At 49.3% G+C, this 69952-nt stretch overlaps 3 protein-coding genes across 5 annotated transcripts in view; 2 read left to right on the forward strand and 1 right to left on the reverse strand.

Annotated features, from left to right (window-relative positions):
• The window catches only part of LSM4 (LSM4 homolog, U6 small nuclear RNA and mRNA degradation associated), a 12720-nt gene extending 11611 nt beyond the window's left edge, over positions 1–1109 (reverse strand). The window contains exon 1 of the mRNA XM_032867685.1: positions 1008–1109. Coding sequence (XP_032723576.1) covers positions 1008–1010 — 3 coding nt within the window. The 5' untranslated portion in view covers positions 1011–1109. The remainder of the gene's footprint in view (positions 1–1007) is intronic.
• A 10521-nt stretch (positions 1110–11630) lies between these two features.
• Positions 11631–39722, forward strand: PGPEP1 (pyroglutamyl-peptidase I). 3 transcript variants are annotated; one of them, XM_032867688.1, is made up of 6 exons: positions 11631–11860; positions 14971–15023; positions 17541–17667; positions 30782–30941; positions 34778–35010; positions 38859–39722. In XM_032867688.1, exons 5-6 carry the CDS (start codon positions 34805–34807, stop codon positions 39049–39051), a joined length of 399 nt encoding a protein of 132 aa, XP_032723579.1. In that variant the 5' UTR covers positions 11631–11860; positions 14971–15023; positions 17541–17667; positions 30782–30941; positions 34778–34804; the 3' UTR covers positions 39052–39722. The 3 variants fall into 3 exon arrangements, with proteins under 3 accessions (XP_032723579.1, XP_032723578.1, XP_032723577.1); XM_032867687.1 differs by having other exon boundaries at positions 11638–11860; positions 30782–30898; XM_032867686.1 differs by lacking the exons at positions 11631–11860; positions 17541–17667 and adding an exon at positions 12611–12717 and having other exon boundaries at positions 30782–30898.
• A 27618-nt stretch (positions 39723–67340) lies between these two features.
• The window catches only part of GDF15 (growth differentiation factor 15), a 2996-nt gene continuing 384 nt past the window's right edge, over positions 67341–69952 (forward strand). Inside the window, exons 1-2 of the mRNA XM_032868513.1 lie at positions 67341–67899; positions 69403–69952. The exon at positions 69403–69952 is cut by the window's right edge and continues 384 nt beyond it. Coding sequence (XP_032724404.1) covers positions 67656–67899; positions 69403–69952 — 794 coding nt within the window. The 5' untranslated portion in view covers positions 67341–67655. The remainder of the gene's footprint in view (positions 67900–69402) is intronic.

The raw sequence follows: 69952 nt of genomic DNA on the forward strand, positions 1-69952 counted from the left end.
CCCACTCCCTCTCTCATTTCCTGTGCTAGCCAGCAGTATTTAGGGCGAATCTCCACTAATCTTCAGCTCTGAAAAACATGTTAGTGACCTTCAGAGTGACTCTGGAGCTGATGGGCCAGGCACTCTCCTGCACCTCTCTTATGAGGCCTGGCTCTGAATTTGTGTGGTCCTGTTTCCCTTCCATACATTTTTTTTTTTCTTACCTAAGCTCCAGGCCCAACGTGGGGCTTGAACTCACTACGTTGAGATCAAGAGTTCCAGGCTCTACCGGCTGAGTCAGCCAGTCGCAACTCCCTGTCTAAACGCTGAAGGCAGAGGCACTCTCTGACCTAAACCTAGAACTTTCAAGATTGGAGAGCAGCATGGTCCTGGAAAGGGCTCCCGTCAGGGCCTCAATTTCTCCTTCACTGAACTGGAAGGATGCAGTTAGTCCACTCCTGGCTCAAAATGCTACCCCTTCTCCTGAAACTCCATCCAGTGTGATCCAGGGAGAAGCCAAACACCCTCTCTAGGTCTGCTTTTTCAGCCTCAGAATGAGAGGCAGAGAAGATTGTGCTAACATTCTAAAGTGCCTTGCAAGGCTTGAAATTCTCAAACTGGTTTGAGAACTCAGATCGGCCCCTTTCCAATAATATGAAGTTAGACTGCTACGGATACACTCGGAGCCACTCCCCTGTCCGAACTCTGCGGCATCCACCGGACGCTTTGGCAGGTCCCCTCTCTCAGGCCTCAGTTCCCCATCTGCAAAGTGGAAAGAGAGCAGCTAGGCTAACACATGATTACACGTTCGTCCAATTCTAAGTCCTCCGGGACTGAAAGGCTGGATGCTCTGGGAGACCTCCATGCCCTCTCCGGCCTCAATACGCCCGTCTCATGCCAGGGGGCAGAACCGAGGCCCTGACTGCATGCTAGCTCCGCGTCGCCCCTGCCTCAGCGCCCGCCGCGAGGGTTCCCGGCGGCCGCGTTCCCCGCCTCCCGGAGAGACCTCGCCGCCTCCCCGCCCTCACCATGTTGTCGGCGGGGAGCGGGCTCACCGACCACTTCCGCCGCCGCCGCTCACGCGTCCGCCGGTAGCCACCCTGCCGCGCGCCACTTAGGCTGAAATAAAGTGGCAGCGACACGAGCCAGCCAGAGGAGGGCTCGAGGGAAGAGCAGCCAATCCACGCGGAGTAGGGAGGGATCCACTAGACACTACGGGCAGGGTTGGCTGTGTTCTCGCTGGAGGGATAAGAGAAAGGGCCGTAAAGTGTCGACGTGAATGCTGAAAAGCGGGGGCGGAGCCAGTGGGCCTGCCCTAGAGGCCTTGTGGGTAAAGACGCATGCGCAGGTGAAAATCTCGCAGATCTCCTGGGCTCCACGCTGTGGGCAAAGCCGGATATTGCTACAATTTGCAAAGGAAGGAATTGAGGCTCCGTGGTTATTGCGTTGTGTCTAATGCCTCCCTTAGGGCTCCTGCACTTCTGATTTTCATTATCGTAGTTGATCCTTATCCAGGGCATGCCTCTTGGTAGGTTGAAATCCTGACTGTGCCCCTCTGAGCCTCGGTTTGCCCTTCTGTAAAATTGGTTTAATGATAGTGTCTGTCCTAGGGTGTAGTGAGGATGAAATGAGTTAAGCCAGGTAAAATCATTTAGAATAGCGTCAAGCACAAACGGAGCACTTAGAACCCAGGCGTGCAGTAGTTATTGAGGACCTGGTATGTACTTGTTCCTGGAAACTGAGTAAACCAGACAAAACGGGCCCTCCAGGAATTTAGGAGCGCAGTGGGGAGACAGATGGTAAGCAAACTAAATAGGCAAATGTATTCATTTCCCTGGGCTGCCATAACAAATTACCACAAACTGGGTGGCTTAAAACAATATAACTTGATTCATGAGTCTGAAATCAAGGTATCACCAGGGTTGGTTCCTTCTGAGGGTTCTGAGGGACAATGTGTCCCCTACATCTCTCCTAGCTTCTGGTGGCTGTCAGCAGTCCTCACAGTTCTTTGGCTCCTAGAAACATAAGTCTCCGCCACTGTCTTCACATGGTTTTCTTTGTGTGTCTCCCTATCTCAAGTCTTTGTTTCACTTTGTTATAAGGACAGTATCTTATTATGTCCACCCTAAATCCAGGATAGAATCATCTTGAGATCCTTAATTACATTTGCAAAGATTTTATTTCAAAAAAGGTCCTATTCACAGATATGGGGGTTAGAGCTTACCTATGTTATGTTAGAACATATCTTTTTAGGGGACATTACTCAACCCATTACATCAAGTAATTAACAACTGGATGACCACCAAGGGTTCCTTCTTTTGCCTTGACCTTCAAGCCCCTAAATAAGCAATAGGTGCCCTCCACCACTGGCTATCCTCCGGGTCTCCCAAGTGTCAGCATTGGCTTGAGAGCCTTTCTTTCTTTCCCTCCCTCTTTCTTCCTCCTTCCCTTTTTTTTTTTTTTTAATATTTTATTTATTTAAGAGAGAGAGAGAGAGCGTGCACAAGCAGGGAAGGTAGAGAAGAAGACTCTCCACTGCTTAGGGAGCCTGTTGTGAGGCTCGATTCCAGGATCCTGGGATCATGACCTGAGCCAACAGCAGACGGTTAACTGACTGAGCCATCCAGGCACCCAGAGAGCCTTCCTTACCAAGACCAGGGCCAAGTTCTTCCAGCTGAAAAAACCCTGTGCTTCTTGGAGCCGGCTTGGGGAGGCCCTCATGCTTACCTTCTCAATAAAAGATTCCCCTGCATCAGGCCTCAGAGACCTGAGCAAAAGAAGATGGGAATCCACATGCCACAGCTCCCTCCCACCAGAAAGGTTTTCAGCACTGATATTTCCCCTCCAGGATCTAGTGAAGAGAGGGCGGTCTGGATGCCCAGCTCTGCTATAAATGAGCTGAGTGACTCAGGCATGTTTCTCCCTTTCCTCCTCCCTAAAAACAGGAAGAATCATCTCTACCAACCAGGGTTACTGAGTGAATTGATCAAATGTGGAACCCACATTAAAAAAAAAAAAAAGTGGCACCCACATAAAGTGCCAAGCACCCAGTAGCCCTGAACAGGCCGTTGTCCTTCATATCTTAGTTTGGGGTCTTCCTGCCCCCAGAAACCAACCCCGAAATGAAGACTCAAGGGCACAGAGTATTCAGAGGGTGACCTCAAGAAGCCCCCACTGGAGACGGAGACCTGAGAAAGGGAGGGAAGGATTCCTGCAGGAGGAACCAATGAGTAGGCAACACAGTAGGCAACTGGAGACCTCACGGAGACAGCATAAAAGCTGGTCAGGGCAGCTGGCGTATTTATTCAAGTTCCATCTATCATTGGCTTCTGGTTGCTCTTTACGGGTGCTGGTGAGATCTGGGATGTGTGCAGGACCCTGGTAGATGGCTAAATAGTGATGCCAGCTGGGTTAGAAGGATTGGAAGGACCAGCGAAGCTTAATTTATAAACAACAGAAACTGGGGTACAGCGAACTGTCTCAGCATCCACATGGTGGTGGAAGTAGGAAGAACATCATGTGCTGGTACACTCCTTTATGACTTTTCTTGACTTCTCTAGGTGCTGTCTTTCTCCTTTTTCTGAGCTAGCAAACTCCTATTCATCCTTGAAAACTCTGCTTGGGTGACCCCATGTGGCAGACTGCAGTCACTGCAGTTTTTGTCAGTCCTTTCAAGATAGGGGTGGCCAATCAGAGTTCTCCATCCCCCTGGCCATAGTGATTGGTTAAAGGGGAAGCCTGTGACTAACCAAGGGCAGTTAGGTCTCCCTTGGGAGGGACACTGAGGCAGTAGAAGAGGGTTCTCTGAGGAGGTTGTTAGAACTGAAGCGGTGAAAGCCTCCGATTGATTTTCTGGATGAAGCTTTCTTCAGGGTAAATCCAGCGTACATTACAGCTGCTTTGTGGAAAGGAGGCATGGTGTGAGCCCCCGGATCCAGCTATACCTGAAGCTGTAGGCGTGCCTTTCCACTTACATGAGCCCAGGAAGTTGTCCTTGATTAATTCTTTTGGAGTCTGGACTCTGTCCCTGGCAATCGGCATAATGTGCACTAATGCGTAGCTGCTCTGACAACACTTCAATGACTGCCCCCAAAATCTAATCATCCCTTCTCTTATCCGTCGAACCTGAGTAGCTTGCACTGATTTTCATCACTACCTGGTTTGTGCCACATTGTCATTGCTTGCTTGCACAATTAAGCCTTCTCAACTCTGACTTGTAGCAACAGTGCTACAAATATGAGAGTTTGCATGGGCCAGTTTGTGGCTGTCAGCCTAGTTCCTTCCCCTCTCTCATTATGGACACACGACCCAGACTCAACCAGTCAGAGAGGTTCCCTGGGCCGGTTCTGAAACTGTAGAGCTGGAGTAATGTGAGTCAGATACAGATACTGTCTCTTCAGAATCTTGGCCCTGTTTAATCCTGGATCCAGCCGTACCTGATGTTTCATAAATCCACATCTTACCTTATCCCTTGAACCAGTAGTGCTATTTTTTTTAATCCACTTTAAAATGTATTTCTGACAGCAGAAACCTCAAGAGTGAAGGTCAATGTACCTATCAAATTAACAAAAACACCCTACCCTCCACTAAAAAGGGTGTGTGTGTGTGTGTGTGTGTGTGTGTAAGACCCAATGTTGTCAAATTGTGGTGAAACTGGTAGACGTATATATCTCTTTTTAAGTTGGGGAAAACATTGGCATGATCTGCCAATTACGTCCCAAAGTCCATAAAAGTGCCATGCCCTTCAACTCAATAAGCCATTTCTGAAATTTTATACTACGGAGGTCTTGGAAATGAAGGGAAACATTCTATGCCAAGGCCTTACAGCAATGTTGCCAATTGTAAAAGAACAGAAGGAACAGCAGTGGACTTGTTGAGTAAGCTATGGTTCACCCACTAGACAGAATATTTTCCATTCATTAAAAATTATATGTAACCTCACCACCATCACCAAGGGTGGGCTGGGCTCAGTGACTCACTTTCAAAGAATAGAGTAGAGAAAGGGGGTAAATAGTGACTTGATAGTGGAGACTTGTGATAGTTACCACACGCAGTGGGCTGAGTGGCAGGTCCTTAAAGACATGCCCATGTCCTAGCTCCAGAACCTGTGAATGGGACTTTATTTGGAGAAAGAGTCTTTTCAGATTTAGTTAAGGATCCTGCGATGAGGTTGTCTGGGGTTTAGGCTGGAAATAAAACTAAATGACTGATGTCCTTGTAAGAGAAACACAGAAGGAGATTTGAGACCCAGAGAAAACAGAGGCAAGGGGTTGGAGCCATGCAAACATAAGCTAAGGATCCCGCAGAACCTGGAAGATATAAAGAAGGTTCCTCCCTGGAGCCTCCAGAGGGAATATGGCCCTGATGACATGTTGATGTTGTACTTCTGGCCTCCTGAATTCTGAGAGAATGAATTTGTGTTGTTTTAAGCCACCAAGTCTGTGGTCATTTGTTACAGAATCCACAGGAAACTCATATACCACCTGCACCAAGGGATCCAGATTACGCCACTATGATAAATTGGGAGGATGTCAGGAACCCCTCATATGGTGAGATAAAAGGGGCATCTCACCTCTATGGTCTTCCCCAAGCACCCACAGCCCCATTCCAATCACAACAAGAACATCAAACAGACCCAGATCGGGCATCCCACAGGACACCTGGCCAGGCTTCCTCAAGACTGCTAAAGTCATGGGGTTCCTGGGTGGCTCACTCAGTTAAGCAGCTGACTCTTGATCTTAGCTCAGGCTTGATCTTGGGGTTTTGAGTTCAAGCCTCCAAGCCCAGCATGGAGTCTAGTTAAAAAAAGCAGGGGACACCTGGGTGGCTCAGTCAGTTAAGTGTCTGCCTTTGGCTTAGGTCATGAACTCAGGGTCCTGGGTTCGAGCCCTGTGTTAGGCTCCCTGCTCTGTTGGGAGTCTCCTTCCTCCCTCCCCCCGCCCCGTTTGGGACCTCTTTCTCTCTCTCCCAAATAAATAAAATCTTAAAAAAAAAACCAACTGCTAAGGTTATGAACAGCAAGGAAAGATACAAATTTCATTCTATTAAAAAAAATGCTCTATTCTGTATGACCACATTGCTATCCATGCTAATATTCCTATTTTAGATTTTACCTTCCCTCCCAGTACTCTCTGGGTAACCCCCCCGCCGCAATCTGTAATCCCCATTTTACAGAAGAGGAAACTGAGGCTTGGAATGGGAAAGTAGCTCATCTGAGGGCATGCATTTGAACTCAAGCCAACTGGCTCTAACCACCACACTTGCTGTCTTCCATTCTCTCCCTAAGAAAATCACATAAACACTTACTTTATTTATTTATTTATTTATTTATTTTAAAGATTTTATTTACTTATTTGTCAGAGAGAGAGAGAGAGAGCACAGCAGGCGGAGTGGCAGGCAGAGAGAGAAGTAGGTTCCCTGCTGAGCAAGGAGCTCAATGTGGAATGCGATCCCAGGAGCCTCATGACCTGAGCTGAAGGCAGACCCTTAACCGACTGAGCCACTCAGGCGTCCCTTATTTATTTATTTGACAGAGAGAGAGACATCGAGAGAGGTAATACAAGCAGGGGAATGGGACAGGGAGAAGCAGGCTCACTGCCAAGCAGGGAGCCCAGTGTGGGGCTTGATCCCAGAGCCAAAGGCAGATGGTTATGGACTGAGCCACCCAGGCGCCCCTTCTATTTAATTTTTAAAATATTTTATTTATTTATTCAAGAGAGAGCAAGAGAGGGCATTAGTGGGGGAGGGGGAGAGGGAGAAGCAGGTTCCCTGCTAAGCAGGGAGCCTGACATGATGCTCAACCCCAGTACCCTGCCATCACCACCTGAGCTAAAGGCCATGTCTAACTAACTGACTGAGCCACCCAGGCACCCCTTGCATAAACTTTTTTTTTTTTTTAGTTTTTTTAAAGATTTAATTAATTTATTTGACAGAGAGATCACAAGTAGGCAAAGAGGCAGGCAGAGAGAGTGGGGGAAGCAGGTTCCCTGCTGAGCAGAGGGCCAGATGCAGGGCTCTATCCCAGCACCCTGAGACCATGACCTGAGCCAAAGGCAGAGGCTTAAACCACTGAGCCACCCAGGCACCCCCTTGCATAAACATTTTAAAAGAAACGATTATTTACAAATGAAATTGTTTTTATCTTCCAGCAACTCTGGGAAATTAGGTGTGGTTCCTGAGCAAGTTACATTGTACCAATGTCAATTTCTGGTTTGACAAAAGTTTAGTAAGCTGAGTTAAGGGTTCTTTGAAGTGCTATTTTTCCAACTTTGTATTAGTCTTATTAAGCTATTTCATAATAAGAAGTTATAAAAGCTAGGTGACCAAAAAAATTGAAAGCAGGGTCTTGAAGAGATATTTGTACACCCATGTTCTTAGAAGCTCTATTCATAATGGCCAAAAGGGGGAAGATACCCAAGTGTCCAAGAGTGGATGAGTGGGTAAACTAAATGTGGTATATTCGTGCAAGGGTTTATTATCAGCCTTAAATAGGAAGGAAATTCTGACTCATGCAAAAACGTAGATGAACCTTAACACGTCCTTAAGCTGCTAACTGAAATAAGCCAGTCACAAAAAGACAAAGACTGCATGATTCTACTTACATGAGGTCCCTAAGGTAGTCAGGTAGAATGGTGGGTGCCTGGGCTGGGGGAGAGGGAATGGGGAATTACTGTTTAACAGGGACAGAGTTTTCATTTTACAAGATGAAAAGAGTTCTGAAGATTAGTTGCATGACAACGTGAATGTACTTTTCACACTACTGAATGGTACACTTAAAAATGACAAATTTTATGTGTATTTTACCACAATTAAAGAAAAAACACTGGGGCACCTGGGTGTCTCAGTCAGTTAAGCTTCTGACTCTTGATTTTTGGCTCCGATCATGATCTCAGGGTTGTGAGATCAAGCCTGGCATCAGGGTCTGCGCTGGGCATGGAATCTGCTTAAGTTTCTCTTTCTCCATTTGCCCCTAAAAATAACAATATCACTAAAAGTCTACTGGCATTTTAAAAAAAAAAATATTTTATTTACTTATTTGACAGAGAGAGCGAGAGAGCACAACCAAGGGAAGAAGCAGAGGGAGAGGGAGAAGCAGGCTCTCCGTGGAGCAGGGAGCCTGACGCAGGGCTGGATCCCAGGACCCTGGGATCATGACCTGAGCTGAAGGCAGAGGCTTAACCTACTGAGCCACCCAGGCTTCCCTAGTGGCATTTTTTAAAAGCAAAAGTTTCTGAATTGTATTTATTTCTGAGCACAGGTATACCCAAATTTTTGAAAGTTCACGTTAAGCCACTTGCTTTTACAAAATACCTACACATTAGTACCTGTTTTCCCTAACTGGAAAACATCGGAAGGGACTTTGGCTCTAAGGAAAAGGGTGAAGGGCGAAGATAGCCTTCAGAGTTCATTCTTCAGCAAGTCCTGATAGAGGCAGCCTAGGTCCTTCTCTGAGAACTGTACTCAACATCCCGGCATCAAGCCACCAGAGCACTGAACTGTGGCTGTGACCGTCTGCGTTTTAACTGATTTTGTGTATCTGTTAACAGGATGTGTCTTCAGGTACCAGAAAAGCCTGAGAAAGGTTATTTTGGCGGGGGGTGTCTGGGAATGTTCAAAATGTTTCCCATATAAACGAGTGGCGATTGCTTCCTCGCCATCTCTGCTTACTATAAGGGTTCACAGAAACGCTCTACTTTCAGACAGCAGCAGACACCTGTAGTGGGTGTATGTACCGCGTGCAAGAAGCGTTGGCAGGGCTCCTCTGCTGCCCCCACTGTCACACCTCCCCCATCCTGGTTCTCTCCCAGAAAGTCTTATCAAATTTCTTGCTTTTCCTTCCTGAGATATTTTCTGCCTTCACAAACAAATTTGTGTGTGTCTTTCTAACTTTACATTTGCTTTTCATTCCATACATGCTTCTACGCTGGCTTTCCTTTTTCTTTTTAAACATTTTATTTATTTATTTATTTATTTATTTATTTATTTATTTATTTTTAAAGTAAAACTACACCAACCTGGGGCTTGAGCTTAGGACCCCAAGATCAAGAGTTCCACACTCTACTCACTGAGCCAGCCAGGAGCCCATCTTTCCCTTTCCTTCTGTTTTCTTCCCTTCTCTTCCCTCCCCTCCCCTTCCCTTTCCTTTCTATTCTTTTTCTTTCCTTTCTTTCTCTGTCTCTCTCTTTCTTTCCCTTTCTTTCCTTCCTTCCTTTCCTCTTTCTTTCTATAAAATTCACATAACATAAAACTTAACACTTAACTAATTTTCTCTTTTTAAATTTATTTTTATTTATTTATTTTTAAATATTTTATTTATTTATTTGACAGACAGAGATCACAAGTAGGCAGAGAGGCAGGCAGAGAGGAGGAAGCAGGCTCCCTGCCAAGCAGAGAGTCCGATGGGGGGCTCGATCCCAGGACTCTGGGATCATGACCTGAGCCGAAGGCAGGGGCTTTAACCCACTGAGCCACCCAGGTGCCCCATCCAATTTTCTTTTTTAAAGATTTTATTTATTTATTTGACAAGGAGAGAGATCACAAGTAGGCAGAGAGAGAGGAGGAAGCAGGCCCCCTGCCAAGCAGAGAGCCCAATGTGTGGCTTGATCCAGGACCCTGAGATCATGACCGGAGCTGAACACAGAGGCTTAACCCACTGAGCCACCCAGACACCCCACACTGAAACCATTTTAAAGTGTACAATTCATCGGCATTAAATACATCCACCGTGTTGTGCAACCATTACCTCTATCTAGTTCTGGAACATTTTCATCACTTAAAAGCAAACACCATCCCCGTGAATGGTCACTCCCTGCCCTCCTCCCCCAGCCCCTGGTGACCATTAACCTCCCTTCTTTGTCTACGGACTTCCATGTTCTGGAGGATTCATGTAAGTGGAATCTTACACCCCGTGGCCTGTTGTAACTGGCTTCCTTCACTAGGCATGATGTTTTCAAGGTTCATCCATGCGTGTATCAAAAAAATAAAACTCCCTTTGTATAACTGAGTAATATTCCATTCCTGGATAGACCAATTTTTTCCCCCATTCACCTGTTGATGGACGTTTGTTTGTTTGTACTGACCTTTTTTTTCCCTAAAGATTTTATTTATTTATTTATTTATTTATTGGACAGAGAGAGAGATCACAAGTAGGCAGAGAGGCAGGCAGAGAGAGAGGGAGAAGCAGGCTCCCCGCTGAGCAAAGAGCCTGATGCAGGGCTCGATCCCAGGACTCTGGGATCATGACCTGAGCTGAAGGCAAAGGCTTAACCTACTGAGCCACCCAGATGCCCCTGTACTGACCTTTCAACAATTAAGTGTTGTCATGACCACTCACGCACAAGTATTTGTTTGAAAACCTCTTTGCAATTATTTGGGGTTTATGCCTAGGAGTGGAATTGCTGGTCCTCCGGTAAGTATGTTGAACTTGAGGAACGGCCAAGCTTTTCCATGTAGCAGAAGCCCTTTATTGTACTTGGCTTTCCAATATAACCATCTTGTGTTTTTTCAAGACTTACTTATCTGAGAAAGACAGAGAGTGCACGTGAGCAGGGGGCTGGACAAAGAAAGAGGAAGAGAGAGAACCCTCAAGCAGATTTCCCGCTGAACACAGAGTTCTAAGTGGGGCTCGATCCTGGGCCCATGTGATCATGACCTGAACTGAAATCAAGGGTCGGGCACTTAACCAACTGAGCCACCCAGGTGCCCCCCTACCCCCACCTTGTTTTTTTTTTTTTAATTTTTAAGGTGCGCTCTATCTCTCCCTGTCCCTTCATCTATCCTGCCTCTGTTGCAAAGCAGATCCTGGAGTGCAGACCTCAGAAGCACCAGCCAGGATATTTTGGGGGCTGCTTGTCCTCCCTAAGGACAGGCCTATTTACTCCTGCTCCAAATCCCTGTCCCTCCCATATGTGATCCTGGGACAAATGACTGAGCTGCTCTGGGCCTCAGTTTCCATACTTGAAAAATGGGGTCAGAACAGTCCTCCCTTGAAGGGGTTTGTGAGATGAAGAAAGAAAACCCGAGTGGTGTGCTCAGACAGAGCCCGAGTGTGGTGTGGGCACCCCTGTATCTGAGCCTTTCTCCCATCCAGTCTCAGCGGTAATGTACGACTCAGTTTCTCCCCATCAGCACTCACTCTGGATGTTATATAGGTTTCCTCCCTTTTGTATGGTGGGATGAGGGAAAATGATGTGGCTTCCCTCCCTCCACAATCCTGGCTTCAGGAACATGTGCAGACACTTATTACATGTTGGAGTTATGAAACCTGATCCTTGCTGAGATTTTTGCTCTGTTCTCTTCTCCCACTTGGCTTGGGTCTTGCTCTCACAGCTGGTTCAGGCCGGCTCTCAGATTTTCTGAATTCTACCTGAAGCTGCCAGAGACCAAAATAGCCACTGAGTATGTGAGCTCTGTTCTGTGCTGGCAGACCAGGGCTCCAGGCCAGCCCAGTGAACTCTGCCCTGGGTATTCCGAGACCAGGGCCAGAGGCAGATGGTTCTTGAGTTGGCATCCTAGCTAATCCGGGGCCAAGGCTGCTTGGAATGAGATGTCAGTGACCCAAGTCCAAGGTCTAGCCCTGTTTTCTGATGATGTGGCCAGAAACTCAGCCTTATTTTTCTGGCTGTTTTGGAGAAATCTGATCAAAGTTAGTGGGTGACTTACTGTATGCCAGGCACATATTGGGTGCACTGACATGGCTGTAATGGAGACACATCCTTGCTCTGGAAGTCCTAATCTCTATGTCAGAAGAAATGGGAAACAAACCAGAAAAGCAGTGTCTATAATGGAGTGTGATCACTGCGACAAACAGGATGAAATAAGGAAAGGAGATGATCTGTTCACAGAGGATGAGAAGTATGGTGGGAGATCTCAGCCAGGTAGGGTAAGTAGAAACCCTAGGAAGAAGTGAAGTTCCGCTGACCTTTGAAGGAAGAGAAGCAGCTAGATAACCCGCAGGGCAAGCTCCGGGCATAAGCAACAGGAAGTGCAAAGGCCCTGGTGTGGGATCTCGCTAGGCCTTTGAAGTACTGTTGGGGCTAGAAGTGAATTGAGTGTTGGGGAGATGGAGAGAGGGGAGGCCGAGGTCTGTGGAGCCACATCAGCCTCCTTCTTTACAATATGGGAGCCTGCAGAGGACCTCCGGCAACATCTTACTGTGGTGTTGGGTTTTCACTTTATTCCGTTCCCCTCTAAACCTCCAGGTCCACATGCATTGCCACTTCTCTGACTCCAGGAGGCTCTAAGCAGCCCTTAGAACCATGCTTCAGGTTCTTCCTCTGCAAAACGAAGTGAATAACCGAGTTTTACGGGAGGTGGCGGAGGAGGGAGCCAGATAATCCCCAGGAGTGGGCGGACAGCGGCCTCAGTGAACACGCGGAATAAAATGACGCGCTCGTCGCAGCGCCTGACTCAAGTGAGTTCAAGCGGTCACATCGTACGAAACGAACTGTCCCCATCTTACAAGGCGGAAACCGAACTTGGGGAAGGTTCGGGGTCCGGAGCCCCTAGGGCGCGTGTCGGAGTCGGGGCGCGCACGCTGCGCCTCGGGCCGCGGGGCGCGCACGCCGAGCGGCCCGGCCGGGGGCGGGTCCAGGGCCGGGACTGGGGGCGGGCCCGGGGGCGGGGCGGCGCGGGGTCCCGGCGGCTGCGGCGGCCGACTTGCCAGTCCCGGCAGGAGCGGGTCAGAGGCGGCGCCCGAGCCCGCTATGGAGCAGCCCAGGAAGGCGGTGGTGGTGACGGGTACGCTGATGGCGGCCGCGGCGACAGCGACCGCGGGCAGGGGCGGGTTGGGCGGCTCCAGAGCCGGCGGGGTTGGTAGGGGCGCGGTGGCCCGGGAGGGGCAGGTGCTAGAAGTCGTTCCAGGTTTGGAAGGTGTCATCGCCCAGCTCGGTCCGCGCAACACGTAGGAAGTGGAGAAGGGGCGCCCCTCTGGCCCCACTGTCAGGGGTCCGGGCAAGCAGGGGTGTGAGGGTCCAGCCTAGTGCACCGCGCAGAACAGGCCCCTCTGGCGTCCTTCCTTCCCCGGGTGAGGACAGTGGTCCTCTGGGCACCTGTCTGTTCCGTCTGACCAGCCGGTGGGCAGGGCAGGACTTCACCCTGCCCCTCCCGAGGTCGGTTCTGTCCCCACCCACTGCCCCAGGGGACAAAGGCCGATTTGCGGGCAGGAAGTGCCCCAGTGACAAATGAACCTCCTGCCAGCCACTGCTCCCCCAGCCCTGTGCTAATGAGGGGGCTGTTTTCCCGAGGCAAGAACAGGTGGAGGTCGGGGAACCTCAGGTGGCCAGCTGCTCTCCCTGTTGTCCCCAGGACCGTGTGGGTCAAAAATCTCCACCCCCCCCCCACAACACCCCGTCCCGAGCTGTTTATGGGTGAGCCCGTGCCTGCTGTCACTAACTCCCCGAAACTAACTGTTCCTCCTGGGGAAGACTCCGCCTCAGGGCCACGTGAACGTCAACTTCCGCTGGCCTCTGGCTGGAGGGGGTGCGGGGGTCATTTTGACCTGCTGTCTAGAGGGGTCAGAGTGGGAGATCCAGCTAAGCTTCCCACAAGTGTTTTCTGGCCTGGGGAGGGTGAGGCTGATCCTGGAATTCCCAGGAAGGTGGAAGAAGGCACTCACTTAACAGGTGTGTGTAATTGCAGGGAGAATTGCTGCCATCCCCCCACCCCCCACCCAGCGAGCCCTCCTGTATCTGGTTATCTGTTCCTCTAGTGCTGGGCTCTGTAGGTAGCCACCGCACTGGGCATTTTCCTTGCATGGATTCATTACATCTGTACCATCTCCATTTTGCACAGAGGAAACTGAGGCTTACAGAGGTCACCCTGTTTGTAGGTGGCGGAGCTGGGACTCATACTTAGTCTATGCAGGAGAAGATAAGGGGTGGAGAGGTCCTGCCCCCACTTCGGGGGAGGCTCTGCTGTCCCAAGGCACAGCATCCCTCCCAAGGCCATGACACCACCTGGGACCTTCAGTACAGCTGGAGTGACCCCCAGTTCCAGGGCATCCTCTCTTGGAGATGTTCCTTTCTAGGCAGGGGGACAGGGTGATTAGAAGAGAAGAGTTGTGAACTCTCATGGGCTTGGTTTCGAATCCCAGCTCTTCTGCCTTCTTGGTCTGTGACCCTGGGCAGTGGTTTTCACCTATCTGTGCCTTAGTCCTGCTCCTGTAAAAGGGGTCCAGGAAACAGCCTTGCCTGAAAGGGGACTCAGGGAGGTTGAAGGCCACAGTGCAGGCAGAACCCTTAGCGCATTCTCTGACCACTCCCTCAGTTTGTAAGTGGGACTTGGAGTTCGAGCAAGCAGGGAAGAGGGTGGCAGGAGGTTGTCTGGACAGCCTGGCCTGGGAGACACCCACTTGTATCCCTTAAGGGCCATTCCTCACTTGGTGGTGATTCATGGAGTACAGAGGCCCTGCACAAAGACGGCGGTAAAATAATTATAGATGGGGATCAGGGATAGTGGAAAAAATCGAGAGGGGGAAAAAGGCCAGCCCTTTTGGGGGCAACAGGAGGCCACTGGCCCCTTGGAAGGCACGAGGGCTGGGCAAAGGGGAAGATAAGAAAGGACAGTTAAAAGCAGTTAAGAGGGGCTCCTGGGTGGCTCAGTGGGTTAAGCCTCTGCCTTTGGCTCAGGTCGTGATCTCAGGGTCCTGAGATCAAGCCCCACTTCGGGCTCTTTGCTTGGCAGGGAGCCTGCTTTTCCCTCTCTCTGCTTGCTTCTCTGCCTACTTGTGATCTCTCCCTCTCTGTCAAATAAATAAATAAAATCTTAAAAAAAAATAAAAGCAGTTAAGAGTGAGAAATGGGGGGACTCTCTGAAGGGCCCTGGGTGTGCCCCAGATAGCAGGACCAGGCCCCTGACATTGGCCCTGGTGGCAGCTGCTGCCCAAGTTCCCCCCATTCCTTTCCGCCAGGTGGAGGCAGCAATGCAACCCTGGGCAGGCTACAAGAGGTCACTGGGGTGGTGATACGTGGCTTCTCCTGTTTGCTCTTCCAGGATTTGGCCCTTTCGGAGAACACACCGTGAACGCCAGCTGGATTGCAGTCCAGGTAACTCGGATCTGGAGTGTAGGAATCAGACTCAGGGCTGGGCTCCCCGTGGAAATATATGGCACCAAAGAGAGGAAGGAACCTACGAAGGAGAACGGGTCCCTTGAAGCTTCCTGCAAAACATTTAAGTCTGATATCCACACCTTTCCAGATGGTGACCAGTATAACCACATTTGTTGGCTTGCTGTGTACGAAGCACTCTGAATTTCCCTCACAACCTTTGCATGGTTGGGTGTACTCATTCTTGTGCCCACGTTCCTGACTGGGCAACCGGGGCCTCCCGGGGAGTTATCTGAGGTCACACAGTCAGGAAACTGGAGTGGCAGTGACTCAAAAGTGTCCCCTGCCCCAGCCAGGTTGGGGGGGACCAGGCAGGGATGTTGGGGGGTTGTATTAGCCTTGTAGAGAAGGTATAGCGACCCTCACTGTTGCCTCCCAGCAGTTGTGGGAGGAGAAGGCTGATGATTGCGGGGTAGGGGTATCTTTCCCACTGTCCTGAGCAGGTTGTCAGCCTGTAAGCCTTCCACTTTCTTTGTCAGATGGGGCATTTGGAGAGACAAGCGGGAACAATGGGGAGAGAGAAAGAGAGAACCGTTTTCTTCTTATATAAATCAGGTCTGCAGAGACCGGAGCCAAACTCATGTTAATCCTAGCCCATTAGCTGCTTGATTTAAAGCATCCCCTGCTTTTCACGCCAGAGCCCTGAATTTGGAGAAAAATCCAAGTTGAAACCTCCATGTGTCCACCCCTAGTTTTGCACCCCCCCACTTTTTTACATCACCCCAAGTAGAGACCTCAAAATCTTGGCCGCTTTTCTTTTTTTTTATTAAAAAACATTTCACCCCACTTTGTGAGCAGGACAGAGGGACAGGGTCCCCAGGACCCTGCAGATGGGAGCATGTCCCAGGCTCTGCTCGTTGTACCCTCTCCTTGGAGCCCCAGACAAAAAGGAAACAGCGTGTTTCTGAAGACGTTGTGTGTCTGGCTTTGTGCGAGTTTCAGACAGGAGCCTTCACGGGGCTGAGTGGACACAAAGCCGTGTGTCTGAATTCCTGGGCCCCAGACACTATGATCTGCATCTAAATAGGAGAAAAATCAATTAAACAATCTTTGGAAATCCCTCTGAGCTTTGGGATGCGGATGGTGGAGGATGGCAGCTTTTTCATTCTGCTGCTGGAGGGGAAATGCCCCTGATACTTTGGTTGCCCATCTTGCCAGACCTTGCCTCTGGAAGACTTTCCATTTTCTACCTCAAACCTGTGAAACAATAAGAGAGGATTCTCTACCATTCCATGGATAAAAAAAAAAAAAAGACACCAACTTTCCCAAGATGTGATTGTTCCCCTTAAAACCAAAACCAAAACCAAAAGCTGGAGTTGCGCATACATGCGCTGAGTGATTGCCTCATGTAACTCCATGAAATTTCACGCATGTGCACCTCCGTGCTACGGGCATCTGGATCAAGATCTAGAACATTCCTAGCCCCTTTCTCATCACAGAAGCGCCTTGTGGCCCTTCTTAGCTATTTCCCCCCGGGTGTAAACATCTCTGCTGACTTTCTCTCTCTCTTTTTTTTTTCTGCCACGTGGGTGTCACCTGTTCTAGAACTTGACGTCAACGGAGTTGTGCTTGGGTCTGTCGCCTTCCGCAAAGCACAGTGTGTGCGGGATCTGTCTGTGGGGTTGCTGGGAGCTGCCCTTGGTGTGTTTTAGTTGACCTGGATGAAACAGACTTGCGCATGAAAAGGCATCCAGTTGGATGGGTCCAATCTGTCCCTCAGGAAAATATGGCTTGGAGTGTTCTTGGTGAGATCCAGACGTGAGATCAGGTGGCAGTTCACGGTGATCGCCTCAAGCTAAAGATGGGAGTTTTGTTTCCCAGAGTGAGCAGCAGTTAACTTCCTGTCCCCATGGATTTTTCAGAAGCCCAAGCTGTCCCCTGTAGAAGGAACGCCTCCTCTCTCAGGGACCCACTAATTTCTCTTTTTTTCTCCCCTTCTCTATCTGTCTTTCTGTCTCTGTCTCTCTGAGCCTCCCTCCGGTCTCTCCCTCTCTCCCCTTGTGTCTCCGTAGCACTCTCCATCTCTCTGTCTCTCTCCCCTTGTATCCCCCTCTTTCAGTTTTGTTTGGTCTTTCTGTGGGTCTCTGTTTCTCTCTTTTCGTGTCTTTCTCCCCTTATGTCTCCATCTCTCTCTCCTTCCATCTCTCTGTGTCTCTGTCTGTCACTGTCTCCTCTCTCCCCTGGCCCTCCCGCCTCCTTGGTCCCTCTCTCATCTAACCTTCCTTCTTCACACCTTGCGTGAACTTGTGCTCTAGTGCAGAATGAACTGTCTCCCACCAGCTACATTGGGGAGGTGGGAGTGTGGAGACAGAGGGCACCCCCTTTTCCTCGTTCCCCAGCATGGCACTGCCCCTAAGCACCTCACACAGGACGGACTTCGTTTTTGGAGCGTCCTCTCTTCCTCTAGGTCTAGGGTGGTGGATATGGGACGCTGGCTGCAGGTCTCTCTTTTCCTAGGAGGCTCAGGTGGGTGTCAAGGGCCGGGACCCCCATGTTTGGCCGTCCGGAGTGTTCCCTGCCCAAGCACAGCGAGGAGGAGCTGGGTCACAGGTCCTGGTGACATCACGGGACAATTACTGCCACAGTGAGTCTAGACAGACCTGCTAAGGATATTAACCAGAGAACAAAGGGGGTCTTTGTTGTGGGGTCAAGGGAATCGGTCAGATGCGGCCTTGTGGCGGGGTCTTGTCAGGTAGACTGGGGTGTAGACAATGGGCCGTCTGGGGGCGTGTGAGCCCTGTTCCTTTCATGGTGTGTGTGCGGGGAGGCTGTGCTTGCCGTGGTGCGCTCTCTGCGGTGTCATGGGGGATGCTGCCACCCGCCTCCTCCCACAGGAGAACCGCCCAGCTCTCTTGGATCAGAAAGTGTCCAGAGGCAAGAGTTCAGCTAGATTACAGACCACCCGTTTCTGATAACTCCCCCTGAACTTTTATAGCTTGCTCCTTCCCCTCCGTTGCCTGGTTTAAAATTGGGAAGCAATTTGCATAAAGTGATACTGACAGGTCTCCGTACCCCTGTCACTGCGGGGAAGAGTATTTGTATCCGTGTCCCTTCTGCTTCAATGAAGATAGTGAACGATTCCATCAACCTGGAATGTTCCCTCCCACCCCCGCTTCTCCAGCATTCCCCACCCTGCCTGGGAGGCAGCTGCTCTCCTGACCTCGGTCATCTTAGAGGAGTTTGACTGGTCTCAAGCTGCCAGTGAACAGGCGGGCATGGAGTCTGTGTCCCCCCAGGTGCCGGCTGCTACTTGCTTAGCCTGAATTGGGGTGGGAGGGGCAGCTGGCTCTTTTCCCTTCTGACCCCCTACTCCCGCTCCCATTGGCACTGGGGGTGGGGGGCTTCCATAATGAACAGAGACGCTCGTCTCCGGGTGTTTGATGAACAGGTGGTTTGCCTCACTGTGGGGATGCTGTGGGCGGGAGGTAGCGCGGGGTGGGTGGTGCTGGTGTATATTTTTGGAGGCTGTTTCATTTTGTTTTTTTCCTTAAGATTTTAATTTATTTATTTGAGAGAGAGAGCGAGAGAGAGTAACAGAGAAAGCGAGAAAGAGAGGGGGAAGGAAACACGCTGCCCGCTGAGCAGGTAGCCCCTGGGATCATGACCTGAGCGGAAGGCAGATGCTTAACTCATGGAACCACCCAGGCGCCCCTATGGTGGCAGTTTTCTTAGTTTAGATTTTTTTCTCCTGGTTAGGGGAGCATAGCTGAGGGCCCAGAGGATGTGAGGAGCAAAGTTTAGGATGAGGTGACTCACAGGGCACCTGGCTGGCCTTGTCAGTAGGACACGTGACTCTTGATCTCAGAGTCGGGAATTCAAGCCCCAAATGAAGCGTGGAGCCTACGTTTTAAAAAAAAAAAAAAAAAAAAAAAAAAAAAAAGTTGGAAAAAGAAGGTGACTCAGTCTGTGATCTCCTGGTGATGTCAGCTCATTTCCTACTACTGAGAACTGATGTGGGCGTGTGGCCATCCCACTAATGCTCAAAGAAATATCACCCAGTGGGGACAGCTGTTAAGTCACTCCGGGCAAGTGAGGTGGCTCAGCGCCATTGGACTGCCCATCCTGCCAGGCAGAGAGGATCCATGGGAGGGTTTGCTGTTCCAAGCCAGGCATCCAGCCTTGGCATATCACATGTCTTTTGTTGTTGTTGTTGCTGTTGTTTTTTAAGATTTTATTTATTTATTGACAGAGAGAGAGAGTGAGCACAAGCAGGGGGAGCAGCAGACAAAGGGAGAAGCAGGCTCCCCGCTGAGCAGAGAGCCCGATGCGGGGCTCCATCCCAGGACCCTGGGATCATGACCTGAGCCGAAGGCAGATGCTTAACAACTGAGCCACCCAGGGACCCCAGCACATCACGTGTCATAAAGACCTGGGGTGGGGGCATGTGTGGTTACCGTGCCCCAGAGGTGTCTTGGGTTGGTCACTGATTGAGTTGGCATCCTGAGTCCCCCTGTGCACGGAGATGGTTTCACGAAGTACAGTGCCTGGGCTTGTGGGTGGCCTGGTCCGTGGACTGCAGGCTTAACTGGGGACAGCTCCCCAGCTGGACCCAAACAAGTAAAGGTGATCTATTGAAGTCCTCAGTGTAAGTCCAGGAGATGGATTCTTTTAATTCCTGGCTTTTTAACATATTTTCACTTGCCAGAAAGGTCTGCCAGGGCCACAGTAAAATAAAAGGGTGGCAGTGGGGAGAGACAGAAAGAGTGGAATCATGGTGAGAGCAGGTCAAGATAGACAGATTATCAACCTCATACCAAGATAACAGTCTTTGCTGGAGGCTCTCCCAGCCCTGGGGGCAGAAGAAGCAACTGTCTTTCTTCTCATTCCACTGAAAGAACAATTTTGACCAATTACAAGAAGAGGACAGAGAAGTAGTCCTTCCGTAACCAGATTTCCTCAAATATTAGCATTGTATTACATTTGCTCTTTCTCTAAGGATAAATGAGGTAAATAGATAAGGATAAAGTAAAAAAAAAAATTTTTTTTTTACTTCCAAGTCATCTTATTTTATTGTGGTAAAATATATATAGCATAACATTTACCATCTTAATCATCTTTAAGTGTACAGTCCGGCAGCATTAAACACATCCACACTGGTGTGCCACTGTCACCACGATCCCTCTCCAGAACTTTCATGTCTTCCCACACTGAAGCTCGGTCCCCATTAAACGCTGACTTCCCCGTTGCCCTCCCTCAGCCCCAGGCCCTCCCTTCTGTGTTCTGTCGGTAATGAATTTGGCAACTCTCGGTTCTCCTATCAGTGGAACCATACAGTGTTTGTCCTCTTGCGACTGGCTGATTTCAGGCAGCATACTGTCCTCAAGGTTCATCCACGATGTACCCTCAGTCAGAATTTTTTTCCTTTTTTAAGACTGAATAATATGCCACCGCGTGGCTATACCACCTTTTGCTTATCCCCGTGCATCTACTGATAGACACCTGCGTGGCTTCCATATCGTAGCTATAGTGACGAGCACTGCTGCAAACATGGGCATACAAATATTTCTTTAAGAGGCTGCTCTCTCTTTTTTTTTTTTAAGATTTTATTTATTTATTTGACAGAGATCACAAGTAGGCAGAGAGAGAGGAGGAAGCAGGCTCCCTGCTGAGCAGAGAGCCCCATACGATATGGGCTCCATCCCAGGACCTTGAGATCATGACCTGAGCTGAAGGCAGAGGCTTTAACCCCCTGAGCCACCCAGGCGCCCCAAGAGGCTGCTTTCAATTCTTGGGAATATACACATAGAAATGGAATTGCTGGATCATATTATAATAATGTTTAATTGTTTGAGGAATTGCCCTGTTCTGAGTCATTTATTCATTCATTTATCTATCTATTTAGGTTTATTTATTTATGCAGTCTCTACACCCAGTGTGGGGCTCGAACTCATGACCCTAAGATCAAGACCCACGTGCTCCACCCACCAAGCCAGTCAGGCACCCCTGTTCTGAGTCATTTATTTCTTTTTTCTTTAAAAAAAAAAAAAAAGTTTTTATATTTGATAGTGAGAGAGAGAAAGAGAGAGCACAAGCAAGTGGAGCTGCAGGCAGAGAGTGAGGAAGAAGCAGGCTTCCTGCTGAGCAAAGAGCCAGATGTGGGGCTCGATCCTAGAACCCTGGGATCATGACCTGAGCTGAAGGCAGAGGCTTAACCATCTGAGCCAGCCAGGTGCCCCTGTTTTGAATCACTTAAAGGTCAATTGCAGACATGATACCCTCCCTTTTTTTTAATTAAAGATTTTATTTATTTATTTGACAGAGATACAGTGAGAGAGGGAACACAGGCAGGGGCAGAGGGAGAGGGAGAAGCAGGCTCCCCACTGAGCAGGCAGTCAACATGGGGCTCAGTCCAAGGACGCTGGGATCAGGACCTGAGTCGAAGGCAGACGCCCAACGACTGAGCCAACCAGACTCCCCACAGACATGATACCCCTTGTCTCCCTAAATAATTCATTGTGTTTTTCCTAAAACACAGGCTCAGCACAGTGATTAAAATCAGACTCATTTAACATAGATACAATTCTAGAATCTACAGGTCTTCTTCAGATTTTACCAACACCTATTTAATATTTATTACTAAATCATTAATACTTAATTAATTATTAATAAATGATTAATTACTAATGCATCATTTGATCATTAATTTATTAATGATAAAATTCTATCATATGTTGTGTTCAGTTGTTTATCTCTTTAATCCACTGTAATCTGGAAGTTTCCTCAGTCTGTCTTTGTGTCAAACATGACGAGGTTTGCTGGGAACTGCTCACTCCTTGGTGGTGTCTTTCAGGATGGATGGTTTGATGTTTCCTCGTGATTACATTGAGGCTGTTGGTTTTGGCAGGAATCCCACAGAAGTGTTGTGTCTTTCTTGGTGCATTGTATCAGGAGGCATCAGAGTTTGAAGTATTGCGGTGTTGTTGCCCTTGATCACTTTCTACAAAAGATGAGATATGGTAGTTTTCTCTTCTTGTGCTTTGTAATTGAAAAGTATCCTGTGTGATACTTTGTACCATACAAATACTTCTTTAGACTTCCCCACACTCCTTTTAGCATCTCTTGCTGAGTCTTGCCTGAATCTGAGATATATATATATATATATATATATATATATTTAAGATTTTATTTATTTATTTGACAGACAGAGATCAGAAGTAGGCAGAGAAGCAGGCAGAGAGAGAGGAGGAAGCAGGCTCCCTGCTGAGCAGAGAGCCCGATGTGGGGCTCAATTCCAAGACCCTGAGATCATGACCTGAGCCAAAGGCAGAGGCTTTAACCCACTGAGCCACTCAGGCACCCCTGAATCTGTTATATTTTAGTTGATGATTACCAAATGGTGGTTTTCTAATCCCATCTTTCTTTTTTTTCTTTTCTTTTCTTTTCTTTTCTTTTCTTTATTTATTTGACAGATCACAAGTAGGCAGAGAGGCAGGCAGAGAGAGAGAGGGGGAAGCAGGCTCCCTCCTGAGCAGAGAGCCCGATGAGGGGCTCGATCCCAGGACCCTGAGATCATGACCTAAGCCAAAGGCAGAGGCTTTAACCCACTGAGCCACCCAGACGCCTCTAATTCCATCTTTCCTTTGACACTTTTTAATGGCCTTTGCTGTAGGAGTCTATTTGTATCCGTGTAGACTCATGGATACTTACTGTCCTCAATATGTGACAATTGCTTACTGTCCTTATTTTGATGTTCAAATTGTCCCAGACTTGGCTCATGGCAGCCCCTTCCAGCTGGCTCCCGTGTCCTTTTGCTGTGTTCCCATCTTCTTCTGTGCACATCTTTCTTTCTTTGGTCCTAGGCTCACTTTTTGTAAATCAGCTTTACTTCAGAATAATTTTAGAGATGAATTTAAGAATTTAGAAAGATTACAAAGAGAATACAAAGAGTTCTTGTCTGTGCCTCACTCGATCTCCCCTAGTGTTAACATCTCTCGTAACTACTACATTTCGCAAAATGAAGAACCCGACGCTGCTCCATTACTAAAACTAAAGTCTAGACTTTATTCAGGTTTCATGGATTTTTCCCCTCAATGTCCTTCTTCTGTTCCATGATCCCATCTAGGCTCTTCACTCCATTTATCAGGCATCCTTTTCTTTTTTCCTTTCTGGTTTCTACCTAAGTGTTGGATATCAGGTGCTTCATGTCATTAAAAAAAAAAAAGAGGGGGCGCCTGCGTGGCTCAGTGGATTAAGCCATTGACCCTTGGTTTCGGCTGAGGACGTGATCTCAAGGTTGTGACATCAAGCCCCACACCAGGCTCGCTGCTCAGCATGGAGTCTGCTTGAGAATCTGTCTCATCTTCTCTCTTGAATGAATAAAATCTTTAAAAAATTAAATAAAAACCAAAATATAATCTAATTGAAATATAATCATATACCATAAAATTCACCATTTTGGAATAAATAATTTTGTGGATTTTTTAAAAAAGTATATTCACAGAATTGTACAACCCTCACCACTAATCTAATTCTAGAACATTTTCATCACTCCAGAAAGAAACCCCATGCCATTAACTGTAACTCCCCATTCCTCCTTTCCACCCCGTGCCTGGTAATGACTAATTTACATTCTGTCTCTATGGATTTGCCAGTTCTGGACATTTTCTGTGGAATCATACAACATGCAGCCTTTTATGTCTGGCTTCTTTCACTCAGTGTCATGTTTTCAAGCCTTGTCCACGCTGTAGTGTGTATGTGTCCAAGTTTCATTCCTTTTTATGGCCGAGTAATATTCCATTGTATGGACGTACCACATTTTGACTAGTCATTCATTCCCTGATGGATATTTGGGCTCTTTCCACCTTCCGGTTGTTGTGAACGGTGATGCTGTGGACATTCACATACACGTTTTTGTGTGGACATAGGCTTTCATTTCTCTTGGGTATACATATGCCTCGGAAGAGAACAGACAGGTCCTATGGAAACTCCAGGTTCACCCATGTTCTTTCCCAGCTGCGGCCTTGAAATTAGCAATTTTGACATAAAGCCTTCATTTTTGTCTTCGGTAATAACTTTTAAAAACCAGGAGCTGGGAGCTGGGTGTGCTCACTGGGTATGCTACTGGGGTGTCATTACCTCTTGAGTTCTGTCAGGAGGCAGAGGTGGAAAACACTCACACACACTCACACTCACACACACACTCTCTCTCTCACACACACACACACACACCCCCTTACCTGTACCCATTTCTGTGTCAAAACCCTGGAGTTTACACACATAACCTCCAATTTTTTTTTTACCCAAAAGATTATTTATTTATTTATTCAAGAGAGACAGAGAGAGAGGGAGAGGGGCAGAAGCAGAGGGAGAAGCAGGCCCCATAGAGCAGGGAGCCTGACATGGGACTCGATCCCAGGATGCTGGGATCATGATGTGAGCCAAAGGCAGACGCTTAACCGACTGAGCCACCCAGGCATCCCCAGGCCACTTCTTATTAGCATTGATGCCTCACACACAGATGCAAGAAATGTACACAGGATGTTCGCGGTGGCATGGCTTGTAATTGCGTAAACTTGGAAGCCACTTAAATATTCCAGTGTAGCAAAATACTTAAATCCACGGCAGCTCATATCTGAGATGGAGTACTGGGCTCCAGGGAAAAGGGAAGGAAAGAGATCTACATGTAACAATCTAGCTAGACCTTTTCAACGGATGACTGAGTAGAGAAAACAAGCTGAAGGATACAGTTGATGTACAAAGAATACTGTGTTTTCTCAGGTCTGACAGGTGTGTATGCTGTTTACAGTGCTTACCCATGAAGTCTGGGGGTGAGATCTAGACTAGGGGAGCTTCAGACTTGATCTGTATGGATTTTTAAAATATGCTGTGTTTTGTTTTTTTTTAAAGATTTTATTTATTTATTTAACAGACAGAGATCACAAGTAGGCAGAGAGGCAGGCAGAGAGAGAAGAGGAAGCCGGCTCCCCGCTGAGCAGAGAGCCCGATGTGGGGCTTGATCCCAGGACCCTGAGATCATGACCTGAGCGGAAGGCAGAGGCTTTAACCCACTGAGCCACCCAGGCACCCCTGCTTTAATGTCTTTAAATATTAATTAATTCTAGCGTCTCTGTTGTTTCTGGGCGTGTTTCTAGTAATTGATTTTCTCCTCATTATGGGTCATAATTTTCTGCTTCTTTGCTTGTCTGGTGAGTTTCGGTTTAATGCCAGACCTAGTGGATTTTACCTTGTGGCCTGCCAGATACTTTTTAATTTCCTCTGCATGTTCTTGAGCTTTGTTCTGGGATACAATTAAGTTGCTGGAAATAGTTTGATCCTTTCCAGCCTTGCTGTTAAGTTTTGCGAGGCAGGACCAGAATAGTCCTTTCTTTATTCTGGGGCTAAATTTCCCCCCCTTTCCTTAGGAAGTTTTTCCACTCTGGCTGGGAGGAATACGAAGTATTTACACCCTGTGTGAACTTGAGGGTTTTTCCCTCTGCTGCTGTCAAGTGGCTCTGTCCCTGGTCTCGCACCTATACATGCCCATTAGTTCTCAGACCCTCAACAGATCTCCGCATTACTGAGCTCTTCCCTCCCCTTCCCCTCAGCTGTCTTCTTTCCAGAGCTCCACTCTGCAAACTGTAGCCTTCTTACCCTTTCTAGAACCCCAGCTTTAACTCCTCAAGGTCAGAAAAGTGTTATTTTACACACTTTGTCTATTTTTTTTCCCAGTTGTTCTAGATCGGGGGCGAGGGGCATGAAAATCTGATTCCTGAGGTTCCATTTTAGCCAGAAGAAATTTCTTTGATTTTTTTCTTTTTAAAGGAAGCACATGCATGTCCTAAAATATAGTTTAAGTTAACATCTTTGGAGCCATTTTTAGGCATTATGCCTTTTATGTATATTGTTTTATTTTTCCTCCCTGTGACATGGGTACTGCTGTTAATCCCATTTACAGATGAGAAAACTGAGGCACAGAGTAGGTGAATGACTTGCCCAAGGTCACCCAGCCAGTGAGTGGTAGGAAGAAAGAACAAATGTGGTCACCTGGCTCTGGAGGCTATGACTCCTACCTTCCACCATCCGTGCAGTTAAGAGCTACTTTTTTCTCTCTTTTCTTTGTTGATTGAGATGAAATTTACATACCATAAAAGTAACTATTTTAAAATGAACAATTCAGTGGCATTTAGTACTTTCACAATGTTATCCAACCACCACCTCTATCCAGTTCCAGAACACTTCTGTCACCCCAAAGGAAATCCCATATCCATCAGCAGCCACTCCCTATCCTGTCTTCTCCAGCCCCTGACAACCACTAGTTTACTTTCTGTGTCTATGGATTTGGCTGTTCTGGAAATTTCATGTACATGAAATCATACACTGTGTGGCCTTTTGTATCTGGCTTCTTTCACTCAGTACACTGTTTTCATGGTTCATCCACATCATAGCATGAATCAGGGCTCCATTCCTTTTCATGGCTGAATAATATTCAATCATGTGGCTAGATTGCATTTTATTTATTTATGCTTTTATCCACTGATGGGCGCTTGAGCTGTCTCTGTCTCTTCATTATTGTGCATAGTGAGGAGTTACTTTTTAAATTTATTTTAAAAGGTTGTTCAAGTAATATCTACACCCGGCGTGGGGGGCTCAAACTCATGACCTTGAGATCGAGAGTCACATGCCCTTCTGACTGAGCCAGCCTGGCAACCCAGGAACTACTTTTGAATGTAAGAATGGATGAAAAGAAAAGAGAGGGTCCAATGTAGCAGCTAGTCTAAAACCCACATTTATAGTTGAGGAAAGTGGGCACTTAGGTCTACATTTTGCCGGGTCTACGCTTGAGCTGGTCAATTGTTCAGCCAATATCCACGAGCACCTGCTGTGTGCATGTCTTGTCCTGGGGCAAGGACACCACCTTGTGGGGCTAGAAGTGCTTCTCAGGAGGCTGAGACATGAAGGCTAAGGAGAGAGTCCACTGACCAGAAAGTGAGGGGAAGACTGTTCCACGCAGCGAGAACAGCCAGTGCAAAGATCCTGAGGCAGGTGTGAGTCTGGTGTGTGGGAGGCTATGTGGGGAGGCTGGAGGAGGTGAACCAGGGAGTGGGGATAAAGGGAGAGTAGGGCAAGGAAACTGGCAATGTCCTGCTCCCACAGGGCCTCATGGACCATGGTGGGGAGTTAGGATTTTTATTCTGAATGTGGCAGGAGGCAAAAACAGAGTGGGAGCTGAGGAAGGGTGGAATGTGGTTTTTGATTCTGCCTTGGGAGGCAAGAGGTTGGGGCAGTGTCGGGTGGGAGACCATGGGGCTTGGGTCTCCAAAACAATTTGCCAAACAAAACTTAGGGTACCCCAAACCCTCCTACACTGTTGGTGGGAATGCAAGCTGGTGCAGCCACTCTGGAAAACAGTATGGAGGTTCCTCAAAAAGTTGAAAATAGAGCTACCCTACAACCCAGCAATCGCACTACTGGGTATTTACCCTAAAGATACAAACGTAGTGATCCTAAGGGGCTCGTGCACCCGAATGTTTATAGCAGCAATGTCCACACTAGCCAAACTATGGAAAGAACCTAGATGTCCATCAACAGATGAACGGATAAAGAAGATTGGAGATATATATAAATATATATACATACACACGTGGAATACTATGCAGCCATCAAAAACAAAATCTTGCCATTTGCAACAACGTGGATGGAACTAGAGGGTATTACGCTGAGCAAAATAAGTCAATCAGAGAAAGACAATTACTATATGATCTCTGATATGACGAATTTGAGAGGCAGAGCAGGGGACTGTGGGGGGCAGGGAAGGACAAACTGAAACAAGATGGGATCAGGAGGGAGACAAACCATAAGAGACTCTTAATCTCATAAAACAAACTCAGGGTTGCTGGGGGATCATGGGGGGAGGGACAGGGTGGCTGGCTGATGGACATTGGGGAGGGTATGTGCTATGGTGAGTGCTGTGAAATGTGTAAACCTGATGATTCACAGACCTGTACCCCTGGGGCAAATAATACATTATATGTTCATTAAAAAAAAACTTGGGGTACCCCATAAATCCCACCTGAGGATCTCTCTGATAGCCACCGGGGTAGCATTTTCAAATTACTGAGTGAGATCTGGGAGTTCTATGAAACAGCCCTACTGATAATTATTACTCGGAGCATTCACTTTACTATGAAGAATGCTCAAGCAGAAGAGGGTCTTTCCCTGCTTGTGTGGTCATTTGAAACCATCACTCCAGGCCCATGGCACGCAGCAAGCCAGTGTGCGTTTATGAATTGGTGGAAATGGAAACAGAGATCCCAGATGTAAAGCCTTCTCGGGGGTTTCACTGACAAGCCCCCTTGCCCGCTTCATCTCCAGGTGCCCACACCCTTTAAAGAATGTCCACCCTGATCCCACTGCACAGTCCAGGAAGGTGAGGCTTAGATGAGAAGGGAACATGAAGAGTAAAAATACTGATGACAGAGAAGTCATTGTAAGAGAAATGAAACCATTTACAAAGTTTCTCTTAACGTGTGTTTTAAATGTCTTGAAATTGACTTCACAGAAAATGTCACCCCCCTCGCTTCCCAGCCACGTGCCTCAGCAGCGGTCTGCAGCCCACCCGGGCACCAGTGTTTGGGGGCGGGCAGGTCTGCCCCCTGCTCTCATCTGTCTGGCCATGAGATTTCCTGGGGGGCTGGGCTCTTTCTGATCATGCACATCATTGGGCTTTGTGAAAAGAATGGGGTCCCAGTTCCCTGTGTTGGCGTTTGAGACTCCCCCTACACATACACCTCATCCCACCTACCCTCCAGGTGTCCTTGTCTCCAAGTGACCTTGACGCACTGTCTTGGGGGAGCAATTTGGAATGATCTGTCCATAAGGAGGTGCCTGCCTTGCCAAGTGTTGGCTACTCTCCAGCCACTGCGGTCAAATGAGCATAGTGTTGGGACAGCGTGGATAGCAAGGTCAAGGCAACCAGATAAGGAAATCCTGAAGCCACTTAAGGAGATGCGGGAACTCACCTGCAGTTAATTAATTCAGTGAGGCCAAGTGCATGCAAAAAAGCCTTCACCTGGGACCCATCCATAGAACCTTCCCGTGACATCCACCAGCAGTAGCATTTTCAAGCCAGTACATGAGACTGGAGAATGAAAGGAGACAATCCTGCCAATAATCGTTATTCAGAGTATTAATTTTACTGTGAAAAATACTCAGCGTTTCATGTTGAGCCAAAACCTTCATCGCCAAAAACCTTCATCTCCCTGCCCCTGGGACCTGGGAATGGAGGGATCACTGTTCCTACTGTGCCTTGGGCCGTCTGGGGAAAGAGACCTGGTCCTAGGCTCTACACGCAGGGAGTTAAGAGGAGGACACTTGCTGGACCACATGGAGAATCCAAGGAAAGAAAGCATCAGTATTTCCCCCAGAAAGGGGCACATGTAACCCAGTTTTGTGCACAATTTGTGGTGTTTCTAAGCCACCTCATGCTCAAGGTCCTTAGGGTCCCTAAGGAGGTGGATCCCTCTGTAAACACATGCTGAGACCCTGCTATGTAGCAAGTACCAGATCTATAAGTAATTCTTTTTTTTTTAAAGAATAATTTAATAATCCTATTAAATATAAGGAGGTTATTTTTCTTTTTTTTAAATAAAGATTTTATTTATTTATTTGACACAGAGAGAGAGAGATCACAAGTAGGCAGAGAAGCAGGCAGAGAGAGAGGGGGAAGCAGGCTCCCTGCCGAGCAGAGAGCCCAATGCAGGGCTCGATCCCAGGACCCTGAGATCATGACCTGAGCCGATGGCAGAGGCTTAACCCACTGAGCCACCCAGGGGCCCCAATAATTCTCTTTTTAAAAAAAGCTTTTTATTTATTTATTTGACAGAGATCACAAGTAGGCAGAGAAGCAGGCAGAGAGAGAGGAGGAAGCAGGCTCCCCGCTGAGCAGAGAGCTCGATGCGGGGCTCGATCTTAGGACCCTGAGAACATGACCTGAGCCGAAGACAGAGGATTTAACCCACTGAGCCACCCAGGCACCCCTATAAATAATTCTATTTTTTTTTAAAGATTTTATTTATTTATTTGACAGACAGAGCTCACAAGTAGGCAGAGGCAGGCAGAGAGAGGAAGGGAAGCAGGCTCCCTGCTGAGCAGAGAGCCTGATGCGGGGCTCGATCCCATGACCCCAGGATCATGACCTGAGCCGAAGGCAGAGGCTTTAACCCACTGAGCCACCCAGGCGCCCCTATAAATAATTCTTAACAGGTGTAACAAAGAGGAAATGTAATGACAACAGCAAAAACAAATGTGGTAATGGTAGCCAATATTAGTTGAACACTTGCTATGTGCCGGGCATGGCTTAGAATTCTTCATGTGAACTTGCTCATTTAATTCTTATAGCTACCTTGTGAATTAAGTACTTTTTTGTCCTGATTTTATGGATGAGGAAGCTGACGCTCAGAGAGGCTAAGTAACTTGCCCAAAGTCACACAGCGTTCAAACTGGGCTGCTTAGCTCTGAAGACTGCAGAGTTATGCTGCTGCCCGTAGAGATGTGGAGAGAGTTTGAGATTGGGGGGAGGGGAAGTGGGGGGAGGGAGGAGCTTTGGGGCAGACCAGTGCTTGCACCTTCCCTTCTACTCTGCACACTGAGTCAGGAGCCCCACCTGGTTTCTGTGGATGCGTCACTGTATCCCCTGGTAGCTCATTCACCTTGCAGCCCTTGCCTAATGCCACAACACTCTTATCTCCTCTCCCTTCCAGGAGCTGGAGAAGCTCGGGCTTGGTGACAGTGTGGACCTACACGTGTATGAGATTCCCGTCGAGTACCAGACAGTCCAGAGGCTCATCCCTGCCCTGTGGGAGAAGCACAGCCCACAGGTGAGTGGGGCGAAGGCAGGTGCTCCCTCATCAGGACCCGCAGGTGGGCACCCCACACATGGATGATTTGTTAGTGGCTTTGTTCCTGCTTCATTCACCTGCCTGATGACCTGGCCTTGTCCCCCAAAAGGGCCGTACTTTCCTGGGTTACCCGTGGATGTCAGGGAGGAGAGCAAACATTTGGGACCTCCCAGAGCCTAGCTCTGTCCCACTGGACAGTCAGTTTCAGTCATGACATGTTTGGTTATATGTGACAGTCAGAACACACCTTAGCCCAGCTTAAACGCCAGCGTTTGTATGCTTCAGGTATAGCTTGATCCAGGCACTCTCCCAGTGCTATCACCATTCCCTCCTGGCCTTTCAGCTTTGCTTTGCTCTTCATTTTTGCTTTGGCAAAGACAGATGGCTGCTGGGTGATACCCTCCCAACTGAGCCCCTCAGCTGAAGGAGAACAACCTTCCTTTTGGTAATTTCCCAGAGTCCATGGTTGATTCTCACTGGTGCACCTGGGTCCCACACCAGTCCCTGAGCCAAGCACTACGGCTGGGGGGTTGGAGGAAGGAAGAAATGCTCTCATTTGTGAGGCCTGGTCACATGCCTACTTCGGTGGCCAGGAAGTGGCATCACCTCCCTCCAAACCTCATGGAAGGAGAAGGGGGATTTTGGGGTTCCTCAAAGGGAGCATGAGAATGGCAGGGAACTGGCTATTGCCAGATGTGGTGGAATGGAAACAAGACAGGAGCTACAACCTCCCACCACAGATACATGTGGCCCCGCCCAGACAATGGACTTGGAGAGCCCCAGGGGGTCAGGAGTGAAAGCTGCCAGGGAAGTTGCGGGGGTGCTGGCCTCTCTGATGGGTGAGGTACTGGTGGCCTGTGGGGGCCCTGCCCAGCTTCCCAGCTAGCCTGCCCTTGTGGATTTTCCAGGGTCAACCCCTGGAAATCTCCTTCCTCAGTAGCTCTTCTGTCAGGTCTCAAATGGAATCCGTCCCTTTGTAGAAGGCGACCTGGAGGCTTAGTGAGATGTCCCTGAAGCCTCTGTGAGTGGGCATTTTCCTCTCTGTATGTGCCGTCTGGCCTCTTTCTAGTTAAACAAACAAACAAACAAAATTACCCTAAAGGATGAACCTGATGTTTCTTTTTAAAGATTTTGTTTATTTATTTGACAGAGATCACAGGTGAGCAGAGAGAGAGGGGGGAAGCAGGCTCCCTGCTGAGCAGAGAGCCCAATGCAGGGCCAGATCCCAGGACCCCGAGACCATGACCTGAGCCAAAGGCAGAGACTTTAACCCACTGAGCCCCCCAGGCGCCCCTGAACGTGTTTTTTTTTTTTAATTTCCACGCATAGAGAGTCAGCCCTGGGGAGTCACCGGGCACCGCGGTTACGGCTGTCACTCACACGCGCGGGTGCCCATATGCCCGCGGGGTTGAAAGCAGTCTGCGTGGATGCGGTTCCTGGGTCTGCTGTAGCAGACGCTGTAGACACTTAGAACAGCAGAAATGGGTTCTCCCATTCCCGGAGGCCAGAAGTCCACGATCCGGGCCTCAGCAGCGGCACCCCTGCTCGCCTGGTCTCCTCCAGCTTCTGGGGGTTCCACGTTCCTTGGCTTGTAGCGGGGTCTCTCCCGTGTCTGCGTCTGCGGTCACACGGACTTCCCCACGTGTCTCTGCCTTTCCTTCCTGCGTCTCTGAAGGACACGTGTCAGTGGATTTGGGGCCCCACCCACACAATGCAGGGGGGTCTCCTCCCGTGATCCTTTTCTTTTTTGCGTCTGTGAAAAACCCTTTTTCCAAATAAGGTCTCTGTCAGGGTTTCCTGGCAGTGGAACAGGGACGTTTTTTTGGGGGGGGGAGGGAGGGTTGGTATGAGGGGAGTATCAGCGTTCAGCTCATTATACTACAGCTGCTGCTTTGTTTTCACGCTCCCCGATTCTGTTTATGGAGCGCCAGGTGTGGGCCGTCCAGTCAGTGAATGAACTTTGTAACTCCAGAGAATTCCATCCTGCGCCAGCGTGGCCCCCTAGACGTTATCACGCCATTCCCTAGGACCCTTTAAATGTCCCACTAGGAACCTTTTTAAAATGTCAGAATAGGGGCGCCTGGGTGGCTCAGTGGGTTAAAGCCTCTGCTTTCGGCTCAGGTCATGATCCCAGGGTCCTGGGATCGAGCCCCGTATCGGGCTCTCTGCTCAGCAGGGAGCCTCCTTCTTCCTCTCTCTCTGCCTGCCTCTCTGCCTGCTTGTGATCTCTCTGTCAAATAAATAAATAAAATCTTTAAAAAAAAATAAAAATAAAATGTCAGAATAAATGGGTGAAATAAATTTTAATAATATTTTCAGTCGGGGCGCCTGGGTGGCTCAGTTGTTAAGTGACTGCCTTCGGCTCAGGTCATGTTCTCAGGGTCCTAAGATCGAGCCCCGCATCGGGCTCTCTGCTCAGTGGGGAGCCTGCTTCCCCCTCTCTCTCTGCCTCTCTCTCTGCCTACTTGTGATCTCTGTCTGTCTGTCAAATAAATAAATAAAATCTTTTTTTAAAAATATAAATAAAAAAATTATCTCGACCATAATCAACTTTAAAAGAGTTATTATGGAGATATCTTATGTTCCCTTGTGTATATAGGTGCCCAGCCTCCAAAATCTGGTGTGTGATCCACACTGATGTCACATCTCAGTTCATACCAGCCACATTTTCAGTGCCCACTAGCCATGTGCCCCGCCAACCACAGCCACCTGGAATGTTCCTCAGCCCCTACTTTAAATGTCTACATATATAAATGTTTACGCTTGTATTGCCCTTTCTGTGTGTAAGCATATACACAATTAATAGTTGAAATTCAACTGTATTCTTTGAGGTCTTCTGCCTTTTATAAATATTTTATCATGAGCATCTTATTACCTAGGTCATGAAAAAGTCTCCCTTAACGTTATTTCTTTTTGTTTTGTTTTGTTTTGTTTTGTTTTCCAAATTAAATTCAATTAACCAACGTACAGTACTTCATTAGTTTCAGATGTAGTGCTCAATAACTTATCTCCCTGACGTCATTGTAACAGCTGGGCAACTTTTAATAATGAATATACCTGTTTTTCCATTATTGAGCCTGCCAGTGTTTTCGTGGGTTTTTTTCTCATTTTTAGAAAAAACACTGAAGTGACAACTGACAGATTATTACCTCTTTGCAGTCAAATGCTCTGCCACTTAGCTATATCCCCAGATTATGACCTCTTGGAACATAGGTTAGATTCCTGGAGGTTACACCTTGTCTCTGGTATTTGGCAATATGTCTTGAAGATCCTTCCTTATAGAACTGCTTTTGGGGGGCACCTGGGAGGCTCAGTCGGTTAAGCATCTGCCTTCAGCTCAGGTCATAATCTCAGGGTCTTGGGTTCGAGCCCCACTTTGGGCTCCCTGCTCAGTGGGGAGTCTGTTTCTCCTTCTTCTCCCCCTCCCACCACTCATGCTCGCTCGCCCTCTCTCTCGCTCTCTCTCTCTCCCTCCCTCCCTCTCTGTCTCAAATAAATAAATAAAATCTTAAAAAGAAAAAAAAAAAAGAACTGCTTTTGGCACATTAACAGCTACCTGGTAGCTCCTAATTTATAAGCCAGCCCCCTGGTAATGGCCAATGAGGTGGTTTCTGGTAACAGCTCGGGTAACACAGCTGCAATGAACATCCTGGCATGTTGCACATCCGGGCATGTTTCCTGGGCAGACCTTTCAGTGGGATGACCGTATGGTCTCTTCCTGCAGCCGGGGGCCAGAAACAATGTGACCCTGGGCAGAGCCCCAGGGAGGATGCTGTCATCATCTTGGTCCGGGGTAGGGGGGATGGGACCCACAGTCTCATGGCCAAACCCGGTTAAGCCCTGCCCGTCTGTCTGCAGCTCGTGGTGCATGTGGGGGTGTCGGGCATGGCGACCACGGTCACACTGGAGAAGTGTGGGCATAACAAGGGCTACAAGGGGCTGGACAACTGTCGCTTCTGCCCCGGCTCCCAGTGCTGCGTGGAAGATGGCCCGGAAAGCATTGACTCCATCATCGACATGGACGCTGTCTGTAAGAGGGTCACTACGCTGGGCCTGGACGTGTCCGTGACCATCTCACAGGATGCTGGCAGGTAGGGCTCCTGGGGGTGAGTGTGAGTGGTGGTTTCCCTCGTCTACTGGCCCAGGCTAGCAACGGGCAAGCCAAGTGTGTTGACTTTGGCCTCTGTGGGCTGAGCACACACCAGTCATGAGCCTCAGAGCTAAGTATATGCTCCCAGAGGTCCCACTCATTCTGCTTCCAAGACTCATGACGTGTGGGTCTGCCCATGTGTCCTCACCCAAGCCCTGGCATCTGCTGCGTGGGCACTACCCCAGCCACCTCTCTGGTGGTCCTCCTGCCCTTCTGCCCGGGCCCGACAGTCCTCCCCCTCTAAGCATTTGTTTTTTGGGGTAGTTTTCTGGGGCTGTCATGACAAAGCCCATCAACTTGGTTGCTTAGGACAACCAAGATTCATGCTCTTCTAGTTCTGGAGGCTGGAAGTCCAAAGCCAAGTCCAAAGTCCAGATCCTTCTGTTGGCAACATTCACTCCTTCTGGAGGCTCTGAGGGAGACTGTTCCCAGCTTTTGGTGGCTGCTGGTAACACTGGGGATTCCTTGGCTTGGGGCTGTGTCACCCAATCTCTGCCTCCATCTTCCCATGGCCTTCTTCCCCGCGTGCATGTGTTTGCATGGCCTGCTTACGAGGACCCCCGTTGCTGGATTTCGGACCCACCCAAGTCTGGCAGGATGTCATCTTGACTAATTATATCTGCAAGACCCCCGTATCCAAATAAGGTCGCTTCTTGAGGTTCAGGGTAAACATCAGTTTGAGGAAGAAATAGCCTCTTACAAGTCTTTTACACATTTAAATCAGATGGTGTCCTAGAATAAAATCCCAGCCTATCTCCAACATCCACAGGACATGTGTGGTTTGGCCCTTTCCACCTCTCCCCCCTCATCTACCTTCGCTCTCCCTGACCCTACTGCACACCAGTCCCACCAACCACCCTCCTCTGGTTGCTCCAACACAGCATGCTCATTCGAGCCTCAGGGCCTTTGCTCATGCTGTGGCCACTGCTCAGAACTCATCCTCCCTTTGATAAGGCATCTTTCAGGCCTTAGCTCCAACAGGTGGCCTTCTTGGTGGCAGGGGGGGAGGTCTCCTCAACCCCCTAGACCAAGTTGAGTCCTCTCTGTTCTGTGTCCTGTCAGCACCAGTGTCTCTGTTTCTCAGCACTCTGTATACTTCTCCAGCCCAAAGGCAGCAGGTGGCAGATTCAGTAGACTGAATGGAGTAACCAAATTCGCCACCATTCTGTTTTTAAAACTAATTCTGAATTGCACAGATAATTCTAGAATATCTTCTCATATGTTCCCATCATGAAAAATTCTCTCGCCTTCTCTCCTTCTCCCTAGCAATCCCTCTATTAGATCTGAGACTTAATTGTAAAACCTCCTACACCTTTCCATAAACAACTAACCCTTGGACAATGTGGGGGGGAAGGCTGCTGACCATCCCCCTATATAATTGAAAATTGTGTAACATTTGACTCCCCACGCCCCAAATTTAGCTACTAATAGCCCGCTGTTGACCAGAAACTTACTGGTCACATAAACAGTGGAGTAATACACATTGTGTTGGTTGTATGTGTTCTGTACTGTATTCTTAAAATAAAGTCAGCCTGAGAAAAGAAAATGTTATTAAGAAAATCATGAGGAGGGGCACCTGGCCGGCTTAGTCAGTAGAGTGTGCAACTCTTTTTTTTTTTTTTTAAGATTTTATTTATTTATTTGACAGACAGAGATTACAAGTAGGCAGAGAGGCAAACAGAGAGAGAGGAGGAAGCAGACTCCCTGCTGAGCAGAGAGCCCGATGTGGGGCTCGATCCCAGGACCCTGGGATCATGACCTGAGCCGAAGGCAGAGGCTTTAACCCACTGAGCCACCTAGGCGCCCCGAGTGTGCAACTCTTGATCTCTGTGAGTTTGAGCCCAGTGCTGGGCATAGTGCTTACATTAAAAAACAAAAATCATAAGGAGATGAAAGCAGCCCACGTATGCATCAGCTGATGAATGGATAAGATGTGAGATATATCTGTATAGAGATACAGATACAGACACACACATAGGAATATTACTCAGCAACCAAAAAGAATGAAATCCAGCTGTTTGCAACAACACGGACAGAGCTAGAGACTATTATGCTAAGTGAAATAAACCAGAGAAAGATAAAGACCATGTGATTTAGTCATGCGTGGAATTTAAGAAACAGAATAAACAAGCAAAGGAGAAAAGAGAGAGAGAAACCAAAAAACATTTTCTTTCTTTATTTGACGCACAGAGCACAAGTAGACAGAGTGGCAGGCAGAGGGAAAGGGAGAAGACGACTCCCCGCGGAGCAGGGATTCCCCAGGACCCTGGGATCATGACCTGAGCGCCCCATCAAGAAATAGATTGTTAGCTGTAGAGAACAAGCTGCGGTTTACCAGCGGGGAGTGAGGGAAATAGGTGGTGGCCGTGAAGGAGGGGACTTCTCATGCTGAGAGGCCGGTGATGGATGGACGTGTTGAATCACTATATCACACACTGAAACTAATAGAACACTGTAGGGGCGCCTGGGCGGCTCAGTGGGTTAAGTGTCTGCCTTCGGTTCAGGTCATGATCCCGGGGTCCTGGGATGGAGTCCCACATCGGACTCCCAGCTCAGCGGGGAGTTTGGTTCTCCCTCTCCCCCCTGCTCATGCTCTCTCTCTCAAATAAATAAATAAAATCTTTTAAAAAATAATAGAACAGTATATATGAACTGGAATTAAAAACTTAAAGGAGAAAATCATGAGAAGATATATTTACAGTACTGTCTTCTATTTCTTGAAAACAGTCCTTGAAGACGTGGGTCCTTGCAGTTCGAACCCATGTTAAGGGTCAGCTGCCTAGGGAACGCTTGGAGTGCTGCTTTAGGATTCTGTCCTAGTTTGCTCTGCTTTTCTGTGGATAAAGTGACAGGAGGTGCCTTTTCCTGAGAGTCCCCTTCCTCGGTTTCACTCGCGGGCACCCAACACGGGTCTTGGCAGAATCTCCGCTCCCCTCCAGGGCCTAGTGCATGCTTTGCAAACGGCTACATGGTACTCATTCCTCGGTGTGGCTATGTGTGAAGCCACGCCTCTCTCCGTAGATAGTCATGTTGTGCCCCAGCCCCTTCATTATGCTCTAACAAAACACCACCGACTGGGCAGCTTATAAGCACCCAAGAGCGATGGCTTACAGTTTCGGAGTCTGGGAAGTTCAAGATCATGGCACCAGCCTGGTCACGTTCTGATGAAGGCCTCCTTCCAGGTTGCAGACTGCTGACTTCTTGCTGCATCCGCACATGGCAGGAGGAGGAGAGCCCTCTGGGATGTCCTTTATAAGGGCACTCATGCCATTCGTAAGGGCTCTCGATTCCCAAGGGCCTTGCCTCTTAATTCCATCCCATGGGGAGCTGGGATTTCAACACTGAATTTGAGGAGGGACATGCAGACCCCAGCGTGTTCTTCTTATTGTGCCGTTATACTTAGCCGTGCAGCGAACACCTTCTTCATCTGTCTTGTGCCCTCCTGCAGACGGCTTCTGAAGGTAGAGTCTCCAAAACCAGCAAGAACCTGTCATCCAGCTCAGGCCTTTGCCATATTCCTAGCCTGCCCAATCCTCCCCCTGGGGCAACTAGCTGTATCCCACTCCCTCCTTCGTCCCGTACACACCAGCACTCCGAGTTACCAGATTTGTTCATTTTCGCCAACCTGGGGAGCCAGGGTGGGGAGGATAGGGGGGACAAGCATATTCCATCTTGGAGATTTCTGGCGAGGTTGGGGATCTTACAACCGATTTGGATGGAGGCTGTCCCACTACTGACTCTCTGACCCCGTTTTGGTCTTCCTCCTGCCCCCGATGCCCTGAAACTTAGGTACCTCTGTGACTTCACCTACTACACCTCGCTGTACCAGAGTCATGGCCGCTCAGCCTTTGTTCACGTGCCTCCCCTGGGCAAGCCCTACAACGCAGACCAGCTGGGCAGGGCGCTTCGGGCCATCATCGAGGAGATGCTGGATGTCCTGGAGCAGTCAGAAGGCAAAATCAGCTGTCGCCACAAACACTGAGAGCCTCTTGGGCCTCCCAAGATCTCGTCCTACTAGAGACCCCAGGAGGGATGTCCGCCCTCCCAGGACCTGGCCAAGGAGGATCAGCGCATCAGCTGGGGATCTGATTTGGATCAATATTCCGACTTACACACTTCCTCTCCCTTCTTCCTCTGAGAAAGGGCTGATCGCCTGGAAGGAGGTGGCTGAAATTTTTTTTCTCTATTTCCCTTTGCATCTGGGGACACAGCCCCAGTGACTGGAAGCTGGTGGCTTCTGATCTCCGCAGGGAATCCCGGTCAGGTGGGTCTTTGCTCTTGAGCCCTCAGCTGGGGCCACCTGCTCACCTGCTTTTCTAAGTCTCTGATGAAGGGATTCTGGAGTTCCCTCCATCCATGACTGGTTTTTCCCAAACTTAAAGCCTCCTTGAAGAGTCTTTGCCCTGAACCACGTCGCAACAGTCGGGATGGCCCCAGAAAGGGCTGCCTTGGGATATGGCTGGGGCTTTTTTTCCTTCTCTTTCTTATTCTCTTTTTTAAAAACAATAGTGCTAGTTTGGGCACAGAGGAATTTATATTCCCTTTGGTTAAAAGGCAGGATTTCGTGGACAGCAACATGTCTTTTCTTTTTCCTGGGATGCAGCCCTGTCTTGCCTCTTTCTCTGAAAACAGGACCCACGTCTTTGTATTGGAGCTGACATCGAGTTCCCTTTCCTCAGGGCCAGCGGGGCCTTTAGCCAGGCCATGGGAGGGAGGTGGGGGAGAGGGGGGTGGAAGCTGCTGCCCCAGGTGGTTAAAAAGGTGAGCTGACCCTTTTGACACCAGAGCCAGAGCCGTGAGCTGTACCCTTGGGGACTCTGGAGCAGGGGTGGGAAAACAGCCCTTGTCATTTTGACCTTGCACATGACTTTTTTTTTTTTAATATGTAAAAATCTGTAGCAGCTGCAAACCCACCTCACATGTGACCCAGAGTTTTGCAGGCTTGGTGCTGGGGACCAGCTTCTTTTTCTCCTTAAGTGGGGGTGGGGGGTGAGGAGGCACAGAATGGGGCCTGGGGGCTGGAGTTTGCTGGTCTCCATGTGTGCTGGCGTGTTTGAGCAGGAGGGGGGTGGAGCGGCCAGTGGGCTTCTGTATAGATGGTTCTGGAGATGGGCCCAGGACTCAGGAGTAAATTTTGATCTCACTCCCTGGCAACTTTGAACTTAGCAACCAGGGATGAGAGGAACGTCCCCCGGGAGGCCACCGAACTCGGCAGGACCTTGATATCCATCAGAGGAAAAGAATGACAACAGCAGCGGTGACACCAACTGAGGAAAACACACATTTTGGAAGTGTTCTCCTATCTGGGGGGTGAGGTGGGAGGAAGACGGGGTTTTTATAATTTCCCGAATTTTCCCGAAGTGCGAGGCGTGCTGGAGTCTGATGCGGGTTGGATCAGGTCAGTGTTACCCAGCATGCAGTTCTTCCTAAAACAGATGAGATGCTTGTTTTGTTTCATTTTCTTAAACACTCACCTTCTTGGCCTCTTGTTCTCATGGCCAGGGGAGTTCCTGCCTCGGCTGAGCGGCTCTGCCGCTTGGGAACCAGGTGGACGGGTTTCTGAGTTAAATGCATTTTCTGGATCCTGGGTTTTCTCTGGAGGGGAAAGTGGCTCCAGGTGGGTGACGCGGGGCCTGCACTTGGCAGTGAGCGTGGCCTATGGCTGGCAGGTTGAACTGGGACTCTGCACTTCCCTCCACGCCAGCCTGCCGTCTGCCAGAAATGCCCTGTTTAAATCCCCCGTCTGAGATTGTCGTCTCCTGAGAAATCTGCTGTGCAGGGTTCTGTGAGCAGAAATTGTGTCTGTTCTGGATGTGGGGAGCTTAGGAGGATACCCCCAGAGGTCTTAAGGAGAACATTAGGCTTCCTCTAGCTCTGTTCCCCAAAGGTCTGATCTGCAGGGGTGTGAAGGAGGAAACGAATTCAGGCAAGATAAGGAGGGAAAAGAGGGGGACCCTGGAGATGAGCCAGGCCTCAGCTTAGCTGGGTACCCACTAGAACCCGGACACACCCTCCCCAAACTCCACATTTTCGTCTTTCCTTTGTCTTCATTTTGCCTCTCTGTTTAAAGCACCATGTGATTCAGAAATTTAGAAGTATAACTTATTGTCTGATCATTGTTGAGTGTATGTGTGTCATTTTTGTGTTTCTGCAACAGTTTTAGGTTTTCTCATCAAGTCAAGCTCGAATCCTGTCCTCGTCCACGACGCAGAGCATTTTGCTCATTCTCATTTAATCAGACAGACATTAAACACTTCACTCACTTACTGCCAGCTTTTTTTTACTTTGATTTTCCACTTTAAACATTGGAAAAATGTTTCTTCTTTTGGGCAAACTCATCTGTTCTCTCCATGGTGTGTCTGTCTGCATTCGTTGGGTCTCGGACTGAAATGTCCCCCCGTGAGAAGGGAGAATGTAGGACCATTCTTGCTCCCTTGTTCTTTACAGAGTCTCAGGCGGAGGTGGGCACACAGAATGGGGCGGAGGGATGGGTCTGTGAAGTGGGATGCGAATGGTTGGGCGGCAGGTGTTCCAGGTAGAAGAATGGGCAGAGAGATGTGGTGGGAAGGCTGCTGGGGAATTTCTTGTAAGAAAGCAGAGTGGGGGCCTCTCTCTGGCCCCCCGTGGGGGTTGCCGAGGCTGGGGGAGAGGGGCAGCAATGGTCATCTGGGTGTCTGGTGGTAATGTCTCCTTTATGATGTCAGACCCTCTACACCTGATACCTTTCTTCCTCTCTCGGCCCCTTCGGCTCCCCCTTGCTCACCGAAAAAAGGCCAGTGGTATGGACGTGATCTCGTAGCTTGAAAAAGAAGTAAGGAGACGTTAGTAAGAAGGAAAAAAAGGGAAGAAGCAGGAATTGGAGTTGGTGGACTGGGTTTGTGCCACCTGGGCCACATGGTCCAATCAAGGAACAGCCAAGGTCCCTTGGCCATGGGGAGAGACAAGAGCAGGTTGGGGGACAGAAATCATGGCTTCCCGAGAGGCGCCAGGCCTTTGCGGAATTGTCCGATTGCAGTGGTTTTGGCAAGGAAAGTCGTTTTCAGCCACCTTGCTCTTGGCTGGCATGGTGACTTCTAGAACAGAAAGGGCCTGACCAGGGGGATGGCTGGAAAAGGAGATTCAGGATGCCTTTTTTTGTCTTAGAAGTTTCTGCCAGGAAGCCAGGCCAGCTGGTGTGTGTGTGTGTGTGTGTGTGTGTGTGTGTGTGTGTGCTCCCATGCCTGTGTGCCCTGGGGTGGGGGTGGAGGGGCGACTGGGCCAGGGAGGGGAGCTGCTCCTGGAAATCCGCCCACTGCCCTGGCCTCTTTTCTGCTGCCACTGTCTAGACTGTTGACCTTTGACCTCTCCACCCCTTGGAGTGTTTAAACCCAAAAGTCCCCTTTGCAGGGACAAAGCCCCATTCTTCTCCTTGGGCTCCAGCCTCCGTGGCAGCCTGCAGCCGGTGTGGGGCGCTGGTGGTCCCTGTGGGCAGAGCCTGGACACTCATTCCCAGGTGGCTCCCCGAGGCCACAAATCCCACCGTATCCAGCAGACCGAAGAGGGCTTTTGGTTTTATATCCCAGATGAAATTTCCCTTCCCCAGGCACAAGTGCCTCATAAGGGCCTGGGGCTGCTGGCCAGGAGGGAGAGCATCTCTATTTTTGCAGCAGGGAAGTGAGGTCCAGCCCTGAGCTCCCCTGGCCATTTTTCTCTCTTCCTACTCCCCTGCCCCGCCCCAGGCCTTATTTTCAGCTGCCCTGAGACCCACAGAAGTGCCTGCCTCTCCAGTAAGCATGGGGCACAGAGAAAGGGGATGAGCTGGGAAAGAGAGAAAAAACCCCAGGCTCTGCGGGGGGGTGGGGGGGTCCCTGGCCCCCTCAGGGCCCAGCCCAGGGTCACCAGAGCCATTTACAGAGCTGGGGGTCTTGGGTGAGCGACTTCTGAGGCTGGCACAGTTTGTCTCTAGCGAATCCCAGAGAAAGCCAGTTTGGAATTGGGCTCTCTGCTCCCAAGGCCTGTGGCATCCCCAGGGACCAGGGAAGCCACATCTGGGTCTTGGGAAGCAGAGCTGGCTTTCTGCCCACCCTGTGGGGACCTGGCGTGTTTCTCGGGCTCCCTTAACATCTCAGGTTTCTAGCTCATCCTAAATGCCTCTTTAGGAAAAGCCTTTCCTACCTAAGGTAACTGGGTTTTCTGTCCCCACAGGTGGGCCTGTCCCCTGAGCCCCGGGGCGGCCTCTCCCTGACCCCCAGAGTTCCCTATGAGTGCCTTGTCTGAAACTGTCCTGTCTGGGAGCCCAGGCTGGGAAAGGGTCTGCCATGACTTTGCTGGGGGCTGGGCTCTGGAAGGTCCCAAACTTGACACCCCAGGAAGCAAATAAAACAGTTGAAATATGTGATTTCTTGTGTGTCTTTCTGAGAGGTTAGTGTCCACTGGGGTCCCCCTCCGCCCGAGGGCCTGAGTGGGCGGAATGGGGGCCCTGATTCACTGGGATTTCTGTCGCTGGTATATGACCTGGGGCTCAGTCTGTGGCCGATGTTATGATTGCACTGAGTTAAGAATGATAAGATTTCTGTATGAATGAGGAGAGGATTTCTGGACTGAACAGTCTCCCTTCCACAACCCAGTGCCTTTGTTCTGAAGCACAGAGAGGCTGAGTAACTTGCCTGCAGTCACACAGCAAGCTGGTGGGGTGCTGGGATTTAAATCACAATTGTTTAGACGTCCAGCTTGTGCCAAGTTCCCACTCACAACCCTGGGGTGGCAGGGGCAGGTTCCGTTACCCCCTTTTACAGACAGGAAAACTGAGGCTCTGCCAGGTAAAGACTCTTGTCCCACGTGTCATGGCCAGGTTGCGGAGAGGCAGGGAACCCGCCAGCTTCTCTGGAGCTAAGTAGTTTGAACCAGAAACAGGATTTGGTCATTCCCCTATGTATGTCCTAAGGATGAAGACATTTTAAGAGTCAGTGGCTTTCAAAGAATAGATCTCTGAAACCAAAAGGACTTGTCTTGGAGAACGTGGGTTCCAAGGGAGGGGAGACACTGGGTCTTTGCCCCCTCAGAGCAAGTGTCCTTTGCACCCGGCGCAGCCCCAGTTATATCACTGGTGTTTTATAAACCATGGGAGGACTAGGAAACGGGGTGAGTGCCCGGTGTTCCGTCCTGAGGCCAGCAGGGGGCGCAGAGAGCCGGTGGAGCCTCTCGAGAGCGGAAGACCTGCCCCAGAAGGCCAGCTTCCTTCTCCAGTCGACCTGCCTACGCTGCGTTTTCCTTGCCTTATCCTGTGGCTGCCTTGGTCACTTATGAAGTGCCTACTGGGCATTGGTTCCTGGGGCTGGGGACACATCAGGGATCCAGCAGTTTCCAGGCTGGGAGTACAGCGCAGGGGACCCAGTAATAATGAGGGTCACACAGGCAGCTGAACAGTCCAAGGCAGATGGAGGCAGGTTCATTGGAGGGTAAGACTTAGAAAGGCCTTGCTTGGCCCCATTTTAGAGAGGCCTTGCTTGGCCCCATTCACCAGTTTCCCTCAGCTCTTGCCTGGGCATTCTTAGTCTTACTTGGGGATGAGAGTCTTGGACACCAGTCTCACCTATTGGTCCACCCCATCCTGGGGATCTAATGGGGGTCCCTCCCCACCTCTCATACCCTCCATGACTCCCTTTCGCTTACAGGAGAAAGCTAAACTCCTGGGCATTTGAACCTCCACTTTCTTCTTACCGCTGACCCCAATCAGGCCCCTCTGCCTGGAAGACCCCCTGCCCCCATTTATACCTGGAGAACTCCTATGCATACCTCAAAACTCAACATCTTGGAACACCTTGAGTGTGAAGTCCTGGGTAGGTATGGGGGGGTGAAGTACTGAACCGGAAATCCCAAAGTCCTTCCCCCACACCCTCTTTCACTATCCCCTCCTTTCCGCACTGGCAATTTGCCACCAGGCGTTCAGCAGTTTCTACAAGGAGTGTCTCAGACCTGCCCGGACATGTCCAGGTCCCCTGGAAAGGGTGAGGGGCAGGCTCAGGTGGCACTCCTCCCCCAGCCCACACACACACACACACACACACACACACACACTGTGTGGTGCTGACGGGAGAGGAGGGGAGGCTAAGACAAAAAGACTATGAGAGACTGAAAAGCAGAAATGCGGAGAGAGCAGGGGAGAGACTGAAAAAGGGGCAGAGAGACAATGTGGAAACTCCCTAGATATTTTCTCTTCCCAAGTCCCGTGTTTAGAGTGAGAACAATGAGGGGCAGAGAGGGCCCTAGCCAGCCAAGGAAAAGGATTTGAGACCTTGGGTGAGACAGGGGTGGGGTGTGCCCTGCTGCGGGCCTCAGTTCTCCCTGCGAGAAGGCGATGAGAAGGCGATGACACCCACCTCCACCCCCACCCCCACTCCGGGCAGGCTTGTACGTCCCCGCTCCCCCCCACCCCGCGTCCTTTCTGCACCCTCCCCACCCCCCACCGGGCCGGCCACCAAACAGGTGCTTCATAAGCGCACACTGCAGTTGGCAGGGCCAATAGAGGAGCGCACGTGTGCAAACCTCACGCGTGCAAACCGGGGTGCTGGAGCCCGGTGGGGGAGGGAGCGCAGGCTCTCGGGGTTACCCCTGCCTAACATTCCGGTCAGAGAACACGTGGGGTCCAGAAGCCTGCTGCCTCAGCTGACCCACTTCCTGCCCCGCTCATTCTGCCCATAGCCCCCCTCGGCCGGGAACCCACACAGCCGGTCCCAGGGGCTGAGCCAACCACTTCCGCTCCAGGCAGCTTGGCTCCGGGTGACTCACACTCCGCTCTCCGCACCCCTCCCCCACGGAGCCTCAGTCGGGGGAAAGGGGGGGTTGGGGAGCTGGCGGTGGCCCAAGCCCGGAATGTGGAGAGGTCAGGCTGGAAGCATCAGGGAGGAGAACCATGCACCAGTCTTACTGGCATGTGAAAACCCACCCTTGCCAAGGGGGGAAAAAATAATAATAATTGGGCGGTTTGGGATACACTAAACTCGATCACAGATGTCCTACTTTTGGACACCAAAAAAAAAAAAAAACAAAACCCATAAAGAAATTGAGAGGACAAGCCAGGGACTGAGAGATGTCTGCCCTGCATTTAACTGATCAAGGAGTAGCTTCCAGAACATATGAAGACACACTAGATGGGAGAAAAAAAAACCCACCAGATATTAAGATGGGCAGATGACATTGTTTCATGGGGCGGCCGTAAGAGTTACTCAGAACTGGTGGCTTAAAGGAGCAGAAATGTATTCTCTTACGGTGTGGAGGCCATAAGTCCCAGATCTGAGTGTGGTTAGGGCTGGAGGCTGAGACGGAGAATTGGTCCCAGACCCCTCTTGTGGCTTCTGCGGGCTTCGGGCACTCCTGGATGGCCTCTGGCTTCTGGATCCATCATTCGCATCTCTGCCGTTTTCTCACAGCCTTCTTGGAAGGAGCCCAGTCACTGGACTGAGAGCCCAGGCTCCTCCAGGGTGACCTCATTTTGATGTAAGTAATTATATCTCAAAGACCCTAAAAGTCATCATCTGAGGTTCCAGGTGGACGAGAATCTGGGGACACAGTAGTCAATGAAGTACTGGCAGGAACAGGTGATTCAGGGAAGGTGAATCAGGACAACGCAAACCAGAAGATCAGGGAATGAAAATCACCCTGAGGCCTCTCCTCCGCCCTAGGGAGGCTCCCAGGCAGGCCCTAGAGACAATGGGCAAGGGTCGGTGGGAGTGCACCTGTGACCGGCAAGGGAATCCATCTGACCGTGTTAAAGAGTAATTTGCCCACACTAGGGCTGCTGAGGATGGTGGGACCCTCCAACCTGGCCCTTCTGCTGCTGGTGTGAATCCCAGAAAAACTCAACATGTCTGTCTTCCCCGCCACCTGGTTTACAATAATGAGGAGTTGGAGCCCAGAAAACGACCAGGGGATGCTTAAACTGTGGAATACTATACAGCCCAGAAAAAGAATGAGGCAGACTTCCAGGCCATAATTTCCAAACCAGAACGTTGGGTGAAAATAGAAGCAGGTTGCAAAAAGGAACAAACAGTGTGATACCAATGTTGTAAAGGTGTTCTTTTTAATTTGCATTTTTGTATTGTGGTAAAATATACAGAAATCGACATTTGTGGTGTTAACTATTTCTAAGTGTACTGTTTGGTGGCCCCAGTACCTTTACAAGGTTGAATATACACAATACCAGACCTCTATTTAGTTCCAAAACTATTCCATCACCCCCAGATGGAAACTCTTTAACTGTTAAGCAGTAATTCCTCATTCCTGTACCTCCTCCTCCAGCCCCAGGTAACCTCTAATCCACTTTCTTCTGTCTCTATGAATTTGCATATGCTAGATATTTCATATTAGTGTAGTCATATAATGCTTGCCTGTCTCTGACTTATTTCACTCAGCATATTTTTATTTTTATCTATTTTATATTTTATTTTATTTCATATTTATTTTATTTATCTCTCTCAGCAAGAGAGGGAACACAAGCAGAGAGAGGGAGAAGCAGAGGGAGAAGCAGGCTTCCCTCGGAGCAGAGACCCCAATGCAGGGTTCCATCCCAGATCCCTGGGATCATGACCTGAGCTGAAGGCAGATGCTTAACAATTGAGCCACCCAGATACCCCTAACGCAGATGAACGCATCGGGCTCCCTGCTCAGCGGGAAGTCTGCTTCTCCCTCTCCCACTGCCCCTCCCCCTGCTTGTGTGCGTGCTCTCTCTTTCTCTCTCAAATAAATAAATAAAATCTTTAAAAAAAATGTTCATCATTGTATCATGGATCTGTACTTCATTCTTTTTTATGGCTAAGTAATCCTCCATTACCTAGACATACCACATTTTGTTTATCCATTCAGCCTGTGATGGATCCTTCAGCGATCTCCACCTTTGGGCTGTAGTGAATAGTGCTACAATGAACATCGGTGTACATGCTCAGTTCCGGTCCCTGCTTTCAGTTCTTTTGGATATACACACAGAAGTAGAATTGCTGGATCATATGATAATTCTATGTTTATGGTTTTGAAGAACCACCAAAATGCACAGTAGCTGTGCCATTTCACATCCCCACCAGTGGTATAAGAAGGTTCCAATTTCTCAACATCAACACATTATTATTTTTAAAGATTTTATTTATTTATTTGACAGATCACAAGCAGACAGAGAGGCAGGCAGAGAGAGGAGGAAGCAGGCTCCCTGCTGAGCAGAGAGCCCAATGGGGGGCTCGATCCCAGGATCCTGGGATCATGACCTGAGCTGAAGACAGAGGCTTAACCCACTGAGCCACCCAGGTGCCCCCAACACATTATTTTTGATAATAACCACGTTACTGAGTGTGAAGTGGTATCTCATTGTGGTTTCCGTTTGCATTTTCCTAATGTCCGGTGTTGTTGAGTGTCTTGTTATGTGTTAATTGCCCATTTATATAGTTTTCTTGGGGAAATATGTATTTAAGACCTTTGCCCATTTTTAAATTGGGTCGTTTGTCTTTTTGTTGTTGAGTTGTAAGAGTTCTTTGTATATTCTGGATATTAAACCTTCACGAGATACGTGATTTGCAAATATGTTCTAGCTCTCTCATGGATTCCTTAGGATTTTCTATAAATAGGGTCATGTAACCTGTGAATAGTAGTTTTACCTTTTCCTTTCAAATTTAGATGTTTTTGATTTTTTAAAAGATTTTATTTATTTATTTGACAGAGAGAGAGAGAGCGCGCACAAGCAGGGAGAGCGGCAGGCAGAGGGCGAGGGAGAAGCAGTTTCCCCAAGGAGCAGGGAGCCCAACATGGGGCTTGATCCCATGATCTCTGGGATCATGACCTGAGTGGAAAGCAGACGCTTAACTGACAAAGCCACCCAGGCACCTCTAGATGACTTTTATTTATTTTTCTTGTCTAATTGCTTTGGTTAGAACTTCCAGTGTGATGCTGAGTGACAATGGTGATGGTAGACAGTCTTGTCTTGTTCCTTATCTTAGGGGGAAGGTTTTCAGTCTCTCACCATTAAGTATAAAGTTAGCTGTGGGTTTTTCATAAATGTCCTTTATGATGTGCAAGAAGTTCTTTCTGTCCCTAGTTTTTGGAGAGTTTTTTATCATAAAAGGATATTAGATTTTACCAAATGTCTTTAATGCAACAATTAAGATAATGATGTGATTTTTTCTGTTTGTGCCATTAACATGGGTATTTCATTGATCAATTTTCTTTTTCTTTTTTTTTTTTTAAGATTTTATTTATTTGTCAGAGAGAGAGGGAAAGAGAGCAAGCACAGGCAGACAGAATGGCAGGCAGAGGCAGAGGGAGAAGCAGGCTCTCTGCCGAGCAAGGAGCCCGATGCGGGACTCGATCCCAGGACGCTGGGATCATGACCTGAGCCAAAGGCAGCTGCTTAACCAACTGAGCCACCCAGGCGTCCCTCATTGATCAATTTTCTTATGTTGAACCATCCTTGCATTCCTGAGCTCCTGTTTGGTTATGGTGTGTAATCCTTTTGATACAGTTTTGGATTTAGTTTGCCAGCTTTTGGTTTAGAAATTTTGCAACTGTATCCTTAAGGGCTATTGATCTGTGTTTAAGGAAAAACCTCAGTGCTCCATATGTGTTTTTCCTTCACTCATACCCAACTACCACAATCACAACCCTCTGTACCACCACCACAAGAAATTCTCTGCAACACCAGTTGGGGTTCTGACAACTTAACTCAGTTCTGACACTATATATCTGGAGATAGTGTCAGATCCTTCAGGTTAAGGGTTCGGTCCTACAATACTGCCCAGGCACGTCCTGATGCCCAGGCACGTCCGGATGCCCAGGCACGTCTGGGTTGTTAGCTGTCGTCCTGATGGACTGGCTATAAATCAGAGGTTTCCATGACCCCTTCTTTGGATTCAGTTGATTTCCTAGAGTGGCCCACAGAACTCAGGACAACAGTTTCCTTATTGTTTACCTGTTTATTATGAAAGGACACGATAAAGGTACAGATGAACATCCAGATAGAGGAGATCTGTAGGGCAGGGTGTGTGGGAAGAGGCCTGGAGCTTCCATCCTCTGCATGCACGATTGTCCCAGCACCTCCACGTGCTCACTGACCCGGAAGCTCTCTGAACCCCGTACTTTTGGGATTTTTATGGAGGCTTCATCACGTAGGCATAATAAATCATTAACTCCATTTATAGCCCCTCTCCCCTCTCTGAAGAATGGGGGGTGTGGCTGAAAATTCCAAACTTCTAATCATGCCTTGGCCTTTCTGGTGACCAGCCCCCCTCCAGGAGCCCACCCAGAGTTGCCTCATTACAACAAAAGACACTCCTATCAGGAAATTCCAAGGGTTTTAGGAGCCCTGTGCCAGGAACTGGGGTCAAAGACCAAATAGTATAACAAAAGATGCTCCTCATGCTTTTATCACTTAGGATATTACAAAGGCTTCAGGAGTTCTATGCTGGAAATCAGGGGCATGCAAAAAAATATATATACATTTTTTCTTTTCTCACTGGCTGTAATTTTCATTTCTCTTTATTTTTAAAATATTTTATTTATTAATTTGAGAGAAAGAGAGATCACAAGCAGGGGAAGCGGCAGGCAGAGGGAAAGAGAGAAGCAGGCTCTAGGGACCCTGATGTGAGATTCAGTTCCAGGACCCTGGCATCGCGATCCGAGCCCAAGGCAGACACTCAACCGACTGAGCCACCCATGTGCCCCTGTAATTTTCCTTTCTTATATTTATCTGTCTTTATTATCAGGGTAGTGCTGGGTTCATTGTAAGTGCTGCTTCCTCTTCTATTTATTGGAAGAATTAGAAAGAGTTGGTATTATGGTTGAGTTAGAACAAGATGTACTTGAACTGCATGGGGCTGTACATGGATTTTTTTCCTGATAAATATGGTACAGGCCTGTAAATGTATTTTCTCCTCCTTATGATTTTCTTCTCTTTCTTTTTCTTTCTCTCTCTTTTTTCTTTCTTTCTTTTCTTTCTTTCTTTCTTTCTTTCTTTCTTTCTTTCTTTTCTTCCTTCCTTCCTTCCTTTCTAAGAGAGAGACACAGAGAGAGAGAGAGAGCATGAGCCAGGGGAGGGGCAGAGAAGCAGGCTCCCCGCTGAGCAGAGAGCCCGATGCAGGGCTCGATCCCAGGACCCTGAGACCATGACCTGAGCCCAAGGCAGAGGCTTTAACCCACTGAGCCACCCAGGCACCCCTGTCAATGTTTGTTTCTTATACCGTTTGTTATAAACTCTGTTGTTTGATGCATATATATTTGGATACGGTTGGAGTTACTATCTAGTGCCCTTTTATTTCAACCTGTAGGACTCCTTTAGCTTTTCTTGAAAGGCAGACATAATGGCAAAAACTCCCACAGTTTTTGCTTATCTGAGAATGTCTTGATTTCTTCCTCATGTTTGAAGAACAGTTTTACTGGATATAGAATTCTTGGTCAGACTGTTAATTTTATTGAGGAAAGGGGCGCCTGGGTGGCTCAGTTGGTTAAGCATCTGCCTTTAGCTCAGGTTACGATCCTGGGGTCCTGGGATTGAGCCTCATTTCAGGCCCCCTGCTCAGTTCTTTTTCTGCCCCTCCCCCCACACTTGCTCTCTCTTTCACTCACTCTCTCTCTCAAATAAATAAATAAAATCTTTTTTTTTATTTATTTATTTGACAGACAGAGATCACAAGCAGGCAGAGAGGCAGAGAGAGAGAGGAGGAAGCAGGCTCCCCACCAAGCAGAGAGCCTGATGCGGGACTCGATCCCAGGACACTGGGATCATGACCTGAGCTGAAGGCAGAGGCTTCAACCCACTGAGCCACCCAGGCGCCCCTAAAATCTTTTTTTATTTTTTATTTTTTTTAAGATTTTATTTATTTGGGAGACAGAGACCACAAGTAGGCAGAGGAGTAGGCAGAGAGAGAGACGGGTAAGCAGGCTCCCCGCTGAGCAGAGAGTCCAATGCGGAGCTCAATCCCAGGACGCCGGAATCATGACCTGAGCCGAAGGCAGAGGCCTTAACCCAGTGAGCCACTCAGGCACCCCTAAAATCTTTTTTTTTTTTAATCTTATTGAGGATAGCTTATACATGATGGGTAGTTTTTGGGTTTGTTTGTTTGTTTGTTTTGGAGAGAGAGAGAAATAGAGAGCACAAAGTTGTAGGGACAGGCAGTGGAGAGGGAGAGAGACTCTTAAGCAGGCTCCATGCCCAGTGCAGAGCCCCAGGTGGCACTTGATCTCATGACCATGAGATCATGACTTGAGCTGAAGTCAAGAGTCAGCTGCTTAACTGACTAAGCCACCCAGGTGCCCCCTTCTATTCCTTTGAATGGGCCATAATTTTATGTTTCCTTTTATGCCTTGTGATTTTTTTTGTTGAAAACTAGGCGCTTGAACATTCTAATGTGGTAACTGTAGAAGTCACATTCTCCTCTTGTTTGCTGGGTTTTAAAATTTTTTTTTTAACATATAATGTATTATTTGCCCCAGGGGTACAGGTCTGTGAATTGCCAGGTTTACACACTTCACAGCACTCACCATAGCACATACCTTCCCCAATGTCCATAACCCAACCACCCTCTCCCTACCTCATCTCCCACTGGCAACCCTCAGTTTGTTTTGTGAGATTAAGAGTCTCTTATGGTTTGTCTCCCTCCTGATCCCATCTTGTTTCATTTATTCCTTTCCTACCCCCCAAGCCCCCCATGCTGCCTCTCAACTTCCTCATATCAGGGAGATCATGTGATAATTGTCTTTCTGTGATTGACTTATTTCACTCAGCATGACACCATCCACATCATCACAAATGGCAAGATTTCATTTCTTTTGAGGGCTGCATAGTATTCCATTGTATATATATACCACTTCTTCTTTATCCATTCATCGGTTGATAGACATCTAGGTTCTTTCCATAGTTTGGCTATTGTGGACATTGCTGCTATAAACATTGGGGTGCATGTGCCCCTTCGGATCACTACGTTTGTATCTTTAGGATAAATACTCGGTAGTGTGATTGCTGGGTCATAGGGTAGCTCTATTTTTAACTTTCTGGGGAACCTCCATGCTGTTTTCCAGAGTGGCTGCACCAGCTTGCATTCCCACCAACAGTGTAGGAGGGTTCCCCTTTCTCCACATACTCACCAGCATCTGTCATTTCCTGACTTGTTAATTTTAGCCATTCTGACTGGTGTGAGGTGGTATCTTATTGAGGTTTTGATTTGTATTTCCCTGATGCCAAGTGATGTGGAGCACTTTTTCATGTGTCTGTTGGCCATCTGGATGTCTTCTTTGCAGAAATGTCTGTTCATATCCTCTGTGCATTTCTTGACTGGATTATTTGTTCTTTGAGTGTTGAGTTTGGTAAATTATTTATAGATTTTGGATAGTAGCCTTTTATCTGATATGTCATTTGCAAATATCTTCTCCCATTCTGTCAGTTTTCTTTTGGTCTTGTTGACTGTTTCCTTTGCTGTGCAAAAGCTTCTGACCTTGACGAAGTCCCAATAGTTCATTTTTGCCCTTGCTTCTCTTGCCTTTGGCGATGTTTCTAGGAAGAAGTTGCTGCGGCTGAGGTCGAAGAGGTTGCTGCCTGTGTTCTCCTCCAGGATTTTGATGGATTCCTTTCTTGCATTGAGGTCTTTCATCCGTTTGGAGTCTATTTTCGTGTGTGGTGTAAGGAAATGGTCCAGTTTCATTTTTCTGCATGTGGCTGTCCAATTTTCCCAACACCATTTGTTGAAAAGACTTTTTTCCATTGGACATTCTTTCCTGCTTTGTCAAAGATGAGTTGACCATAGACTTGAGGGTCTATTTCTGGGCTTTCTATTCTGTTCCATTGATCTGTGTGTCTGTTTTTGTGCCAGTACCATACTGTCTTGATGATGATAGCTTTGTAATAGAGCTTGAAGTCCAGAATTGTGATGCCACCAACTTTGGCTTTCTTTGCTTGCTGTTTTTGTTTTTGTCTTTAAATTGTTGAAGGCTGTATTATTTAATTTGTGAATACCCAAGTATTCACTGGGTATTATATAAGCCTGAAGAATCACAGACCTGTACCCCTGAAACAAATAATACATTATATGTTAATTAATTGAATTTCATTGAAAAAATACATCGTGTAGGTACTTGATTTTGGCCGTGATCTTTCATCCTACATGTTTGCAGGTTATGAGTTCATCTTGCAGTGTTTTTGAGCAATCCACACCACTTTTCTGGCCTGAGCTCTGAGTTAATTCAGAGAGGAGTGCTCTGTGTCAGTCCTTCAAGAAGCCCTGAGTAGGTTAGAACAGACCTACGAAATAATTTGTGAATAAGATCTGCTCTCCCTTCTCCAGAATCAGGGATCAGGATCAGGGTTTAGCACCAGAAACACAGGTTGCTTTTGTTAAACCACTACTGAGCTGGGGAGGGCAAGAACATCTTTGGCAAGGGCGTCATCTCTTGGCAAGGGCAAGTAAAAATGCCACAAAGCTTCCTTACCCTTTTCAGGGGAGCCTGGGTGGCTCAGTCAGCTAAGCGGCTGCTTGTGGCTTGGGTCATGATCTCAGGTCCTGGGATCCAGCCCCACGTCAGGCTCCCTACTTGGCAGGAAGTCTGCTTCTTCCTCTCCCTCTGACCTCCTCCCTGCTTGTATTGTCTCTCTGTGTCTCAAATAAATAAAAATCTTTTTAAAAAAGATTTTATTGGGGCGCCTGGGTGGCTCAGTGGGTTAAAGCCTCTGCATCCAGCTCAGGTCACGATCCCAGCATCCTGGGATCGAGCCCCGCGTCGGGCTCTCTGCTCAGCAGAGAGCCTGCTTTCCCCTCTCTCTCTGCCTACCTCTCTATCTACTTGTGATCTCTCTGTCAAATAAATAAATAAAATATTTTTTATTTTTTAAAAGATTTTATTTATTTATTTGACAGAGAGAGAGATCGCAAGTAGGCAGAAAGGCAGGCGGTGGGCTGGGGTGGGGGGAAGCAGGCTCCCCGCTGAGCAGAGAGCCCGATGTGGGGCTCTATCCCAGGACCCTGAGATCATGATTGAACCGAAGGCAGAGGCTTAACCCACTGAGCCACCCAGGCGCCCCAAAATCTTTTTTAAAATTTTAAAAAAAGCTTTCCTACCATTTTCTTTTCGTTTTTTAAAGATTTTATTTATTTATTTATTTGACAGAGAGAGAGAGAGGAAACACAAGCAAGAGGAGTGGGAGAGGGAGAAGCAGACCCCTGCTGAGCAGGGAGCCCAACATGGGGCTTGATCCCAAGACCACGGGATCACAACCTGAGCCCAAGGCAGACACCCAACCACTGAGTCACCCTGGGTCCCCTCCTACCATTTTCAAATTTTTGAAATTTTCTTCCTTCCTTTTCCTTCCTTTCTTTTTGCTTCAATATTTGCTTAGTTGCTGCAAACTTTTGACTGTTTTCCAGATTCTGACAAAGTGAATTCTGTTAGTTTTTGTTTGATGTTCCTGTGGGAGGAGGAGAAGTTGGGAGCTGTCCACTCTACCATTTTGCTGATAAAAGGCTTTTGGGTTTTTTTATTTTTTTTTTAAGATTTTATTTTTAAGTAATCTCTATACACAACATGGGGCTTGAAACCACAACCCTGAGATCAAGAGTCACACACTCCACTGACTGAGCCAGCCAGGCCCCCCTTGCTGGTAAAGTTTTAAATAAGCCTACCCCTTAAAAATATATATATAATAGTATATAAATAGGCCTGGGGATGATCAAATCCCATTTTCAGAGAGAGAGTTCCCTGAGACTGGAGAGGAGGGCATGGTGGATGGATAATGGGGGGTGTACAGGGGTTGCAACTCTTAGGGGGACTGTTTCTTTAGCTGGGTATGAGGTAGGTGAGTGTTTGTTATTTTAGGATTGATACTTTTGTGTATATCTGAAATCTTTCATAACGAAGATAAAACTGACAAGAGAAGGTTTGGCAGTTTCTCAGCAAGTTAGACATAAAACCATCACATGACCCAGGAATTCCACTCCTCAGTATGGGCTCGAGAGAACTGGACACTGGGTGTCAAACTAACCTTGTACAGGCATGTTCCCAGCACACTGGTCACGATTGCCAAAATATAATATAAAGATTATATGATTCCACTTGCATGAGATGTTCAGAAGAGGCAAAATTATAGGGACAGAAAGTATATTGGTGGTTGGCAGGGGCAGGGGGTGGGAAGGTAACAGTGAATGGGATGGGGTTTCCTTTTGGGGTGATGAAACATTCTGGAACTAGACAGATGTGGTGGTTACACCACCCTGTGAATGTGCTATAATGCACTGAATTGCACATTTTGAAATGGTTAAAATGATATATTTTATGTTGTATGTCTTTTACACAGTAAAAAAATTTTTCGTCTTTTTTTTTTAAGATTTCATTTATTTATTTGACAGACAGAGACCACAAGTAGGCAGAGAGGCAGGCAGGGAGAGAGAGGGAAGAAGGCTCCCCACTGAGCAGAGAGCCTGACTCAGGGCTCGATCCCAGGACCCTGAGATCATGATTGAATCGAAGGCAGAGGCTTTAACCCACTGAGCCACCCAGGTGCCCCTGTCTTTTTTTTTTAAATAATGAAACTGACTTCGCTCAAGAAGTAGCCCTTGCCATCGATTGGGTAGTTTTCAGGGTGCCTCTACATGCTCACAGATTTTTCATCTTACTTTGATCCCAAAGAGTCACAAATAAAGCTCTCCAGGTGAGGAAAATTGCCCTTGACAAGAAAAAGAATCTAGGATGTGAAGAACTCACCTGCTCACAGAGCTGAGGAGAAGCCAAACCAGGGTTTTAAACAGTCTCGTCTGCATTGAACAGCCTCTCGGGCCTGGGTCTGCTTTCAAGTTCCTGAGCCGGGCTGTCACCTCCAGGTTGTCTGTGTGAGAGTTTCCAACCTCAGGGCCTTTGCATAGGCCATGTCCCCTGGCAGGAGTTCCCTTTTCTCTACTCCTTCCATACCCAGAGCCTTCTCTTGCCACTTGAAAGGAGTACCCTGGTTGTGACAGATGTTAAAGCAGTATTTGTCAAGACACCTGCCCAAGATCACACAGCCAGGAACCGCCAAAAATCAGGATTTGAACTTGAGTCTCCTTTCCCTGAGCATGGGTTTGTCCCACAATGCCCAAGTATTGCAAGCCCATCATACACCCCGCAGTACGTGTGTATCATTCCCATCTGGAGGTAGCAGAAGATGCCACGGCAGAAAATGCCTCTTTGGCATAAGGATTGTTTTGAGAAACTGCAGACACAGGAAGAGCTCTGGAAAAGCAGAGTAGAAGTGACCCTTTTGTAAGGAAAATTTACGTTTATAAGGAGGGTCTCCATTTGTAAGAGTGTGTCCCTCTCTGTAGCAGGACAAGAAGGCTGGCTCCAAATCACAAGAGAATCTTATCAATGGAGAAGCTCATAGCCAGCCTGAAACCTCACCCCCAACATCTTTCTTTTGTCTTTAGCTAGAAATGGTATTTAAGGTGATGGCTTGGGTCATCTCTGGAGTTTCCTGTTTTCCTGGGTCACTTCAGCAGCACATATACTAAAATTGGTGTTTCCTGTTTTCCTGGGTCTCTCTTGTGTATATTTGAGGTATACATGTTAAACTTCGGTTTTTCTCTTCTTAACCTGTCTTTTATTACAGGAGGTCTCCGCTGAGAACTCGGAAGGGTGGGGTGAGAATCTTCTTCTTCCCCACTGCATCTCAAGCTCAACCTCAGGGCGGCCATATTGCCTCATGTTGGGGAGGGAATAGGCCACATTCCCTCATGCTGAGGGAGATAGAGCCCATTTGGGGTTGGCTGTAAGGGACTCCAGCCCCCACCCCGCTGGCTGCCAGCCCTGTGACCTTGGCAAGCCCACCTCTCCGGCCTCAGGGTCTCATTTGTGAAATGGAGACACACATCGAATGCCTCAGGTTTTATAGAGATGTGTCTTAAGCACTTGACATGTGATAGGGGCTCAGAAATGTCCCCCTTGGTATTTATTTCTTTCCTCCACACTCCGCGGAAGTAGGCATCCCCCTCCCAAGCCCTTGCCACCCCCATTCGCTGCTGTGGATGTCTCTCAGCGGCTTTTAGGGCCTTTTTCTGGACCATACCTGATCTGGATATCCACCCCTCAGTCCCTGTGAATGCAACCTTAGCCGGTAAAAGTGCGTTTGCGGATGAGTTAAAATCGGGAATGACGTCACTCTGGATCTACAGTGGGCCTTAAATATGACAGGTGTCCTTAGCGAGGGAAGAGGAGAGACACGGAAGAGGAGAAAGCCGTGTAAAGACGGAAACAGAGTTTGGAGGGACGCGGCCACAAGCCAAGTGTTGGGGAGGAAGAATTCTGTCTTTCAAGATCCCTCTAGTGGGACTAAGAATCCAATTGACATGAGACAGATTAACAGGAGAAAATAAAAAATTTTTAAAGATTTTATTTATTTGACAGACAGAGATCACAAGTAGGCAGAGAGGCAGGCAGAGAGAGAGGGGAAGGGAAGCAGGCTCCGGGCTGAGCAGAGAGCCCGATGAGAGGCTGGATCCCAGGACCCTGGGATCATGACCTGGGGCGAAGGCAGAGGCTTTAACCCACTGAGCCACCCAGGCGCCCGAAGAAAATCAAATTTAATAGCGTGCATATGTCTGGGGAATCCACACAGACATGGGAGTGCCAGAGACAGAGAGGCAACGCAATGATGACATGAACTCAGGGGAGGGGGAGGGCCTGAGGAGGAAACGGGAGAAAGACCACTAGCAGGAAGGTGGGAGGACATGTTTGGAAAACAAAGATCGCCCTATTATATAGGCAAGTTTCTTAGGTAGAGTGGAATCTCTGTTAATAGTTCTCTTCCTTAGGTGGGTCTGGGGATGGGGAAACTGGGTGATGGGCATTAAGGAGGCCACTGGATGGAACGAGCCCCAGGTTTTATATGCAACTGATGAATCACTAAGTTCTACCCCTGAAACTAATAATACAGTGTACGGTAACTAAATTGAATTAAAAGAATTTTTCCCCCTAATTTTATTTATTTATTTGAGAGAGAGAGACAGCGAGAGAGAGCATGAGAGAGGAGAAGGTCAGAGGGAGAAGCAGACTTCCTACGGGAATTCGGGCCTCGATCTCAGGATTCAGTGATCATGACCCGAGCCGAAGGCAGCTGCCTAACCAACTGAGCCACCCAGGTGCCCAAATTAAAAGAAGTTTTTAAAATGGCCCTCTTCCAGGCAAGGGCACCTGGGTGGCTCAGCCGTTAAGCGTCTGCCTTCGGCTTGGGTTGTGATCCCGCGGTCCTGGGATCAGGCACTGTGTCGGGCTCCCTGCTGGGCCGGGGGCCTGCGTCTCTCTCTCACACTCCCCTTGGTTGTGTTCTCTCTCTCGCTCTCTCTCTCTCTGTCAAATAAATAAACAAAATCTTAAAAAAAGAAAAAAAAAAAGAATAGCCCTCTTCCTGGTACAAGCAAGCAGTTGAGGGAGAGGAAGAGAGCTTTGCCTGAATCCGCTGGGTTTTGATTGCTTTGAACTCAAAATACTGTTCATGCCAAAGCGGAGTTCCAGCAGGATAGTGTCAGAGAGAGGCCCCTCAGCTTGAGGGAACCCGGAGAGAGAAGGGGGAATGCTTGTTGGAAGATAGGACATCAAACCTGGGGTTTAACGATAAATAGTTCGTTGGAAGGAGACGTTCTTTCTGAGCAAGCTTGCCTGGGCCTCACTCAACCCAACTCCGGCTAAAGCAGACATTGCCGCCCAACCACCCATCCTCATGAGAGTTATTAATTCTAAAATATTGGATTACAACTCCTCTCAAGCCTCATCTACTCAGTGCTACTCTCTAAGTGGGTACTACTGAGAAACCGACCTTGGGAAGAGGTTAGCAATGCTTCCAGATCTGCTGGGCATCTGGAGTGCTGAGCCAGGATTTGACCCCAGGGCTGGCTGTGGAACCCTCTAGATGGCATAGGTCTGGTGGCCCAGAGGGGCGTTCACAGAATGGGGTATCAATTCTCCCTTGTCCTGTGAGCTCAGAGGAAATTTTCAAATAACCTGCTTTTTTTTTTTTTTTTTTTTGCCTCTTCCGGACCTCCCGCCGTGACTGTTTGCCTCCTGTTACAAGAAACAAACAATAAAAGTGGGTGTGTGTTCTGTTGTGTGTTGTGTGTGTTTGACGAGGGTGACTATGGCCAAGAGTAGGTGATGAGGGAAAATTCTGGGCAGCTTGGGGCCAAGCCTGGTGGCAGGGACGGCCTGACCCCTGGCCTACATGCTGTTTACGCCCACCTTGGACTGGCCCCTGGGGACCCACAGAAGCTGCCATCGAGGAATGCAGGGTCCCGAGCTGCTGAGCTCATTGATGGCCGGCTGCCCACAGTCCGTCCCACTGCCCCTCCCGGCTTGGCCACGGGGCTGGCTATGAGGTCATCTGCTAATGATGTTGTAACAGGGAGCCAGATGGGCCTGGCTGTCAGCGTTCCAGAGTCTGGTGAACCGGAAACACCACACAGCTTATGTCCCCCTTTCCCTGTCCCTGGGGATCCCCCAGGCCCTCCGTGGCGCTGTGTTCCATCGGGAAATTCCAGAAATACATTAATTACTGGTCCTGCTTGTAAAGTGACAGCTCCTCTCCTGGATGGGCATAGCAAGGGAAAAGGATGGACCACAGGGGAGAAAAAGAACGAGTGTGTCAGACATGGCGTTGGGTGAAAGACAACAGGCCGTGAGGAGAACACTCGGGCTGGTTGTATTATAAGAGGCTGGAAATCTGGCAAATTCATCCCCAGTCACAGAAGTGGGCCTGGCTGTTATTCCAGGGATAGGGAGAGTGATGGGAGGGGGCCTAGAGGGTTCCTGGGGCCTGGAATGTTCTGGAACCTCATCTGGGAAGTGGTCTCACAGGCCTACTGTGTGTGAAATGCCACCAAGCCAAACACCAAGATGGCTTTCTTTTGCTTTTATGGAAGTCGTAGCTCAATAAAAGTTTAAAAGGAAAAAGGCAGGGGTGCCTGGGTGGCTCAGTGGGTTGAACCTCTGCCTTTGGCTCAGGTCATGGTCTCAGGGTCCTGGGATCAAGCCCCACGTCGGGCTCTCTGCTCAGCGGGGAGCCTGCTTCCCCCCTCTCTCTGCCTGCCTCTCTGCCTACTTGTGATCTCTCTCTCTCTGTCAAATAAGTAAATGAAATCTTAAAAAAAAAAAAAAAAGGAAAAAGGCAGAGGCTGTAGAAAATATTCAGGCCACTCCTTGAAACGTTAAACCATTTGACCCAGGAATTCCACTTCTGGGCCTTTCCCCAACATGGCCTCATATCTTTGCATATGAACGTTCCCAGCAGCCCTGTTCATAGTCACCAAAAGGTGAAAACAATCCACATGACCATCAATGGATGAAGAGATGAACACAACATGGTCTGTCCGTCTGGTGGAATATTACTCAGCCATAAAAAGGAATGAAACCCTGACACACCCTAGACCACGGATGAACAGTGAAAACGTCCTGCTCAGTGAAGGAGGCTGGGCATGAAAGGCCACCTGTTGTATGATTCCACATATGCGTGTGACACTGTCACTTATAATAAGAAATATGCGTTTGGTTTTTGACTCTTGGAATTCCTATGATCAGAGTGTAATTGTATCCTTTTTTTTTTTTTAAGTAGGCTCCATGCCCATCCCCTCCCCCCATAGGGCTTGAACTCACCACCCTGAGATTAAGAGTTCAATGCTCTACCAAAGGGGCCAACCAGGTGCCCCAAGGGCTGCAAAGAGGTCTTTTATTTTCCTCCTGTGGTTGACTTCTGGAAGACACCTAACCCTGTGATTGGAGAGTTGAACTTTCAGTCCCAACCCCCACCCCGACCTCAGAGGGAGGAGAGAGGGGCTGGAGGCCTAAGCCACCAATGACTTAATCAGCCATGCCTATGTGAGGAAGCTTCCATAAAAACCCAAAGGGTGGGGGTGCCTGGGTGTCTCAGTGGGTTAAGCCTCTGCCTTCCGCTCAGGTCATGATCTCAGGGTCCTGGGATTGAGGCCCAAGTCGGGCTCTCTGCTCAGCGGGGAGTCTGCTTCCCCCCATCTTTCTGCCTGCCTCTCTGCCTAGTTGTGATCTGTCTCTCTCTCTGTCAAATAAATAAAATCTTTTTTAAAAAGGGGGGTGGGGCTCCCCCAAAAGCTTCCAGGTTGATCAAAATGGGGATTTGGGGAGAGAGTACCCCTTGCACATACCTTGCCCTATGCATCTCTTCCTCTGGCTACTGATTCGTATCCTTTAACATCCTTTGCATAAATCAGTAAGTGCGTGAACAGGTTTCCTGAGCTCTGTGAGATGCTCTGGAAAAGCAACCGAACCCAAGGACAGGGGGTCCTGGAAACCTCTGGTTAAAGCCAGTCTATCGGGACCACATCCAGGACTCCTGGATGAGCTCTGGGCATCTGAAGTGGAGACAGTCTTCTAGGATGGAACCCCGAATCTGTGGGATCTGACCCAGGTAGGTGGTGTCAGGATTAAGTGGCATCGTAGGACACCCATTGTTGGAGAATTGTTGGCGTGCGGAACCCTACCCCTCGCCCCACCACATTGGAAACTGCAGCACACTTAATATGAAATGTCCAGACCGGAAAGATCCAGAGAGACAGAAAGCTGATTGGTGTTTGCCAGGGGCTGGGGACGGTGGAGGGAAAGTGGCTGCTCAGAGGGATGAGGTCTCCTTGAGAGAGCGGTGGTCAGAATGTTCTTGAAAAAACAGAGGTGACAGCAGCACAACTGCCACGTGTCACTCCACCATTCACTTGAAAATGTTGAGCCATCTGTTACTTTTCCACAGAGCCTCACACCTGACAGCCTCCCAAGAGAGCTAGGGGGCGAGTAGAGATGTCTTCTGAGAAACCCTTCCAGGCCTCCAACCTCTGTGTCCCTGGGGACCTAGGCCTTCCGACAAGATGCAGAGAAGGGTGTTCATGGCCAGAGGGGACCTGGTGGGATCGCCCCCTACAATTCTTGCTACCACACTTGCCCCGCCTTTCTTAGCTCTAGAAAGCCACTGGGTCTGAATGCAAAGAGGCTAGGTCTGACCTCCCAACCAGCTGCGATCAGGCTGGAAGAGGCTGTGGCAGGAGCCGGTTTAAGCACTTTCTGCTTGCTGGGGTACCCCTCAGGACACTGTGGGACCCTTCTGAAGCTGGGTGATAATCTCACTATACAGAAGCTGAGACTGAGACTCGGGGGGCCTGAGTCTCCCCAGTGGGTGCATTCTGGGGTTGGGGGAGGCCAGACCCTCTTTGTGCAGGGGGGACTTGCTGTGTGCCCCACCCCACACACGCCCTTGTGCCTCTCACCTGCACACACTCCATCACACTTCACACACCCCCTCCATCTGTCTCACGCAGCTTTCCGTCTTCTCTCTGGCCAGGAAGCCAGATACAGGCACACGGGGTGGGGCCAGGGGGGCCAGAACCTTGGAGAAGGCTCTGAGGGGAAGACCTGGGTCTTTCCGGGACACCTCTTGGCCGTCCACCATCTGGGGTCTGGATCTGACACACCAGCCCTCCCTGACCTAAACCCCAGCACACCCTGCCAGCTCTGCTCTGGGTCCAGAGCCAAGAGACTGGGTCCCAGAGTAGCTTCAGCTCTGGCTAAGGGCCTCCCTCCAGTCTGGGGCAGACAGAGCCAAGCACAGACATGCCCAGGGCTATGAGGTCAAGGCTGGCCTGGGGGAAAGGATAGGGGTTGGGAGCACCCAGCTGAGCCTGGGAAGGTAGTGTCAGAGAAGGGGTTTTTTGAGTAGGGTTTTGAGGAGCAAGTAGGATTTCCCCTAAGTTAAGTTCTAACTTAACTTAGCTGGAGTTCCAGCTAAGGATGAGTGACTGCAAACACACCCAGTTATCTACATACCTCCTATGTACCTGACCCTGTCCCTTCTCCCTCGTTTGAACTTCTCTGAGGTGAAAGTCTCAGTTCTCATTTCCAGATGAAGAAACGGAGACAGGATGGAAAGGACTGACTTGGCTAAGGTTGTATTTTCTAGCTCTTCCTGTCCCTTTCTCCTCTGCTTCCTTAGTTTTTCAACATCTCCAGGCTTTGCTCTTAACCAGGAAAGGAAGAGAGAGCAAGGATCCCATGAGGGAGAAGGCCAGCTCTTAAGCTCCTGCCATGGAACTTAGCACACAGTTAGTGACATTGTACTATACTAAGTCTTCTTTGACAAAAGCATTCTTTTCCACCAGTCCACCAGGCTGAGACGATGTTCTCATGTTATGGAGGAGGATACTAAGGCTCCAAGTGGTTCCCCAGCTTCACGGGAACACACCCTTGGAACCAGGCACCGCTGTGACCTCTTGACTAAGTTTAGTCTGTACGCAGGGGCAGGCAGGAGATGCTGGGTGGGCTGGGATGGGTAAGTTCAGACTATGAAGTTTGGTCCTACAGTGTCAGTCCCAGCTCAGAGAGCAAGGAGCACAGCCATGCCTGGGCAGGAACCAACACCATCCCGTTGATCCCCGATGTTGCCAATGCCCGGGGGGCTACCACGGGAGTCATGCCCTATCCATGGCCCAGGAGCACCTCCCAACCTTCCCAGGACCCTCCGAGATGCGATCCAAGCTGGATGTCCCCAGATTCCAGAAGCCGAAACACTTCCAGGACACCCCAACCATGCTGCTGTTGACCAAGAACTTGAAAGACTCACTCCCAGACTTTGGGAGGTGGCTGTGGCTCCCCACTGCTTGGGCTGGAGTCACCCAAGTGTCTGAGGGGTGGGGTCCGGAGCAAATGGCTTTCGTGGCCCACATAGTTTGTCTTGAGGAAATCCCTGGGAAAGCTGGTTTGGAATTGGACTCTTTGCTCTCAAGGCAGGTGGTATCCCTGGGTATTATAGGAGATTTTGGGGAACAGAGTTGGCTTTTGGCCTGCCCTGGAGGTACCTGGTGTGTTTCTGGGGCTCCCTTAACATCTCGGGTTTCTAGCTGCTCCTAAATCTCTCTTTTAGAGAAAACTTTCCTGCTGCAGGTGACTGCATCTTCTGTCCCCAAGGGAGGGCTTGGCCCCTGGCCCCTCTGGTTGCCTTCTCCCTGATGCCCAGAGTTCCTGTGAGTGCCTTGTCTGAAACCCCCATGACTGGGACCCCAAGGTCCAGTGGACATTGTCCAAATGACACCCCAGAAAGCAAATAAGACAGCTGAAATATGTGATTTCTTATGTGTCTTTGTGAGAGGTTAGTGTCCACCAAGGGGCATCTGCCTAGAGGGGGGGTGTCTGCCTAGGGGGAGTGGCAGCGGACAGAGGGGGCCCAGAAACCCTGGGATTCCTGTCCTTGGTATGTGACCTGGTGCCCAGTCTGTGGTGGCTCTTATGAGTGCACTGAGTTAAGAATGGTAATAGTCCTGTACTGAACACTCTCCTTCCTCACAACACACAGCCTTTGTTCTGATGCACAGAGAGTTTGAGTAATTTGCCTATGGTCACACAGCAAAGTGGGTGGCACTGGGATCTGAATCACAATCAGGGTGACACACAGCTTGTACAGACACTCTCACTCCCTGTGTGTTCTCCCTCCAACCCTGACACAGAGTGCCGTTACCACGTTTTACAGACGGGGAAACTGAGGTTCTGCCAGTTGATGCCCCTTGTCCCACGTGTCACGGCCAGGGAGAAGTGGGCCATAACATCAACCCAGGCCAGCTTCTTTGGAGCTGACAAATGTCCAATCTGTTGGGACCTGATCAGGGAAAACTCTTCACAAGGCTTTGAAATTTGGGGGGGGAAATAGACGGAGGGAACTTCAGAATCCTATCCCAGGCTTAGAAACGCCGGGGAAACAGATGACCAGCCAGGAGCTGGATATATATGAGGTCTCCAGCATTGACTCGCCCCTACGACCTTACGCACGTCCTTGCCTCCCCTTGGTTTGGTTCCCTTATTCAGTAATGGAAAAGTGTGTTAACAGTGTCTGAGGGCAGAGGCTAGAGAAAGTTGACGTCTCACCGCCATTGATCTTGCAAGGATGCCTATTAGGACAGCACCCCCTTTGGCCCACCTAACCCCCAGGTTAGGTCAGGTCTAGCCACTGATGCCCCTTGCTGACCTGTCCCTACCAGTTCAGATTACTCAGCACTCTGGCTCGCCTTCAGGGCCTGGCCTCTGCAGAGGGCATGGCAGTGTGGCTGTGAAGTGGCCCCGGGCCTTGTCTGGTCGGTCCAACCCCCGTTACTAAGCACTCACTGTGTGTGCCAAGCTGGTGAGGCAAGAGGCTGTCCTTCCCAACAGCCCCTGTCATGATCGAAGTGACAGGGGTGGGAACCAGTGTGTTTACAACGTACCTAAAGGCCCGGAGCATCACGGAGCCAGGAGTGGGGGGACATTGGAATCCATAGCTGGGTGATGATGCCACTTCACAGAGGCTGAGACTGAGACTCAGGGGGACTGAGTCTCCCCAGTGGGTGCATTCTGGGGTTGGGGGAGGCATGGCCCTCTTCATCCAGGGGGGACTTGCTGTGTGGCCCCCCAGCACATCCTAGTGCCTCTCGCCCACACATATTCCATCACACTTCACACACCCCCTCCATCTGTCTCACACAGCTTTCCGTCTTCTCTCTGGCCAGGAAGCTAGATGCAGGCACAGGGGGGTGGGGCCAGGGGGCTTGAACCTTGGAGAAGGCTCTGAGGGGAAGACCTGGGTCTTTCTGGGGCACCCCTTGGCCGTCCACCATCTGGGGTCTGGATCTGACACACCAGCCCTCCCTGACCTAAACCCCAGCACTCCCAATTCCCCGCCAACTTGCTCTGGGCCCAGAGCCAAGAGACTGGGTCCCAGAGTAGCTTCAGCTCTGGCTAAGGGCCTCCCTCCAGTCTGGGGCAGACAGAGCCAAGCACAGACATGCCCAGGGCTGTGAGGTCAAGGCTGGGCTGGGGGGGAAGGACAGGGGTTGGGAGCACCCAGCTGAGCCTGGGAAGGTAGTGTCAGAGAAGGGGTTTTTTGAGTAGGGTTTTGAGGAGCAAATAGGAGTTCCCCGACAGCTAAGGATGAGTGATTGCAAACACACCCAGTTAACTACATACCTCCTATGTACCTGACCCTGTCCCTTCTATCTCATTTGAACTTAAAAGTCTCAGTTCTCATTTCCAGATGAAGAAACGGAGACAGGATGGAGAGGACTGACTTGACTTAGGTTGTATTTTCTGGCTCTTCCTGTCCCTTTCTCCTCTGCTTCCTTTGTTTTTCAGCATCTTCAGCCTTTGGTCCTAACCAAGAAGGGAGAACAAGAATCCCGTGAGGGAGAAGGCCACCACTTAGGGTGCTGCTGTGGAATTTAGCACATAGTTGGTAGCTAATAAGTCTTTTTTTTTTTTTTTGACAAAAGCATTCTTTCCACCAGCCCACCAAGCTGGAAGTCCCTATCTCATAGAAGAGGATACTGAGGTTCAGAGAAGCTTCTAGGGGGAGGGTACCCCTGCTTCTCCAGGAGAAACCCTCCCAGAAGGGCCTCCCCCTGAAAAGCAGCCCAAGACTCAGCCAACTATGGTCCCCGGAGTGTTTACTCTGCACCCAGGGCGGAAGGGACCAGGCAGGCGGGGGCGGACAAAGTCCGGGGGTTATAAAGGCCAGTCCAGCAGCGTCCGGTGTCTCGGTTCAGAGCTCAGCTAGCTCGGCACGGCTGGACAAGGGCACCACACTCCTCACCCATGCTGTCAGTGCTGCTGATGTTCTCGTGGCTGCCTTCGGGAGGTGCCCTGTCTCTGGCCCAGGAGCGCCTCCCAGCCTTTCCGGGACCCTCAGATGCTCACTCCAGCACGGACATCTCTAGAGCCCAGGAGTTTCGGAAACACTACGAACACCTGCAGACCAGGCTGCGCTTGAACCAAAGCTGGGGTGATTCAAACTCTGACCTCGTCCTTGCAGCTCCAGTCTGGATACTCACTCCAAAGCGTGAGTGAAATCTAAGAGACCTCTGTCCCCTAGGCAGCTACCATCATCTAACCAGTGGTTCTGAGTCATAGGGGCCCAGGCCTGCCACCGAGCCTCAGTTTCCCCATCTGTGACACGGACAAGAACAGCTCTCGTTGGGGCTGACGGGATGCTGGTGGCCTGGTTTATGCCAAGAGGGGTGAGGCTTGGCCAAAGTGAGATGTTACAGATTGCAGATGGGGAAACTGAGGCTCAGAGAAGCCAGGGATGCTTCTGAAATCTCACAGAGCCTGGAATGCCCTGAGACAAAGTCCGGCGGCAGGGTGTGTGTGTGTGTTGGGGGGGTACTTATCCTTGGATGTGAGGGTTGGGGGAGGGCGCACAATCCAGAAGAGAGGGTGCAGGGGAGCCAGCAGAGTGGACAAGAGGGGTGGGGGGAGCAGAGGAGAGCAGCGCAGCACAGCGGTAGGTGGAATGTTCCAGATCTGACGCAATCCCTTGACACGGCACCGCTAAAGTCGCACGTGGCATGTGCCTTAGGGAGGGAGGAGATAGTCTCTCACCATCCACAGAGGATCTAGGGGGAAGAGAGGGCAGAAGGAGATCTGGGTTATGCTAGAAAGTGGGAGGGGTTGGGGAGGAGTGTTAGGGAGCGTTACTATCGTGCCCTAATCCTACGAGAGCTATGAGACTCTGGGTAATCTTCTTGTCCTTTTTGAGCCTAGTGAGTCCAGGGCCCTCAAACCCTAGTCCCCGCAGTATCTCCAACACCTGCACCAGCCTAGGGCCCTGAGAATCCTGGGGATCCAGAGATCCTTCATTTTCAGATATGGAAACCAAGACGCACAGCGTTGAAAACAAAGTAGCTAGCCCCAGCACTTAGTAGGCCTTCAGTGAAATGTTTTTGACTGCCACAAGAGGCAAAACCAGTGTTTGGATTTTAGTCCCTCTAAATATCATGTAGACATTAATCCTGCAAGTTTTTTTTTTTAAGTTTTATTTATTTGAGAGAGAGAGAGAGAGAGCACAAGCAGGGGTAGGGAGGGGCAGAGCACAAGCAGGGGTAGGGAGGGGCAGAGGGAGATGGAGAAGCAGTCTCCCAGCTGAGCAGGGAGCCCGACATGGGGCTCCATCCGAGGACCCTGGGATCACGATGAGAGCTGAAGGCAGAGGCTTAGCCGACTGAGCCACCTAGGTGCCCTAATTTCATCAAGTATTTACTAAATACCTACTGTATGCCAGACATGATGGTGACCAGGCAAACAGAAATCCCTGAGGGGATTCAGGAGGGGAGATGAAATGATACACAATGAAATAAAAGAAAATAAGGCAGTGCCTATTTTAGGCAGGCTGGAGGGATATGTAGCCTGCCATGCTGAGTCAGGGGAATAGTGTGCTTGGAAGAGGAAGCAGCTTGTGCAAACGCCCTGAGGTGGGATGCAGGCTGGCGCGTGGGAGGAAATGGGCACTCCGCGCCTGGCGCACAGTAGGCCCGTGGTTAACTGGCTTTCCTCTCTTCCTCAGTGCGACTGGGGCCGGGCGGCCACCTGCACCTGCGCATCGCCCGGGCCGACCTGACTGAGGGGCTCCCCGCAGCCTCCCGCCTGCATCGGGCGCTGCTCAGGCTGTCCCCGACGGAGCCCAGCTCGTGGGACGTGACTCGGCCGCTGCAACGTCAGCTCAGCCTTGGAGGTTCCCGGGCCTCGGCACTACGCCTGCGACTGCTGCCTCGGTTGGACAAGGACGGGTTGAGAGCAACGTTACCTTCCGCACGTCCCCAGCTTGAGCTGCATTGGCGGCCAAGCGCGGCCAGGGGGCGCCGCGACGCGCATGCGCACGCCGGGGACGGTTGCCCCCTCGGGGAGGGACGCTGTTGCCGCCTGCAAAGCCTACGTGCGTCGCTCGAGGACTTGGGTTGGGCCAGCTGGGTGGTGGCGCCTCGCGAGCTAGACGTGCGCATGTGTATTGGCGCGTGCCCAAGCCAGTTCCGGTCGGCTAACACGCACGCGCAGATGCAGGCGCGCCTGCACGGCCTGAATCCCGACGCCGCGCCTGCGCCATGCTGCGTGCCCGC

This window comes from Lontra canadensis, unplaced genomic scaffold (assembly GCF_010015895.1).
Source record: "Lontra canadensis isolate GAN:19392208 unplaced genomic scaffold, GSC_riverotter_1.0 scaffold35, whole genome shotgun sequence".
NCBI lineage: Eukaryota > Metazoa > Chordata > Mammalia > Carnivora > Mustelidae > Lontra > Lontra canadensis.

Coding starts and splice junctions, on each gene's coding strand:
- PGPEP1 (XM_032867686.1), top strand. CDS start 12,684: ATGGAGCAGCCCAGGAAGGCGGTGGTGGTGACGG. Junction 15,024..30,781: donor CCAGCTGGATTGCAGTCCAG/GTAACTCGGATC, acceptor TCTCCCTTCCAG/GAGCTGGAGAAGCTCGGGCT. Junction 30,899..34,777: donor GGGAGAAGCACAGCCCACAG/GTGAGTGGGGCG, acceptor GTCTGTCTGCAG/CTCGTGGTGCATGTGGGGGT.